Raw genomic sequence first — 72,089 nt, 5'->3', positions numbered from 1 at the left:
CAACAGGGCCTTCGACCAGGTGTGCTAGTCATGACATCACTGATATAAAAGATGGTAATAATCCAAGGTAAAGAAGAACAAATGTTGGATAGCAAGGAATTCAAGGTATAACACAGAACACGAACAAGTTTGTGTTGGAGGGAAGGCAATAAATTTTTCGGTGATAACACAATTCATCGAGGGGCAAGGATGGTATTTCTCATCATGAATTCAATTAATATCCTAGAAGAGCTCAGAATGTTGAGGATGATCATGAAAAATTTTGTCGAGAGGCTCCATGATGAAGCAATTGAACAATGGCTACATCAAGCAACATGACTAATGCAGAGAGAAAGATTATTGGAACCATGAATACGACACCAACTCGGAATCAAGCTTGTTGTTCGAGGTGAAACGACAAGATAAGGAAGATCGACTTAAGCTTAGCTCATCGCCGAAAGTGGTGCTCCGGAAATAAGGACCAGGTAGCATAGTTAAAATCAGCACGATACTGATATAGCCGATGAGGCTTGGGATGACGTGATCAAGTACAAACTCGCAAGTAAAGAAGATTACTAAGAGTTGTTGAACCATAGTGCGGACTGTTGGGTTTCGTAGTAATTTCAAAAAATTTCCTACGCACACACAAGATCATGGTGATGCATAGCAACGAGAGGGGAGAGTGTTGTCTACGTACCCACGCAGACCGACTGCGGAAGCGTTGACACAACGTAGAGGAAGTAGTCGTACGTCTTCACGATCCAACCGATCAAGCACCGAAACTACGGCACCTCCGAGTTCGAGCACACGTTCAGCTCGATGACGATCCCCGGGCTCCGATCCAGCAAAGTGTCGGGGAAGAGTTCTGTCAGCATGACGGCGTGGTGACGATCTTGATGCACTACAGCAGCAGGGCTTCGCCTAAACTCCGCTACAGTCTTATCGAGGAATATGGTGGTAGGGGGCACCGCACACGGCTAAGGAATAGATCACGTGGATCAACTTGTGTGTTTCTGGGGTGCCTCTGCCTCAGTATATAAAGGACTAGAGGGGGGAGGCTGGCCGGCCATAGGAGGCGCGCCAGGAGAGTCCTACTCCCTCTGGGAGTAGGATTCCCCCCCAAATCCTAGTTGGAATAGGATTCGCGGAGGGGGAAAAGAGAGAGAGGGGGCCAGCCACCTCTCCTAGTCCTAATAGGACTAGGGGAAGGGGGAGGCGCACAACCCATGTAGGGCTGCCTCTTCTCTTTTCCACTAAGGCCCATCATGGCCCATTTAGCTCCCGGGGGGTTCCGGTAACCTTCCCGGTACTCTGGTAAAATCCCGATTTCACCCGGAACACTTCCGATATCCAAACATAGGCTTCCAATATATCAATCTTTACGTCTCGACCATTTCGAGACTCCTCGTCATGTCCGTGATCACATCCGGGACTCCGAACAACCTTCGGTACATCAAAATGCATAAACTCATAATATAACTGTCATCGTAACCTTAAGCGTGCGGACCCTACGGGTTCGAGAACAATGTAGACATGGCCGAGACACGTCTCCGGTCAATAACCAATAGCGGGACCTGGATGCCCATGTTGGCTCCTACATATTCTACGAAGATCTTTATCGGTCAGACCGCATAACAACATACGTTGTTCCCTTTGTCATCGGTATGTTACTTGCCCGAGATTCGATCGTCGGTATCCAATACCTAGTTCAATCTCGTTACCGGAAAGTCTCTTTACTCGTTCTGTAATACATCATCCTGCAACTAACTCATTAGTTGCAATGCTTGCAAGGCTTATGTGATGTGCATTACCGAGAGGGCCCGGAGATACCTCTCCACAATCGGAGTGACAAATCCTAATCTCGAAATACGCCAACCCAACATCTACCTTTGGTGACACCTGTAATGCTCCTTTATAATCACCCAGTCACGTTGTGACGTTTGGTAGCACCCAAAGTGTTCCTCCGGCAAACGGGAGTTGCATAATCTCATAGTTATGGGAACATGTATAAGTCATGAAGAAAGCAATAGCAACATACTAAACGATCGGGTGCTAAGCTAATGGAATGGGTCATGTCAATCAGATCATTCAAATAATGATGTGACCTCGTTAATCAAATAACAACTCATTGTTCATGGTTAGGAAACATAACCATCTTTGATTAACTAGCTAGTCAAGTAGAGGCATACTAGTGACACTTTGTTTGTCTATGTATTCACACATGTATTATGTTTCCGGTTAATACAATTCTAGCATGAATAATAAACATTTATCATGATTATAAGGAAATAAATAATAAGTTTATTATTGCCTCTAGGGCATATTTCCTTCAGTCTCCCACTTGCACTAGAGTCAATAATCTAGATTACACCGTAATGATTCTAACACCCATGGAGTCTTGGTGCTGATCATGTTTTGCTCGTGGAAGAGGCTTAGTCAACGGGTCTGCAACATTCAGATCCGTATGTATCTTGCAAATCTCTATGTCTCCCACCTAGACTAGATCCCGGATGGAATTGAAGCGTCTCTTGATGTGCTTGGTCCTTTTGTGAAATCTGGATTCCTTTGCCAAGGCAATTGCACCAGTATTGTCACAAAATATTTTCATTGGACCCGATGCACTAGGTATGACACCTAGATCGGATATGAACTCCTTCATCCAGACTCCTTCGTTTGCTGCTTCCGAAGCAGCTATGTACTCCGCTTCACATGTAGATCCCGCTACGATGCTTTGTTTAGAACTGCACCAACTGACAGCTCCACCGTTTAATGTAAACACGTATCCGGTTTGCGATTTGGAATCGTCTGGATCAGTGTCAAAGCTTGCATCAACGTAACCCTTTACGACGAGCTCTTTGTCACCTCCATATACGAGAAGCATATCCTTAGTCCTTTTCAGGTATTTCAGGATGTTCTTGACCGCTGTCCAGTGATCCACTCCTGGATTAGTTTGGTACCTCCTTGCTAGACTTATAGCAAGGCACACATCAGGTCTGGTACACAGCATTGCATACATGATAGATCCTATTGCTGATGCATAGGGAACATCTTTCATATTCTCTCTATCTTCTGCAGTGGTCGGGCATTGAGTCTTACTCAATTTCACACCTTGTAACACAGGCAAGAATCCTTTCTTTGCTTGATCCATTTTGAACTTCTTCAAAATTTTGTCAAGGTATGTTGTTTGTGAAAGTCCAATTAAGCGTCTTGATCTATCTCTATAGATCTTAATGCCTAATATGTAAGCAGCTTCACCGAGGTCTTTCATTGAAAAACTCTTATTCAAGTATCCCTTTATGCTATCCAGAAATTCTATATCATTTCCAATTAACAATATGTCATCCACATATAATATCAGAAATGCTACAGAGCTCCCACTCACTTTCTTGTAAATACAGGCTTCTCCAAAAGTCTGTATAAAACCAAATGCTTTGATCACACTATAAAAACGTTTATTCCAACTCCGAGAGGCTTGCACCAGTCCATAAATGGATCGCTGGAGCTTGCACACTTTGTTAGCTCCCTTTGGATCGACAAAACCTTCTGGTTGCATCATATACAACTCTTCTTCCAGAAATCCATTCAGGAATGCAGTTTTGACATCCATCTGCCAAATTTCATAATCATAAAATGCGGCAATTGCTAACATGATTCGGACAGACTTAAGCATCGCTACGGGTGAGAAGGTCTCATCGTAGTCAATCCCTTGAACTTGCCGAAAACCTTTCGCGACAAGTCGAGCTTTGTAGACAGTAATATTACCGTCAGCGTCAGTCTTCTTCTTGAAGATCCATTTATTCTCAATTGCTTGCCGATCATCGGGCAAGTCAACCAAAGTCCATACTTTGTTCTCATACATGGATCCCATCTCAGATTTCATGGCTTCAAGCCACTTTGCGGAATCTGGGCTCACCATCGCTTCTTCATAGTTCGTAGGTTCATCATGATCTAGTAGCATGACCTCCAGAACAGGATTACCGTACCACTCTGGCGCGGATCTCACTCTGGTTGATCTACGAGGCTCAGTAGTATCTTGATCTGAAGTTTCATGATCATTATCATTAGCTTCCTCACTAACTGGTGTAGGTGTCACTGAAACAGTTTTCTGTGATGTACTACTTTCCAATAAGGGAGCAGGTACAGTTACCTCGTCAAGTTCTACTTTCCTCCTACTCACTTCTTTCGAGAGAAACTCCTTCTCTAGAAAGTTTCCGAATTTAGCAACAAAAGTCTTGCCTTCGGATCTGTGATAGAAGGTGTATCCAATAGTTTCCTTTGGATATCCTATGAAGACACATTTCTCCGATTTGGGTTCGAGCTTATCAGGTTGAAGCTTTTTCACATAAGCATCGCAGCCCCAAACTTTCAGAAACGACAACTTTGGTTTCTTGCCAAACCATAGTTCATAAGGCGTCGTCTCAACGGATTTTGATGGTGCCCTATTTAATGTGAATGCGGCCGTCTCTAGAGCGTATCCCCAAAACGATAGCGGTAAATCAGTAAGAGACATCATAGATCGCACCATATCCAGTAAAGTACGATTACGACGTTCGGACACACCATTACGCTGTGGTGTTCCGGGTGGCGTGAGTTGCGAAACTATTCCACAATTTTTCAAATGTACACCAAACTCGTAACTCAAATATTCTCCTCCACGATCAGATCGTAGAAACTTTATTTTCTTGTTATGATGATTTTCAACTTCACTCTGAAATTCCTTGAACTTTTCAAATGTTTCAGAATTATGTTTCATTAAGTAGATATACCCATATCTGCTTAAATCATCTGTGAAGGTGAGAAAATAACGATATCCGCCACGAGCCTCAATATTCATCGGACCACATACATCTGTATGTATGATTACCAACAAATCTGTTGCTCTCTCCATAGTACCGGAGAACGGCGTTTTTGTCATCTTGCCCATGAGGCATGGTTCGCAAGTACCAAGTGATTCATAATCAAGTGGTTCCAAAAGTCCATCAGAATGGAGTTTCTTCATGCGCTTTACACCGATATGACCTAAACGGCAGTGCCACAAATAAGTTGCACTCTCATTATCAACTCTGCATCTTTTGGCTTCAACATTATGAATATGTGTGTTACTACTATCGAGATCCAACAAGAATAGACCACTCTTCAAGGGTGCATGACCATAAAAGATATTACTCATATAAATAGAACAACCATTATTCTCTGATTTAAATGAATAACCGTCTCGCATCAAACAAGATCCAGATATAATGTTCATGCTTAACGCTGGCACCAAATAACAATTATTTAGGTCTAATACTAATCCCGAAGGTAGATGTAGAGGTAGCGTGCCGACTGCGATCACATCGACTTTGGAACCGTTTCCCACGCGCATCGTCACCTCGTCCTTAACCAATCTTCGCTTGATCCGTAGTCCCTGTTTCGAGTTGCAAATATTAGCAACAGAACCAGTATCAAATACCCAGGTGCTACTGCGAGCATTAGTAAGGTACACATCAATAACATGTATATCACATATACCTTTGTTCACCTTGCCATCCTTCTTATCCGCCAAATACTTGGGGCAGTTCCGCTTCCAGTGACCAGTCTGCTTGCAATAGAAGCACTCAGTTTCAGGCTTAGGTCCAGGTTTGGGTTTCTTCTCTTGAGCAGCAACTTGCTTGTCGTTCTTTTTGAAGTTCCCCTTCTTCTTCCCTTTGCCCTTTTTCTTGAAACTAGTGGTCTTGTTGACCATCAACACTTGATGCTCCTTCTTGATTTCTACCTCCGCAGCTTTCAGCATCGCGAAGAGCTCGGGAATAGTCTTGTTCATCCCTTGCATATTATAGTTCATCACAAAGCTCTTGTAGCTTGGTGGCAGTGATTGAAGAATTCTGTCAATGACGCTATCATCTGGAAGATTAACTCCCAATTGAATCAAGTGATTATTATACCCAGACATTTTGAGTATATGCTCACTGACAGAACTGTTCTCCTCCATCTTGCAGCTATAGAACTTATTGGAGACTTCATATCTCTCAATCCGGGCATTTGCTTGAAATATTAACTTCAACTCCTGAAACATCTCATATGCTCCATGACGTTCAAAACATCATTGAAGTCCCGATTCTAAGCCGTAAAGCATGGCACTCTGAACTATCGAGTAGTCATCAGCTTTGCTCTGCCAGACATTCATAACATCCGGCGTTGCTCCTGCAGCAGGCCTGGCACCCAGCGGTGCTTCTAGGACGTAATTCTTCTGTGCAGCAATGAGGATAATCCTCAAGTTACGGACCCAGTCCGTGTAATTGCTACCATCATCTTTCAACTTTGCTTTCTCAAGGAACGCATTAAAATTCAACGGAACAACAGCACGAGCCATCTATCTACAATCAAACATAAACAAGCAAGATACTAATCAGGTACTAAGTTTCATGATAAATTTAAGTTCAGTTAATCAAGTTAATTAAAGAACTCCCACTTAGATAGACATCCCTCTAATCCTCTAAGTGATTACGTGATCCAAATCAACTAAACCATAACCGATCATCACGTGAGATGGAGTAGTTTTCAATGGTGAACATCGTTATGTTGATCATATCTACTATATGATTCACGCTCGACCTTTCGGTCTCCGTGTTCCGAGGCCATATCTGTATATGCTTGGCTCGTCAAGTATAACCTAAGTATTCCGCGTGTGCAACTGTTTTGCACCCGTTGTATTTGAACGTAGAACCTATCACACCCGATCATCACGTGGTGTCTCAGCACGAAGAACTTTCGCAACGGTGCATACTCAGGGAGAACACTTCTTGATAATTTAGTGAGAGATCATCTTATTATGCTACCGTCAATTAAAGCAAGATAAGATGCATAAAGGGATAAACATCACATGCAATCAATATAAGTGATATGATATGGCCATCATCATCTTGTGCTTGTGATCTCCATCTCCGAAGCACCATCGTGATCACCATCGTCACCGGCGTGACACCTTGATCTCCATCGTAGCATCGTTGTCGTCTCGCCAAGCTTATACTTCCACGACTATCACTACCGTTTAGTAATAAAGTAAAGCATTACATCGCGATTTCATTGCATACAATAAAACGACAACCATAAGGCTCCTGCCAGTTGCCGATAACTCGGTTACAAAACATGATCATCTCATACAATAAAATTCAGCATCATGTCTTGACCATATCACATCACAACATGCCCCGCAAAAACAAGTTAGACGTCCTCTACTTTGTTGTTGCAAGTTCTACGTGGCTGCTACGGGCTTAAGCAAGAACCAATCTCACCTACGCATCAAAACCACAACGATAGTTTGTCAAATAGACTCCGTTTTAACCTTCGCAAGGACCGGGCGTAGCCATACTCGGTTCAACTAAAGTTGGGGAGACAGTCGCCCGCAAGCCACCTGTGTGCAAAGCACGTCGGGGGAACCGGTCTCACGTAAGCGTACGCGTAAGGTTGGTCCGGGTCGTCTCGTCCAACAATGCCGCCGAACCAAAGTATGACATGCTGGTAGGCAGTATGACTTATATCGCCCACAACTCACTTGTGTTCTACTCGTGCATATAACATCAACATAAATAACCTAGGCTCTGATACCACTGTTGGGTTTCGTAGTAATTTCAAAAAATTTCCTACGCACACGCAAGATCATGGTGATGCATAGCAATGAGAGGGGAGAGTGTTGTCTACGTACCCACGCAGACCGACTGCGGAAGCGTTGACACAACGTAGAGGAAGTAGTCGTACGTCTTCACGATCCAACCGATCAAGCACCGAAACTACGGCACCTCCGAGTTCAAGCACACGTTCAGCTCGATGACGATCCCTGGACTCCGATCCAGCAAAGTGTCGGGGAAGAGTTCTGTCAACACGACGGCGTGGTGACGATCTTGATGCACTACAGCAGCAGGGCTTCGCCTAAACTCTGCTACAGTATTATCGAGGAATATGGTGGCAGGGGGCACCGCACACGGCTAAGGAATAGATCAGGTGGATCAACTTGTGTGTTTCTGGGGTGCCTCTGCCTCAGTATATAAAGGACTAGAGGGGGGAGGCTGGCCGGCCATAGGAGGCGCGCCAGGAGAGTCCTACTCCCTCTAGGAGTAGGATTCCCCCCCAAATCCTAGTTGGAATAGGATTCGCGGAGGGGGAAAAGAGAGAGAGAGGGCCGGCCACCTCTCCTAGTCCTAATAGGACTAGGGGAAGGGGGAGGCGCACAGCCCATGTAGGGCTGCCTCTTCTCTTTTCCACTAAGGCCCATCATGGCCCATTTAGCTCCCGGGGGGTTCCGGTAACCTTCCCGGTACTCCGGTAAAATCCCGATTTCACCCGGAACACTTCCGATATCCAAACATAGGCTTCCAATATATCAATCTTTACGTCTCGACCATTTCGAGACTCCTCGTCATGTTCGTGATCACATCCGGGACTCCGAACAACCTTCGGTACATCAAAATGCATAAACTCATAATATAACTGTCATCGTAACCTTAAGCGTGCGGACCCTATGGGTTCGAGAACAATGTAGGCATGGCCGAGACATGTCTTCGGTCAATAACCAATAGCGGGACCTGGATGCCCATATTGGCTCCTACATATTCTACGAAGATCTTTATCAGTCAGACCGCATAACAACGTACGTTGTTCCCTTTGTCATCGGTATGTTACTTGCCCGAGATTCGATCGTCGGTATCCAATACCTAGTTCAATCTCGTTACCGGCAAGTCTCTTTACTCGTTCTGTAATACATCATCCCGCAACTAACTCATTAGTTGCAATGCTTGCAAGGCTTATGTGATGTGCATTACCGAGAGGGCCCAGAGATACCTCTCCGACAATCGGAGTGACAAATCCTAATCTCGAAATACGCCAACCCAACATCTACCTTTGGAGACACCTGTAATGCTCCTTTATAATCACCCAGTTACGTTGTGACGTTTGGTAGCCCCAAAGTGTTCCTCCGGCAAACGGGAGTTGCATAATCTCATAGTTATGGGAACATGTATAAGTCATGAAGAAAGCAATAGCAACATACTAAACGATCGGGTGCTAAGCTAATGGAATGAGTCATGTCAATCAGATCATTCAACTAATGATGTGACCTCGTTAATCAAATAACAACTCATTGTTCATGGTTAGGAAACATAACCATCTTTGATTAACTAGCTAGTCAAGTAGAGGCATACTAGTGACACTTTGTTTGTCTATGTATTCACACATGTATTATGTTTCCGGTTAATACAATTCTAGCATGAATAATAAACATTTATCATGATTATAAGGAAATAAATAATAACTTTATTATTGCCTCTAGGGCATATTTCCTTCATGGACTTGGTTCAGTTATCAGTGTCTTTGAGTGTTTAATAACTCAGAGTCCATTAAAAATTGTAATTAGCGAGAATGTAGTACTTGATGAAGAACTCACAAGAAGTTCTGTAGTTCAAAGATATTCTCGAGATACCAGAGGGTAATACTCGACAGTAGATCAAAGTAGAGGTTGGACTGGTGTATTTGACTTGCAAAAAAACAAGTACTTTAACTTGTCCGAGAAATGGGATCAAAGAGAAAATATGGTCGGAACCACGATTGCATAGGATCAATTCAAAGATACCAAATGATATAATATCAACGAAATAGTTATTATTACCAGAAGCTTCTATGGTAGGATTTACATTGTGTCCATGGGCATGAACACAAAGTTCAAGGTCGACTCCCACTTCTTCAATGTATAACCTTCCATTCACCTCTCGTATTTCAAAAATGACATTAGTTGTTGGAAGTTTTTTTTACCTGGTGCAATACTAGATAAGTATGACCCGTGAAATCTTTCAGGTTCACACGGATTAGGGAAGGCGTAGGTTCAACCCATCAGGGCATCTTAGGAACATATACCACAAACTTCGGAGTAAATAATACAAGTTCGAAAGTAGAGCATGGTTCACAAAGCAGAGGATACAATTTACCAAAGGCATTATGTATCCGAAGAAAAGCTCATAATGCTTAATGAATATGAAGGACGGTGTCGAATAAAATCCAACAAAGGATTCAGCGGTCCTCAATGGATCTGATGTGAGTATCAGTACTCAATCAGAAGGGGGAAAGAATGCAAAGGCATTAGATTATAGAAACAGTTGAATAATTCGATGTTCAAGTTGAAGGGAACTAGGTGGACAATCAATTACAACATGATTGGCCGAGATCCAGCTATGTCTAGAATGACGTATGAGCAGGAAGGTCAAATTTCAGGGTTCGGCTGATGATTGCGAGCAATAGCAACATAATGAATCAATAGGCTCAAGAAGACAATGACAAAGGATGTTAATGAATATTGCTGGACATATGGATTTAACCATAATGTGGGTAGACAAGACTTTCGGGAGCACTAGGCTGCAGAGGATCTTCAGGAGATCCAATTGCATTCGAAGAATTTTGTGAGACATATGATCAACTGGGGATGAACGAACCCCTAATAAGTTTGAGGAATTATTCATAGGGTTATTCAGGCGGAAAGGAGCTGCATGGCAGTCGAAAAAGGATTCTCGAAAGTCGGAGAATACTTTCGGGTATCTTGTAATAACAAGAACAACTATGGATGAAAGTATGAACGGCGAGGGTACAAAGTTATCCATAAGGATGCAACGGTGTTAAGGGATTGCAAAAGAAATCAACACAAGTTCCCGGGAGTACATCTGAGAGTATTGTCAGAATCTTCTGTTGAAGCAGTCGATCGTTCGGACCGAGGGGCTCTCCGGGAGAAAGTATTTATGAGAACCTAGAGTTAGAGTTAGCAAATCATTTAACCCGAATAGGAGAGAGATCAGAGTCCCAGAGTATAGACAAGGAGTAAAAGATCCTAATACCACCCAATGGCGATGTGGGCCCGTAAGCCACACAGCCATGTTAGTAAAAGTTTTTCAATGACTAGACTCGACTTCGGCCAAGGAGTTGGAAAGGGGGATTCCTACAAGCAGTCGACTCTGATACCAACTTGTGACGCCCCCGATTTGACCGTACACTAATCATGCACACAAATGTGTACGACCAAGATCAGAAACTCACGGGAAGATATCACAACACAACTCTAGACACAAATTAAAATAATACAAGCTTTATATTACAAGCCAGGGGCCTCGAAGGCTCGAATATAAGAACTCGATCATAGACGAGTCAGCGGAAGCAACAATATCTGAGTACAGACATAAGTTAAACAAGTTTACCTTAAGAAGGCTAGCACAAACTGGGATACAGATCGAAAGAGGCGCATGCCTCCTGCCTGGGATCCTCCTAAACTACTCCTGGTCGTCGTCAGCGGCCTGCACGTAGTAGTAGGCAACTCCAGTGTAGTAGGAGTCATCGTCAACGGTGGCGTCTGGCTCCTGGGCTCCAACGTCTGGTCGCAGCAATCGGGTATAGGAAAGGGGAAAAGGGGGAGAAAAGCAACCGTGAGTACTCATCCAAAGTACTCGCAAGCAAGGAGCTACACTACAAATGTATGCATTGGTATCAAATGGAAAAGGGGGTATCATATGTGGACTGAACTGTAGAATGCCAGAATAAGAGGGGGATAGCTAGTCCTGTCGAAGACTACGCTTCTGGCCACCTCCATCTTGCAGCATGTAGAAGAGAGTAGATGGTAAGTTCACCAAGTAGCATCGCATAGCATAATCCTAACCGATGATCCTCCCCTCGTCGCCCTGTGAGAGAGCGACCACCGGTTGTATCTGGCACTTGGAAGGGTGTGTTTTATTAAGTATCCGGTTCTAGTTGTCATAAGGTCAAGGTACAACTCCAAGTCGTCCTGTTACCGAAGATCACGGTTATTCGAATAGATTAACTTCTCTGCAGGGGTGCACCACATTTCCCAACACGCTCGATCCCCTGTGTCCGGACACACTTTTCTGGGTCATGCCCGGCCTCGGAAGATCAACATGTCACAACCCTACCTAGGCACAACAAAGAGGTCAGTACGCCGGTCTAAATCCTATGGCACAGGGGTCTGGGCCCATCGCCCTTTGCACACCTGCACGTTGCGAACGCGGCCAGAAGCAGACCTAGCCTAGCAGGCGTTCCAGTCCAATCCGGCGCACGCCGCTCAGTCGCTGACGTCACGAAGGCTTCGGCTGATACCACGACGTCGAGTGCCCATAACTGTCCCCGCGTAGATGGTTACTGCGTATAGGCCAATAGCCAGACTCAGATCAAATACCAATATCTCGTTAAACGTGTTAATTATCCGTGAACGCCGACCAGGGCCAGGCCCACCTCTCTCCTAGGTGGTCTCAACCTGCCCTGTCGCTCCGCCTCAAAGTAACAGTCGGGGGCCGTCGGGAGCTCAGGCCCACCACTACCTGGATGGAGCCACCTGCCCCTTCAGCCCCCAACTCCGAACAGTACCACAGGTAATGTAACAGTGTAAAGTATATAGTATATGCCCGTGATCACCTCCCGAAGTGATCACGGCCCAGTAGTATAGCATGGCAGACGGACAAGAGTGTAGGGCCACTGATGGAACACTAGCATCCTATACTAAGCATTAGGATTACAGGTAAAGGTAACAACAGTAGTAGTAAGGACAGGCTATGCATCAGAATAGGATTAACGGAAAGCAGTAACATGCTACACTACTCTAATGCAAGCAGTAGAAAGAGAGTAGGCGATATCTGGTGATCAAGGGGGGGGGGCTTGCCTGGTTGCTCTGGCAAGAAGGAGGGGTCATCTTCGATGTAGTCGAACACACGAACATCGGCAGCGGTCTCGGAGTCTACCGGAAAGGAGTAACGGAGGGGGAACACAATAAATAACAGAGCAATCAAATGTAACACAAAGCAAGACGCGGCAATACGTTGTGCTAGGGGTAACCTAACGTAGGGATAGGCGATACCGGCAAAGGGGGGAAACATCTGGGAAAGTATTCCCGGTGTTTCGCGTTTTCGGGCAAATGAACCAGAGGGGGAAAGTTGCGTGTTCGCTATGCTAGGGATGTGTGACGGACGAACGGACTGCGTAACCGGATTCGTCTCGTCGTTCTGAGCAACTTTCATGTACAAAACTTTTTCATCCGAGTTATGGATTATTTTCTATGATTTTTCAAAGATTTAAACAATATTATGAAATTATTACTAATTCGAAAATAAATATTAAAATGCTAGACATACCCAGCACAGGGAGCACAGAATTGCACCCAGTGGCTGACACGTGGGGCCAGAGGCCCAGTTTGACCAAGTCAACAGAGACTAGTCAAGCAGTGAATAGTAGAAGTGGGTCCGCATGCCATCCTCACAGCAGCTAATATATCAATTAAATTAGTCTAAATGTAATTAGGTTAATTAAACAAAGTTAATTAACTTAATAATTAATTAACATTATTTTATTTGTATACTTTATTTTTGTTTCTAGGGGCTGGGCCCCACCTGGAAGTGGCCCAGGAGGCCAACTGGGGCGGGCGTAGCAAGCTATCGGGCGTTGCGGGGCGAAGGCGAAACCAGCGCGGACACAGGCAGCAACGGCCTCGGCGAGGGGCGGCGAGCGGCATCGGCAGCGGAGGTAGCCGGCGAGCGGGGCGGCCACCGGACCGAGTGGTCAGGAGGTCGGAGCGCCGTGGGGAGACAGCGGCGGCGGCAGAGCAGGAGCAGCAGCAAGCAAGCAGCGCACAGGCGCTGCGGCAGCGGCAAGCGAGCTGCGGGGCGCAACGAGCGCGGAGTGGGCGCGCGCTGGGGTCGTGGGGACGCGGCCTGGCGCAGGCGACGGGCAGTCTGGGCGGGAGTGGGCCGCTGCGGGACGCGGCTAGGAGCACCGGAGGCGCGAGGACGCGAGGCAGAGGCGGCGACGCATAGCTTCGGCCGACACAAAACTAGAGCTACGGCGACGAAATCGAGAGGGGCGCAGGGGGTTTTGGAAGAGGAGCTCACAGCAAACTCGGGGGCGTGGTTGGGGTGGCCGGGGACGAACCGGAGCGGTGGGAAATGCCGGCGGACGCCGACGATGCACCCGATGAAGACGATGGCGATGGCGAGCGCACGGGAGTTGCGCTGCTCGATCCGGTAGCGTAGTCGAAGGAGATGACGGCAGGAAGGTTCCTGGGCGTCTTCCTAGTGCTTGGGGAGGTCAGCGGCCGCGGCAACGGTGCGAGGTAGTGGCGTAACGGCGCGGTCACCGCGCGACCTTTCGGGCTCGCGCCCGAACGAAGGTGGAGGCGGCTCAGTGGGGAATGAGAGGGGAACGGAGGAGAGCGGGCTAGGGTTCGCTATGGCGCGGTTATAAGCCAAGGAGACCGACGTGGAGGCCATCCATGGCCATGGCGGCCGTGGATGTGCGACACGCACGTTTCCTGCCTCCCTGTACAGGAGGGGATGAGGTGGAGGTGGAGGTGGGCTGGGCCGAAGGCACTGTGGCCACTTATGGCCCAGTGGCCTAGTAGTTTTAGGAACTTTTCTATTTTCATTTTCTGGTTTTATTTTTCTTTACTGTTTTCTTTTAACATTAGCTAGCAGATGAAATTGGCTAAATGTGAAAGTGGGTACACAACTATTAGGAAATATATTGAAGAGGCCCAAAAAAAAGTTTGAGGGCAAGAGGAAACGTATAAATATTTGTTTATTTTGAAAGGCTATTTTTATTTGTTGTTGAACCATTTTATAAATTCCTAGGGGCCAATTGGTGGGTCAAATAATGTTTGGTTCAACATGACAAAGATCAGGGGAATTTATAGAATATTGTGGACATTTTAGTTTTTACCGTTTGAAGAAATAATTATTTCACTTGCAATTCAAATTTGAATTTGACTTTGATTCTGGACAAGTGGCCATTTGCATAGTAACCATGATGACAAAGATCAGGGGAGATTACTGTAGCATGATTCTCGGGGTGTTACAATGCCCTGAAAATTTAATATGATTTTTTCTGAAATATTTAAGAATTATTGGCACTAAGAACACACCAGGGGGCCTCACCATGTTCCCATGAGGGTGGAGGGCGCACCCCCTGCCTCGTGGACCCCATGTGGGCCCCCTCCACTTATTCTTGCACCCACACACTTCGTCTCCCTCCAGAAAAACTCATCCACCAGCTCAAACCCGAGTTCTAGCTCATCTTAGTGCCATTTTCGATCTCCTTGCTCAAAGCTCCATTCACAAAACTGCTTTGGGGGATTGTTCTTCGGTATGTGACTCCTCCAATGGTCCAATTAGTTTTTGTTCTAGTGCTTTATTTATTGCAATTTTTTGCTGGTTAGGTGACCCTGTTCTTGAGCTTGCACGTTAAATTTATGTGGTCAAAAGTAGTTTTAATGCATTATATGGCCTCTAGGCACTTGTAGGAGTAGTTGGTATCAATTTTGTTGAGTTTGGATCACTTTTATTTTAAGTTACTAAAATTTTCAGAAAAAGATGAAGAGATTTTTGAGGGGCTCTACGAGCCGAAGCTCGAAGGATAAGCAAAGTGAAGAGAATAAGAAGCTCAAATATAATCTCCCTCACACTGCGGAGGTTCGGCCGTGTGAATGGCCTTGTGATGAGTTCTTGAGAGAAGCCGGGATTTATGAAGATTTTTATTATTTGGCTGAGAATGCAGGCCTAACCGACTTCCTCCACGACCAGCTCGAACGGTATCTCCTACTCACTAACTTTTGTGCAAAATTTTCATTTCCATGCTAGGAGGTCGCCACCTTCTATGGATTTTTATTTGTATGATGAGTATAAGGAGATGTCACTTTATGACTTTTGTGGGGTTTGCAAGTTGCCCTTTGAGTGCAGCATAGAGGAACCACATCGTAATGATGTGGAAGGGTTTATTGATATGATTGTTGTAGGGCAGACGAGAAAAGTTTCTGATGCAAGAACTACTAGCATACATTTTCCTGTTCTACGTTACTTTGCAATATTTGCTAGTAGATGCTTAATTGGTTGCGGGAACTGTGGAAACCTTAGTGCCCCTGATATTGTTATTTTGCGCCATGCTTTGTTTCGTGATACCACTTTTAGTTTAGGCGCTATTGTTGCTAAGCGGTTAAATCTGAACCGTACGAAGGGTCTCATCTTTGGAGGCATCTTTGCTTTGCACCTTGCTGCACACTTTAACATACCTATTAGGCATTATGAGAAAGAGGAAAAGTTGCCACCTCCTATTTTTCTAGATTATAAGAGTATGGTAGCACATGATTTTATTGTTAAGAATAAGAAGAAGATTCTTAACTATAGACTGATATTTGATAAAAATTACTTTGAGACTATTACCTTGCCTGCTCCCTCTTTGTTCAACATATTTTCAGGCACGTACCTTGTTTTGCCGGAGGCCGTTCATGCATACCGGAGCCTGACATCAGCTCTAGAGCCTGAACCAGAGACACCACTTGATCCTCACCGTCAGTCTGTTTATCTATGGGATCCGGAGGAGATCGCTAACCAGTGGCACCCCGAGGATCCTCCTCGGTACACTGGAGGGGACCACTTTGATCCATGGGCATAGACCAACTTAGGCCAAAAGCCTAAGCTTGGGGGAGTACGTATTCCTCACCGACATTACATTCATGTTCACACACTCATACCAGTTGTCGGTGCTCATACTTTTTCATTGTATCACCCATGCTAGTATATTTTCTTTTTAAGCTTTCTTCTTGTGTGTTTGAAAAACCTTAAGAAAAACCAAAACAATTAGTTGTAGCTTTTAGCTATTTTACTTTCCATGCTTGTAGTAGTAGTAACTAAAAGAAAACCCAAAAAGGTTTCTCGTTCTTCTTTTGCTTGTTGGGAGCTTTCCCGTGTAAATAGTTTTGTTTCTTTTCTTTTCTTTGGGGGTCGAGAGGAGACCCTTCTCCTGTATATTGAATGCTTGCAGATTTCATCTTAGTCCAATGCACGTGAACTATTATTATTATCCACACTATTCGGTTGTGCAAGTGAAAGGCAATAATGACGATATATGATGAACTGATTGAGATGAGAGAAGCTAGTATGAACTCGACCTCTCTTGTTTTTGTAAATATGATTAGTTCATCATTCCTGATTCAGCCTATTATGAATGAAACATGTTTGCAATGACAATTAGAGATTATAGTTGCTCATGCCATGCTTAAGTAGCTAGGAGTTTATAATGGTTTACCTTGCGTGTCAGCATGCTATTAAAATGGTTGTGATGTGGTATGATAGGGTGGTATCCTCCTTTGAACGATTCGAGTGGCTTGACTTGGCACATGTTCACGCATGTAGTTGAAACAAAATCAACATAGCCTCCATGATATTTATGTTCATGGTGAATTATATCCTACTCATTCTTGCATTCAGGGTTGATTAATTTTAATGCATGTTCATGACTGTTGTCGCTCTCTAGCTGGTCGCTTCCCAGTCTCTTTCTAGCCTTCACTTGTACTAAGCAGGAATACTCCTTGTGCATCCAACTCCATCAACCCCAAAAGTTATTCCATATGAGTCCACCATACCTTCCTATATGTGGTATCTACCTGCCGTTCCAAGTAAATTTGTATGTGCCAAACTCTAACCCTTCAAATGAAATTCTATTTCGTATGCTCGAGTAGCTCATGTATCAACTAGGGCTGTCTATATCTTCCATGCTAGGCGGGTTATTCTCAAGAGGAGTGGACTCCGCTCCTCACTCACGAGAAAATGGCTGGTCACCGGGATGCCCAGTCCCATTCTCAAATCAAATCAAAATAATTGCAAACAAAACTCCCCCAGGATTGTTGTTAGCTGGAGGCACCCGTTGTTTCGAACAAGCCATGGATTGCTATTTGTTGCTGGTAGGGGGAGTATAAACTTTACCATTCTGCTTGGGAACCGCCTATAATGTGTGTAGCATGGAAGATATTGAGATCTCTCGGTTGTTATGTTGACAATGAAAGTATACCACTCAAAATATTATTCATCTCTATTTCAAAATCGAGCTCTGGCACCTCTACAAATCCCCGCTTCCCTCTGAGAAGGGCCTATCTATTTACTTTTATGTTGAGTCATCATCCTCTTATTAAAAAGCACCAGTTGGAGAGCACCGCTGTCATTTGCATGTATTATTATTAGTTTACATTGAGTATGACTGTGACTGGATCTCTTTTACCATGAATTACAATTTCCAGTCAGCCCTTGATCTTCAGAGGTGCTCTACATTTATGTTTTGTGGTCTCAGAAAGGGCTAGCGAGATACCGTCTTGTCATATCATATTATGATTGTTTTGAGAAAGTGTTGTCATCCGAGATTTATTATTATTGCTCGCTAGTTGATTATGCCATTGATATGAGTAAACATGAGACCTAAATGTTATTGTTAATATGGTTAGTTCATAATCTTTGCTGAAAACATGAATTATGGCTTTACATATTTACAAAAAGAGAGCAAACGGAGTTTGTAAAAGTTTTTCTTTATCACTTTCAGTTTATCAACTGAATTGCTTGAGGACAAGCAAAGGTTTAAGCTTGGGGGAGTTGATATGTCTCCATCGTATCTACTTTTCCAAACACTTTTTCCCTTGCTTTGGACTCTAAGTTGCATGATTTGAATGGAACTAACCTGGACTGACGCTGTTTTCAGCAGAATTGCCATGGTGTTATTTTTGTGCAAAAATAAATGTTCTCGGAATGACCTGAAAATCAATGGAGAATATTTTTGGAATATATAAAAAATACTGGCGAAAGAATCAAGGCCAGGGGGGCACACCCTGTCCACGAGGGTGGGGGCGCGCCCCCTGCCTCATGGGCCCCCTGTTGCTCCACCGTCCTCAACTCCAACTCTATATATTCATGTTCGGGGAGAAAAAAACTGAGAGAAGGATTCATCGTGTTTTACAATATGGAGCCGCCGCCAAGCCCTAATCTCTCTCGGGAGGGTTGATCTGGAGTCTGTTCGGGGCTCCGGAGAGGGGAATCCGTCGCCATCATCATCATCAACTTTCCTCCATCACCAATTTCATGATGCTCACCTCCGTGCATGAGTAATTCCATTGTAGGCTTGCTAGACGGTGATGGGTTGGATGAGATTTATCATGTAATCGAATTAGTTTTGTTAGAGTTTGATCCCTAGTATCCATTATGTTCTAACATTGATGTTGCTATGACTTTGCTATGCTTAATACTTGTCACTAGGGCCCGAGTGCCATGATTTCAGATCTGAACCTATTATGTTTTCATGAATATATGTGAGTTCTTGATCCTATCTTGCAAGTCTATAGTCACCTATTATGTGTTATGATCCGTTAACCCTGAAGTGACAATAATCGGGATACTTACCGGTGATGACCATAGTTTGAGGAGTTCATGTATTCACTAAGTGTTAACGCTTAGGACCCCCTGGCACGGGAGGGTAGGACAAAAGATGTCACGCAAGTTCTTTTCCATAAGCACGTATGACTATATTCGGAATACATGCCTACATTACATTGATGAACTGGAGCTAGTTCTGTGTCACCCTATGTTATAACCATTGCATGAGGAATCACATCCGACATAATTATCCATCACTGATCCAATTCCTACGAGCTTTTCACATATTGATCTCCGCTTAGTTACCTTTCTGTTGCCACTGTTACAATTACTACAAAACTGCTACTGTTACCTTTGCCACCGTTACCACTACTATTATATTACTTTGCTACTAAATACTTTGCTGCAGATATTAAGTTTTCCAGGTGTGGTTGAATTGACAACTCAACTGTTAATACTTGAGAATATTCTTTGGCTCCCCTTGTGTCGAATAAATAAATTTGGGTTGAATACTCTACCTTCGAAAACTGGTGCGATCCCCTATACTTGTGGGTTATCAGTGGCATGTCTGAAGAGGCGGCACGCATCTGCCGGGTGTGGCCCCCCCTCACGAACGGCGCCGCGGCCGGCACCTAGAGGGGGGAAACGGCCGCGTAGGGTCTACACGGAGGGGATCTTGGTGTGGGTTTGGCCCCGATGTTGCTCCCAAGTGTTCCTATGAGCTGACCTAACACAACCGGGTGGAGAGGTCCACTGGTCAAAGCCCGTCCGGCGGAAGTCAAAGGGCTAGATCTCGTGGTCAACCGCTCTAGGGTTAGGCGGGACATGGGCCCTGGGGGGTAGCAATGCCACCGGAGCATTGCACTGGGCCCTCATACATGTCATACGGTGTGGTGGCATGTCTAAAGAGGCAGCACGCGTCTTCGAGGTGTGGCCCCCCTAACGAACGGCGATGACACCGTAGTAGACGTTCTGCGGTAACGGTGCGACGTGAATATTATTGAACACTCGGAGCGTGATAAAATCATGAGTTTTCTACATGATGTGGGCACATGTTCTATAAGACTGATGGTAATTTTTCATAATTTTTGGTGATGGAGAAGTATTTGAACACTTCCCTCTATGCGGATTGCTCTTCGCGTGTCTACGACTATGGCCGGCGGCCTTCGGGGGCTAGCATGCCATCAAATCTTGCGTAGGCGGCCTCTCACAAGTATGGAAGTGTTTGTATGGGCTAACCTAACACTACCGGGTGGAGAGGTCCACTGGTCAAAGGTCGTCCGTGGAAATTTAAAGGGCTAGATCTCGTGGTCAAACGCTACAGGGTTAGGCGGGACGGCAGCCCTCGGGGGGGGGGGGGTAGCAGTGCCACCGGAGCATCGCACCGGGCCCTCATACATACCGTACGGTGTGGTGGTATGTCTGAAGAGGCAACACACATCTTCGGGGTGTGGCCCCCCTCACGGACGGCGCCACCGCCGGCACCTGGAAGGGGGAACCAATCGCGTCGGGTCTACACGGAGGGGATCTTGTTGTGGGTTTGGCTCGGACGTTGCTCCCAAGTGTTCCTATGGGCTTACCGAACACAACCTGGTGGAGAGGTCCACTGGCCAAAGCCCGTCCATGGAAAGTCAAAGGGCTAGATCTCGTGGTCAAACACTACAGTGTTAGGCGGGACGGGGTCCTGGGGGTAGCAATGCCACCGGAGTGTATGTACCGCGCGTCAATAACTACGCACTAAAAATACCATGGGCAAGGACGGTGGCCTACTAAAAATAAGGTCCACAATGCAGTTCGACCCTATCCGGACCCTCGTATTCTTCCTTTTTCTCTTGTTTTTCTTTTTCAGTTTTTTTACAACCCACACCACCCTTCGACGGTACTTAGGGTCCTCTCCCAGGCCTATGATATACACCTGACCACTAATCCTCTCAAAGGACCATACACTAGTAGAAAAATGACTTTTAGTGCCGGTTCGTAAGGACCTTTAGTACTGGTTCTGGAACTGGCACTAAAGGGTGGGGACTAAAGCCCCCCCCCTTAGTCCCGGTTCAACACGAACCGGGACCAAAGGCCCACCATGTGGCACGAGGCGCAACGTGGTCTGGGGGACCTTTAGTCTCGGTTGGTGTATATTTTTTTTGAAATAAAGCAAAAATAGCCCACCTACTGGGCCGGCACGGCCTGCATACGACTAGAAACCTAACCTCTAGTTGGGCTAGGATGTAGGCCCGTATGGCCCAGTAGGCCCCATAGGGCAGAAGACTTGCAATAGGCCCACAAAGGCCTGCTTAGAGAGGAGCTCGACACGGTAACCGTGGCGGGGCTTATAAACCGGTGCGATCTCCTCTCAACTAGCAAGGTGGGACTAAACATTGTGCACTGCGGGTGGCAGCGCACCACCTTTAGTCCCGGTTGGTGGCTCCAACCGGTACTAAAGGGGGGTCTTTAATACCGGTTGGAGCGACCAACCCGTACTGTCGTGGGTTTGTCATAGCAGATGTCCTCGTGAAAGGACTTAGTCGTGGAGCCATCGCTACGAGTTAGCTTAAAGGGGTTAAACCGGACAAGGGGGCACGAGGGATTTTATACTAGTTCGTCCCCTTCGTTGAAGGTAAAAGCCTACGTCTAGTTGTGATTGGTATTGCTAGGGTTTCGATGACCAGGGAGCCAATCCGCTTTGCCTGGCTCTCGAGTAGTTGTCTGTTGTCCCTAAACCGCGGCCGGGTCGTCCCTTTATATACATAGGTTGATGCCCGCTGGTTTACGGAGTCCCGAGGCCGGATCATAAAACGTGTCTGGCTCGGTCTCTATTCCTTTAACTTACAATACAAGTTACATGAAAGAGTCGGTTTACATCTATAGGCCTTAACCCACCTATGGGCCTTGGGCCTTCATAAAGCGCCACCATCCTCATGTCTTCATGGGCTTCTATCTTCAGGGAGCTAACCCGGCCACTCCTAGCCGGTTTACCTCCAGTAATCATATCCCCAACATTAGGCCCCAGATTGATTTGAACTTGTTCATGTCAATCTTCAATACTTAGAAAAATTCTTGCCCTAGCAACTTCGTATAAGTCTGATAAATCGCCGTGACGTCATCCTTTAGATCCGTAGCAAATCGTTATGACGTCATCTACCCGTTGAAGCCGAAGATACCCTTCATTAGTGAATATCCAACCCTCGAGGCGACATCCTTATTAACTATCCATTTCAAGCTCCTTGATTTACGCACTGGTCGCTTATCGGTTCACCTTATAAATAGGCCCAAAGGTCATTATCTTTTTCCCCCTTCGCCTCCTTCGCTTCTTCTTCCTCCTTGCGACGCCTCTACACCTGAGTGCCGCCGCCGTCACCGAGCTTCGCCTTCGTCTCTCCGCCGGCCGTTGCATCAACCTGGTTGCACCAGAGAGCCACGGCATACCTCCGCTGCTTCAACAGCCACTGTAAGTCCCTTCCTTTCTCCGTTGTAGATCTACCTAGGGTTTCCTCGTTCGTCGAAGTTCATCAAGGCTCCGACGTTGTTCTTCCCTGTTTCTTCTTAGTCCATGGATAAAAACTTTGAACTTGATATGTTCCACGTAATGGCTTATCTTCTGTTACCAAAACAAAACTTTTACGCGCATAAAACACTGATCTGGTCCTTTGTGAACTGCTTCGGGATCAACCATTTAGGTCTAAATCCTTTTATTTTCCTGTATTACGATAGATCCAAAATTTCCCTGCAACCTTATGAAATCTGTTTTTACCTTACTTAGTCATTTTTTCCTTAGATCTGTATCCTCTTTACCACATAGGCAGTTTACCTTTGAAAAAGCAATCTATCATATACCATTAGCCCCCTGGTGAACCGGACAAGCCTTTTACCTCCGTTGTTATACTCCACTTTAACAGCATGTGCATACCTTTATTCTGATATCGCCTTGTCACTCATTATTGTATCAGCCTCTGGTTTACGCAATTTACATACCTGTATGTCTTTGTTCCATCGCATCTTATATATCACCATGAATGATTTGTAAACCGATATTTCCTTTCAGCTTTTCGCTTGCAATGGCCAAACAGTTTTATGCTTGTAACTGGGCTCCTTCCCGAGTCACCGAAGAACAGCTTAACAGAATGGTCAGGAGTGGTACCTTGCCAAAAAAGAATGAGATCCGGTGGCGAGTTCCTGGATCGGAGAATCCTCCTACCCCTAAGCAGGGTGAGGTAGTGGTATTTGTTGACCACATAGGCCGTGGTTTCAAACCGCCCAGGTCAAAGTTTTTCCAGGATGTGCTTGCCAGTTTCCAGCTCCACCCTCAAGATATTGGACCTAACTCAGTATCCAATATATGCAACTTCCAAGTCTTCTGTGAAGTGTACCTACAGTAAGAACCAACTGCTGAGCTGTTCCAGGATTTTTTTCATCTAAACCGGCGCACTGAATTTGTAGACGGACCCAACACTGAACTTGGGAGGTGTCTCAATTCAAAAAAGAAAAGAGACCGAATTTCCTCATGCCAAGCTGCACAGCCACCCAAAAAATTGGAACCAAACTTGGTTCTACTGTAAAGATACCTCCCCTGAAGACGAGAACCCTCTGCCGGGCTACCGTGCCCACTGACTCTCCAACACTCATCCATTGCCGCAACATTTAAGCGCTACGGAACGGGCCTCATATGCCCCTCAACTCGCCAAGCTCCAAGCCTTTATGCCCAATGGTTTGTCAGGCGTCGACTTTGTGCATTGCTGGATATCCTGGAGCATCTTGCCATTAAGCCGCCGCTCTGGTTTAATGTGTGAGTACATTGGTGAAGTAGAAGACTCCCAATGCCACATCAACATTCAATTAATTGATGAAGAAGTTACTGAGGGTGTCAAGAAGATTTTGAACGAATCGGAATCTTTCTGCCGCCAAACCGGCTTAAACCCCTTTTATACAAAAAACAAACCGCCTGCTGTAAGTACTATCCTTCCTTTTTACCTTTGACATCTTTTTAAATTGTTCAACCTGTGAATATCCTTGTGCTTGTTTATAAATAGGGTGATGATCCATTCTGGAAGAAGAAACCTGCAGAGAAAGCGGCAAAGCCCTCCCGCCCCAAAACAAAAACCGTCAAGAAAACCTTAAAGCGGAAGGCAACTGAACGTATCAGCATGGAACTAGATGACGACACGGATGAACTGGAAGTTGAGGTAGAACTTGATTCACTTGGTTCCCTATTTATGCATCTCATTGACAATGATATTTAACAGGAGGGCGCGGAAGGCAGCCAAGTCGACGATGTAGAGGTAATTGTCCTTTCCTCCGGTTCAGACTCTCTGCCAACACAAAAAATCCATCAAGCGATCCGGAAAGTAAGCTTTTCACATCCTCTTGCTCACTTGGATCCAACATTTATTCTGAAGAAGCAGCAACACGAGGCTCGTTGTACAACCCGGCACAGCGGCCAAAAGGTCACTTCGACCGGTTTACCTGACACCCCGGTTCGAAAGCGCCGATCTGAGGTCTCACCTCCTTCTGACAATTATTACCCCAATGCAGGTTATTTCTGACAACCTCTTAATCCGTCCGATTCAAATTATCAGGTGACACCTCCCTCATCATCTGGCGAGTCAACATCAACCCAACTCCCTCCTCTCAAAACTGTAGCTGGGTAAGTACTTAAACCCCTTCTTTGAATGTTTTCATACCTTGTATACTATGCTTAATTTTCACATCTTTTTTTTGTTTGTAGAGCCAAAGCCAGACCTAGCAAAAAAGCTTGGGTGAACAATCCGTCTGAAGACTAGGTGGTTCTTGAACAGGAGCAAACAGGTGAACCGGACCAAACTGGTGAACCGGAGGGTCCCAATCCTGAATTCACCTTTTATGAGCCACCCCCTCAAGATCACAATATCGATGAACAACCAAAAGCTGATACTGCTGTACTTGATACTGAACCGGCAGATCCAATCCGGGCTAGTCCGGTGAGAGCTACTAAAACTCCATCAACTCCAGACAAAGCTGCTGGAGATAAAGAAGGCGAGGTTACCATTACTGGTATTGGCCACACCTATCCTGGCCATCCTGTAATCTTGGCCCAACATAGTTCCAAGGAAGAGCGTGCTGCCATGGAAAAAGGCAAATGGAGCACTGACTTGTCAAGCTACGCTCATCCCAGCGCTCAAGAACTCCACTCTAGTTTTCTAAACCGTCTGCACTCAAACCGTGATTATGAAGCCGGTTTGGCGAACCTGATGAAAGAACGCTATGAGGTATTTTCATTATCTTTCCTTTCTTGATTTCAAAGTATAAACATCAGCCCAAGTAGCCCCCAAGGGCCGGTCTAGCCTTTGCGAGGTAAATCGGGTCTTTGTAATATCTTAATCCTTGCATGCTGATCCTCCATATGTGAAATCATCGTTTAGAAACAAGCCGGTACTTTATCATTGTACTCATGTAGTGTTCATCGGTGTAGCCCCAAAAGGCCGGTTTAGCTTTGCAAGGTAAACCAGGTCTTTAATCAATGCGTCAGTTTTGAACAGATGTACATTAGCCCCCAAGTGTTAAGGATAATGCTTGCATTGTACTTGAGACTTGTGAAAAATATGTTGATGTGAAAGCAAATAGGCATTAGCCCCCAAGTAGCAAGTGCATAACTTGTTATACGCTTGGTACTTAGAAAATACACATATCATTGTTGATATATCTTCACCTTTGTAGGCCGAGCTGAGTAAAAGGGATGCTCAAACCGCTGATCTTCAAGAGAACGTAAAGTCTCAACAAGTAGAGGCTTCCAAAGCCAAAGAGGAGCCGACCAACGCCTTGGCAGCTATGGAGAAATTGGAAGAGACCTTCAACAAGGAGCATGCTGACTGGGAAACAGAAAAGACCGGTTTGATAAAAAAGGCCGAGGATGCAGAGGCAGCCCTGAAACCGGTAGTGGAAGAACTGTCCAGCTTAAAGCGGCAGATTGACGCCATGACATCTGCTGTATTTGGTAAGTGCTCTCTCGTGAAGTTTGTCTAATCATAAGATTTTATCAATGGCCGGTTTACTGATGCTGAACCATGACAGGGACCCGCATTGCTCATCTGGGCTCTGACATGCGGATGAAGCTTAAAGCGGCGTATACCTTGATAGAACAGCTATTCTCTGGATCCCGGCGTGCTATTTGCACTTCAGCGTATAACAAGACGGCGCCATTGTTGATAAAGGAAACACTTGAGAAGCTGGCCATGCTACCTTCCCAGATCACCGAACTGAAGAGATCAGCCGCAAGATCAGGAGCGCTGACCGCGCTAATCCGGGCCAAAGCATGGATTCCGGATCTTGAACCAGCAGATATCATCAAAGGATATCCTGGCGTGAAAGAGGATGGCTCAGACTTCAATAATGACGATCTGTGAAGGCTGACAAAGGAAATGCGGCCAATAGCAAGCAAACTGGCGGAGGACACCGATTTATCTCACTTCCAACCGGTTTACGATGTTGAGGGAAAAAGATAGCCCGATGTGATCCATGATGTTGAAGAGCTTGTGCCTCCAATCCGTAAGCATACTTACGCTCCTAACATTGACCCCTCCAGCCTTATCCATGAAGAGGTCGTGTTTCAAGCTTTAACCGGAATCGATTGGTCAATGGTTGATTTCCAGCGTCTGGGGAGGGATGACGAGGATGTGACTGCACAAGATGACCCGCAATCATCAAGCCGTCCTGATGAAGCATCCTAAACCGACGACCGGTTTATCAGTTACAGTCTGCCACTGCTCGAAAACATTTATTCAATATGGGCCGTTTTGAAGCTCCTTGTAATAGGATAGCAGAAACACCTTTATCTGCCATGCCATCGAGCATGCTTGTGTTGCTTGATATTTGGAAAACTTGTTCCACTTTTGGGATCTATTTATGCATAGTCCATTATGCCTTGTGTTCCGGCATATAAGAACTTGAAAGCGTCCTAGTGGTTTACCACTGGACGGGTCATGATGCCCAAAATATATACATAACTTGGATGGATAACCAAGTTTTATATTAACCAGATAAAATAAATAATATCTGTGACATACCTCGTTGGCTGACCGACTGCTTGTATGGTAAAGGTGAAAAAACACCAATCCGGAGTGTTGTCAACTCCTTGCCTTCTTGCCGGTTCATAAAGAAACCATATTGGGCTATAATAGCCGCATAATGCTGGTGACATCTAGTCAAAAACCAGATCGAAAGAATATACTACCGGTTTAAAACTTGATCATGTACTGACAACTAAGCATTGAAAGTCATGCCAGGTTGTAATGAACACCGGTTTATCAGGAAATATTCATAAATCCCTTATCATAAAAAACAGCAAAAACAAGAAATATGCAAGGCTTTTCATGGGCTGCCAGGCCCTAAATCGAGGCTTTTCATGGGCTGCCAGGCCACTGAGTTAAACCATTTTGCAAAGCCTGTTAAGATGGACCTCAATCTTTAACCAATCACCGTTTTAACTTTGACAAGTTCAGGGTCCATGGGATTGACTTGTCAAACGTTCGATGGGTCATACCAGGTTTACCTGGACGGAGTGGCTTACTTAAAGAGGCAGGATAACCCGGGGTTTTAGGTGAATACACCTGGCTTCCAAGCCTGGCTTGATAGCCTATTACAAGGGTGCAAACTCGTTGTTCTTTGAGAAGCAAGGAGCCCCCAGGTAATATTTGAATTGTGCTCAGTGGTTACCTATGTTTGAGTTGTGCTTTAATGCAACAGACTCTCTTTGGTTCCACATAATTTCCTTTTGGCTTGAAGCCTATCAAGAGGTGTAGCTATGGTGTGAAGACAACCAAGCCCCCTAGTGATATTCCTTTTTGGTTTTAAACCGGTCAAGAGGTGTAGCCATGGTTCGGATATGACCAAGCCCCCTAGTGATGTTCCTTATATTTGTGTAGCCGTATAGGCCGGGTTAATAAAACGTCGCTTTATCAGTAGAAGGTCCTGTAGGCTCACACATGATGTAAAAAGAACAAAGACCCCGCTTTATTCGAGGCTCCGGTTTATTATATAATATATACATTGTCATAAGTATGTACATAAGAAGAGCCTGTGGCTCAAGTATAGTAAGGCCGAAGAAGAGCTATATTCCAAGGCCGCTTGGTCGCCAACTCCGATTTACGTGAGTCTTTGTGCTCTCGAACATCAATGAGGTAGTATGACCCGTTGTGCAGATTTTTGCTGACCACAAAAGGCCCTTCCCAAGGTGGGGATAACTTGTGCATATCAGTCTGATCCTGGATGAGCCGGAGCACTAGATCGCCCTCTTCAAAAGTTCTGGTCTTAACCCGGCGGCTGTGATAACGTCGGAGATCTTGTTGATAAATCACCAAACATGCTACTGCAAGATCACACTCCTCATCTAACAGGTCCAGTGAGTCCTGATGTGCCTTCTCATTGTCAGCTTCAACATAAGCCGCCACACGGGGCGAGTCGTGACGGATGTCACTAGGAAGAACCGCCTCTGCTCCATAAACCATGAAGAAAGGCATGTAACCCGTAGATCTGTTAGGTGTGGTGTTGATGCTCCATAACACAGAAGGTAACTCCTCCACCCAACAACCCGGTGTCCGCTTTAAAGGAACCATAAGCCGGGGTTTAATACCTCTCAAAATTTCTTGATTTGCCCTCTCTGCTTGACCATTAGACTGGGGGTGAGCCACTGATGCTACATCAAGCCGGATGTACTCACGTTGGCAAAATTCCTCCATCTCACCATTTGATAGATTAGTACCATTATCAGTTATAATACTGTGCGGGAAACCAAACCAGAATATCACCGTTTTGATGAATTGAACCGTCGTGGCTGCATCACACTTACTGACTGGCTCTGCTTCCACCCACTTGGTGAACTTGTCAACTGCCACTAACAGGTGGGTCTTTTTGTCCTTGGATCTCTTAAAGGGTCCAACCATATCGAGCCCCCAAGTTGCAAACGGCCAGGTGATTGGGATCATTCTCAACTCCTAAGCCGGAACATGAGCCCGACGTGCAAATTTTTGACAACCGTCACACCTTTTGACCAAATCCTCAGCATCAGCATGAGCTGTCAACCAATAGAAACCGTAACGAAAATCCTTAGCTACCAAGGATTTTGAACCGGCGTGGTGACCACAGTCTCCTTCGTGGATTTCTCGCAAAATCTCACAACCCTCTTGAGGAGATACACAACGCTGAATTGCTCATGTGACACTGTAATGATGTAACTCCCCATTGATTATGGTGATTGACTTGGAACGCTGGATTATCTGCCGGGCCAAGGTTTCATCCTCCGGTAACTCGCCCAGGTTCATGTAAACCAAGTACGGGACTGTCCAATCCGGTATAACATGCAAAGCTGCCACCAATTGGACCTCCTCTATTGGTATCTTAACCGACAGATTGTGTAGGACGTCGAGGAAAACATTAGGTGGGACCGGTTTATGCTGAGAGCCAAGGCGACTTAAAGCGTTCGCCGCTTCATTCTTTCGCCAGTCTATATGGTCAACTTGATAACCCTTGAAATGACCATCCACTATGTCCACCTCTCGTTGATATGCAGCCATGAGTGGGTCCTTAGAATCCCAAGTGCCAGATACCTGTTGAGCCACCAGGTCCGAGTCACCGAAGCACTTAACCCGGCTTAAGTTCATCTCCTTAGCCATCCGAAGACCGTGGAGTAAGGCCTCATACTCAGCTACATTGTTAGTACAAGGGAACATTAAGCGAAGAACATAACAAAACTTGTCACCTTGCGGGGAAGTTAATATAACTCCAGCCCCCAAGCCCTCCAATTGCCTGGACCCATCAAAGTGAATAGTCCAATACATGTTATCTGGCTTTTGCTCTGGTGCCTGCAGCTCTGTCCAATCATTGATGAAGTCCACAAGTGCTTGAGATTTGATTGCTGTGCGAGGTGTATACTTGAGCCCGTGAGGTCCAAGCTCAATAGCCCACTTGGCAATCCGGCCAGTTGCTTCTCTGTTTTGAATGATATCTCCCAGAGGGGCGGAACTAACCACTGTGATAGGATGACCCTGAAAAATAATGTTTGAGCTTCCGGCTTGCCATAAACACCCCCATACACCAGCTTCTGCCAATGTGGATACCTCTGCTTTGATTTGATAAGCACCTCACTGATATAATAAACCGGCCGTTGAACCGGATATTCCTTTCTAGCCTCCTTGCGCTCCACAACAATAGCCACACTAACAGCCCTGGCATTAGCAGCCACATACAGTAGTAAAGGCTCTTTATCGATCGGAGCTGCAAGCACAGGCGGTTCAGCTAACTGCCTCTTCAGATCCTCTAAATCTTTATCTACCGCATCGCTCCAGACAAATTCATTCGTTTTCTTTAACATCTGGTATAAAGGGATAGCTTTCTCCCCGAGACGACTGATAAACCGGCTCAAAGCCGCAATACAGCCGGCTAAACGTTGAATGTCATTGATACACGCCGGTTTAGCCAAAGACGTGATTGCTGAAATATTTTCCGGATTAGCCTCAATGCCCCTGTTTGATACCAGAAAGCCCAAGAGTTTGCCTGCCGGGACACCAAACACACTTGTAAACCCGGAGGTTGTCAAAGGCTTCTCTCAGGTCATCTATCAATGTTTCCTCTTTCCTGGACTTTATCACAATATCATCCACATATGCATGAACATTGCGCCCAATCTGCTTATGAAGACAATTCTGAACACAACGTTGATAATTCGCCTGGGCACTCTTGATCCCAAAGGGCATGGAGACATAGCAGAAGGCTCCAAAGGGAGTTATAAAAGCTGTCTTCTCCTGGTCTTTAACTACCATTTTTATCTGATGATAACCAGAATAAGCATCCAAAAAACACAAGCGGTCACAACCCGCCGTAGCATCAATAATCTGATCAATACAAGGGAGGGCAAAGGGATCTGCTGGGCAAGCCTTGTTCAAGTCTGTGTAGTCCACACACATACGCCAAGTGCCGTTTTTCTTGAGAACCAACACCGGATTAGCCAACCACTCCGGGTGAAAGACCTCCATGATAAACCCTGCGGCCAACAACTGAGCTACCTCTTCACCAATAGCCTTGCGCCTTTCTTCGTTGAAGCGGCAGAGAAACTGTCTGACCAGTTTAAACTTAGGATCAATATTAAGTGTGTACTCAGCGAGTTCCCTCGGTACACCTGGCATGTCAGAAGGCTTCCATGCAAAGATGTCCCGGTTCTCACGGATGAACTCAATGAGCGCACTTTCCTATTTGGGATCCAGGTTAGCACTGATGCTGAACTGCTTGGATGAATTGCCAGGAACAAAATCAACCATCTTAGTGTCTGTGGCCGATTTAAACTTCAACGCCGGACCATGCTCCATAGTTGGCTTTTTCAAAGAAGTCATGTCTGCCGGATCAACCTTGTCTTTGTAAAACTTCAGCTCTTCCGTGGCACAAACCGACTCAGCGTAAGCCGCATCACCTTCCTCACATTCCAAAGCAATCTTCCTGCTCCCATGTACTGTGATGGTCACCTTATGACCTGGCATCTTAAGCTGCAGATGAACATAACACGGCCTCGCCATGAACTTGGCATAAGCCGGTCGCCCAAACAGAGCGTGATACGGACTCTTGATTTTCACCACCTCAAAAGTCAATGTTTCTGACCTTGAATCATGATCATCTCCAAAGGCCACCTCCAAGGCTATCTTGCCCACTGGATACACAGATTTACCAGGCACCACACCATGAAAAACGGATGTTCGACGGTTTAAGATTCTTATCTGTCAACCCCATGCGGGGAAGGTATCATAATATAGAATATTGATACTGCTTCCCCCATCCATGAGCACCTTGGTGAACTTATACCCCCCAAATTGAGGTGCCACCACTAAGGCCAGATGACCCTGATTGTCAACCTGGGGTGGGTGATCCTCTCTACTCCATAAAATGGGTTGCTCAGACCAACGCAAATACTGAGGCACAGCCGGTTCAACAGAGTTCACGGCCCTCTTGTGAAGCTTCTGATCATGCTTGCACAAGCTAGTGGTGAAGACATGATACTGCCCACTATTTAACTACTTTGGATTGCTCTGATAACCTGACTGCTGCTGTTGATTCCCCTGATGGTTATAACCTCCCTGGTTGCCCTGGTTCCCTTGATTGCTATGTCCGGTTTGATTGCCCTGAAATCCTGAACCGGAGCTGCCGCCTCCATAACCCGGCCCATGAAAACCACCTCCTGAACCGCCGGGCGGGCCATTGTCGTACTGAAACATATTGGAGTTCTTGAATTCCCGCATGATATAACAATCCTTCCAAAGATTTGAAGTCGGCCTCTCCTTTGATCCATGCTTTGGACAAGGTTGATTTAACAGGCGCTCTAGATTGAGGCCTGAACCTCCGCCCCTCTGGGGCTGTTTACCCTTACGACGCTGACCGTTATCCTGAGTATTGGTGTTAGCCACAAAGTCCAAACTATCGTCTGCCTTGCGCTTACCATTGTTCCCATGACCTGTCGGGTTATGCTGTTGTCCCTTGGTGTTGTCGTTCTTCTTTCCTTTCCCCGGTTTGTCCTCCTCCGACTCAAGGTCTTTGGTATTATCTGAATCGGTAACCAAAGCGGCCATAAGCGTTGCCATATCATTGCAGTGACGTTTGATCCTTCCTAACTTCTGTTTCAATGGTAGAAACCGGTAATAGCCCTCCAACGTTAACACTACTGTGTCCGCATTGATGCGATCCAATGAATGCAGAATAGCTGAGACCCGCTTCACCCAATGGGCTGTAGACTCCCCATCCTCTTGGACACAAGCGGCCAGGTCCACAATCGACATAGGCTGCTTACAAGTATCCTTAAAATTCTGGATAAACCGGTGTTTTAACTCGGCCCATGATCCGACGGAGTTAACTGGTAAGCTCTTTAACCAAGTACGAGCTGTCCCCTCCAACATCATGGTGAAGTATTTAGCACACACCGCTTCATCCACATCCAACATCTCCATTGCCATCTCATAACTTTCAACCCATGACTCTGGTTGCAAATCGACGGTGTAATTGGGCACCTTACGAGGGCCTTTAAAATCCTTGGGCAGTCGCACATTACGTAAAGCGGGGGTCAGACACGGCACCCCTAAGGAACTGAAGACCACACCTAGCTCCACTGAAGCGGTAGGGTGAACCGGAGCAGGTTGATGAGCTGCATGCAGAGCTGCTAACTCGGCCTCTCGACACGCACGACCATGATCCACCACATCTTATGCATTAGCACCTCCACCTGCCGGGTTGTGCCCTCGCGGCGAGTTACAGCGACGTGCACTGCTTGATACAGCCGGTTCATCCTCAACGTGCCTGTTGTAGCTCTGGCTCGGGCGGGGGGTGGAATGAATCATCTCGCGACTATGCGAATAAGCCTGCTGCTGGTTTAAAGCTGTTTGAAGGAGCTCTCTGGCCCGTCGTGCCTCAATCGCAACTGGTGACTCGCTGTCAGTTGGGAGGGCTGCGAATCGTGAAGCGGTGGCCACAATGTTGTCCAACGGGTTGGAGTAATGCCCTAGGGGCATCGGAACATACTGCGGCACAATGTTGTTTTGACGAGGCGGGTCCATTGTGCGCGGCTGAACTGGCGCTCCTGTTCCCGGCGCCTCCATCCGGTTTAACACTGGCTGGTTACTGGTTCCTGCTCCTGGTGTATTGAAGCGATTTCTTGGCTCATAACCCGGCGGGAGATGCGACCGGTATCTTCTTCTCATGACTTCCTCTGAGGCATTCTGATCCAGCCTAAGTCGGTAGGCCTGAGCTTCCAACTCGGCCCGTTCCGTAGCCATCCTAGCGTTCTCTGCCGCTAGGTCCGCTTTAGCCTGAGTTATCTGATCTTTCACCTTTGCAATCTCTGCATTGTGCTGATCCCGGGCTACTGCGTCCACCTCCGCGGCCATCAATGTCGCCAAAGCATCGAACAATTCAGACAGAATTTGAGCCTGAGGCGGCGCAGAGCCCCCTGCTCCCGCTGGCATTGTTGTCGCTGAACTGGAGAGCATTGCCGCAGCGGTTGATGAGTGGTGTCTGATTGTGTACCGGCCATGAAGATAGCGACCCGGTTTGGCAGATCGAGGGGGTCCGGAATACTGTTGCCACCGGAGCCTCCGCTAATCCGGCCATCCTGCAACTGATACAGCGATTCGGTCTCTCCAGTTGAAGACTCGTCGTCAAAACAGACAACGGTTTATCCATCAGATGCCAGTCCATCCTCATATTCCGCTCCCTGGATGACAGCTACGAAAGCATGCCTTGCTGCGGGCTGAACCGGGGAAGGGCTTGCACGCTGAGCCGTCTCGATGATGTCGGTGCAGGTGTCCGGCTCAGGGCCCGGTTCACCAATCTTGCCGATGAAGACGTGAATCCCACCAAAGGGGACCCGATACCCGTATTCGATTGAACCGGCCTCGGGACCCCATCCTGCGTTGTCGATGTAGAGCTTGCCGTGACGACTCTTCGTCATCCGGCCCACAGCGTATCCCTTGAGTCCATCAAAGCCCTTCAAGAACTCGAAACCATCGTGCGATAGCCCCACGGTGGGCACCAATTGTCGTGGGTTTGTCACGGCAGATGTCCTTGTGAAAGGACTTAGTCGTGGAGCCATCGCTACGGGTTAGCTTAAAGGGGTTAAACCGGACAAGGGGACACGAGGGATTTTATACTAGTTCGGCCCCTTTGTTGAAGGTAAAAGCCTACGTCTAGTTGTGATTGGTATTGCTAGGGTTTCGATGACCAGGGAGCCAATCCGCTTTGCCTAGCTCTCGAGTAGTTGTCTGTTCTCCCTAAACTGCTGCCGGGTCATCACTTTATATACATAGGTTGACGCCTGCCGGTTTACAGAGTCCCGAGGCCAGATCATAACACGTGTCTGGCTCGGTCTCTATTCCTTTAACTTACAATATAAGTTACATGAAAGAGTCAGTTTACATCTACAGGCCTTAACCTGCCTATGGGCCTTCGTAAAGCGCCACCATCCTCATGTCTTCATGGGCTTCTATCTTCATGGAGCTAACCCGGCCACTCCTAGCTGGTTTACCTCCAGTAATCATATCCCCAACACGTACTAAAGGCCACCACCTTTCGTACCGATTAGTACCGGTTAGAGCCACTGATACGTCTCCAACGTATCTATAATTTTTGATTGCTCCATGCTATATTATCTTCTATTTTGGACATTATTGGGCTTTATTATTCACTTTATATTATTTTTGGGACTAACCTATTAACCGGAGGCCCAGCCCAGAATTGTTGTTTTTTGCCTATTTTAGGGTTTCGAAAACAAGGAATATCAAACGGAGTCCAAACGGAATGAAACCTTCGGGAACATGTTTTTTGGAACGAACAAGATCCAGGAGACTTGGACCCTACGCCAAGCAACCAACAGGGAAGCCACGAGGTAGGGGGGCCCAGGCGCGCCCTCCACCCTCGTGGGCCCCCTGTTGCTTCACCGACGTACTCCTTCCTCCTATATATACCTACTTACCCCCAAACGATCAAATACTGAGCCAAAACCCTAATTCCACCGACGTAACTTTCTGTATCCATGAGATCCCATCTTGGGGCCTGTTCCGGAGCTCCGCCGGAGGGGGCATCGATCACGGAGGGCTTCTACATCAACACCATAGCCCTTCCGATGAAGTGTGAGTAGTTTACCTCAGACCTTCGGGTCCATAGTTATTAGCTAGATGGCTTCTTCTCTCTTTTTGGATCTCAATACAAAGTTCTCCCCCTCTCTTGTGGAGATCTATTCGATGTAATCTTCTTTTGCGGTGTGTTTGTCGAGACCGATGAATTGTGGGTTTATGATCAAGTTTATCTATGAACAATATTTGAATCTTCTCTTAATTCTTTTATGTATGATTGGTTATCTTTGCAAGTCTCTTCGAATTATCAGTTTGGTTTGGCCTACTAGATTGATCTTTCTTGCAATGGGAGAAGTGCTTAGCTTTGGGTTCAATCTTGCGGTGTCCTTTCCCAATGACAGTAGGGGCAGCAAGGCATGTATTGTATTGTTGCCATAGAGGATAACAAGATGGTTTTTTTTTATCATATTGCATGAATTTATCCCTCTACATCATGTCATCTTGCTTAAGGCGTTACACTGTTCTTATGAACTTAATACTCTAGATGCATGCTGGATAGCGGTCGATGTGTGGAGTAATAGTAGTAGATGCAGGCAGGAGTCGGTCTACTTTTCTCGGATGTGATGCCTATATACATGATCATACCTAGATATTCTCATAACTATGCTCAATTCTGTCAATTGCTCAACAGTAATTTGTTCACCCACCGTAAAATACTTATGCTCTTGAGAGAAGCCACTAGTGAAACCTATGGCCCCCGGGTCTATCTTCATCATATTAATCTTCCAGCACTTAGTTATTTTCATTGCCTTTTATTTTACTTTGCATCTTTATCATAAAAATACCAAAAATATTATCTTCTCATATCTATCAGATCTCACTCTCGTAAGTGACCGTGTAGGGATTGACAACCCCTTATCGCGTTGGTTGCGAGGATTTATTTGTTTTGTGCAGGTGCGAGGGACTCGCGCGTAGCCTCCTACTGGATTGATACCTTGGTTCTCAAAAACTGAGGGAAATACTTACGCTACTTTGCTGCATCACCCTTTCCTCTTCAAGGGAAAACCAACGCAGTGCTCAAGAGGTAGCAAGAAGGATTTCTGGCACCGTTGCCGGGGAGGTCTACGCAAAAGTCAACATACCAAGTACCCATCACAAACCCTTATCTCCCGCATTACATTATTTGTCATTTGCCTCTCGTTTTCCTCTCCCCCACTTCACCCTTGCCGTTTCATTCGCCCTCTCTCTCTCTATCCTTCCTCTCTTAATCTATTTGCCTTTTTTTCCCTGTTCCTCGTTTGCTTGTGTGTTGGATTGCTTGCTTGTCACGATGGCTCAAGATAACACTAAATTGTGTGACTTTACCAATACCAACAACAATGATTTTATTAGCACCCCGATTGCTCCTCTTATCGATACTGAATCTTGTGAAATTAATGCGGCCTTGCTGAATTTTGTCATGAAAGATCCGTTTTCCGGCCTTCCTAGTGAAGATGCCGCTACCCATCTAAATAGCTTCGTTGATTTGTGTGATATGCAAAATAAGAAAGATGTGGATAATGATATTGTTAAATTGAAGCTATTTCCCTTTTCGCTTAGATATCGTGCTAAAGCTTGGTTTTTGTCTTTACCTAAAAATAGTATTGATTCTTGGAATAAGTGCAAAGATGCTTTTATCTCTAAGTATTTTCCTCCCGCTAAGATCATCTCTCTTAGAAACAATATTATGAATTTTAAGCAACTTGATCATGAACATGTTGCACAAGCTTGGGAGAGGATGAAATTAATGATACGTAATTGCCCAACACATGGTTTAAATTTGTGGATGATTATACAAATTTTTTATGCCGGATTGAATTTTGCTTCTAGAAATCTTTTAGATTCGGCCGCGGGAGGCACTTTTATGGAAATCACTTTAGGAGAAGATACTAAACTCCTAGATAATATTATGGTTAATTATTCTCAATGCCACACGGAAAGATCTACTAATAAGAAAGTGCATGCGATAGAAGAAATTAATGTTTTGAGTGGAAAGGTGGATGAACTTATGAAATTATTTGCTAATAAAAGTGTTTCTTCTGATCCTAATGATATGCCTTTGTCTACTTTGATTGAGAATAATAATGAATCTATGGATGTGAATTTTGTTGGTAGGAATAATTTTGGTAACAACGCGTATAGAGGAAACTTAAATCCTAGGCCGTATCCTAGTAATTCCTCTAATAATTATGGTAATTCCTACAATAGTTCTTATGGAAATTATAATAAGATGCCCTCTGATTTTTAATCTAATATTAAAGAATTTATTACTTTGCAAAAGAATTTCAATGCTTTGATTGAAGAAAAATTGCTTAAGATTGATGAGTTGGCTAGGAACGTTGATAGAATTTCTCTTGATGTTGATTCTTTGAAACTTAGATATATTCCAACTAAGCATGATATCAATGAGTCTCTCAAAGCCATGATAATTTCCATTGATGAGTGCAAAGAAAGAACCGCTAGGATTCGTGCTAAGAAAGATTCCTTTATAAGAGCGTGTTCTTCTAGTTTCCATGATAATAAAGATGAAGATCTAAAAGTTATTGATGTGTCCCCTATTAAATCTTTGTTTTGCAATATGAATCTTGATAATGATGGGACGGAATATGATCCACCTTTACCTAGACGGCGTTCCAAAAATTCGGAGTCTTTAGATCTTGACGCTAAATTTGTTTAAAGTGGGATTGAAGAGATCAAAACTCTAGATGTTAATGAACCCACTATTTTTGGATTTCAAGGAATTTAATTATGATAATTGCTCTTTTATAGATTGTATTTCCTTTTTGCAATCCGTGCTAAATTCTCCTCATGCTTATAGTCAAAATAAAGCTTTTACTAAACATATCGTTGATGCTTTGATGCAATCTTATGAAGAAAAACTTGAGTTGGAAGTTTCTATCCCTAGAAAACTTTATGATGAGTGGGAACCAACTATTAAAATTAAAATTAAAGATCATGAATTCTATGCTTTGTGTGATTTGGGTGCTAGTGTTTCCACGATTCCAAAGACTTTATGTGATTTGCTAGGTTTCCGTGATTTTGATGATTGCTCTCTAAACTTGCACCTTGCGGATTCCACTACTAAGAAACCTATGGGAAGAATTAATGATGTTCTTATTGTTGCAAATAGGAACTGTGTGCCCGTAGATTTTATTGTTCTTGACATAGATTGCAATCCTTCATGTCCTATTATTCTTGGTAGACCTTTCCTTAGAATGATTGGTGCAATTATTGATATGAAGGAAGGGAATATTAGATTCCAATTTCCGTTAAGGAAAGGCATGGAACACTTCCCTAGAAAGAAAATTAAATTACCTTATGAATCTATTATGAGATCCACTTATGGATTGCCTACCAAAGATGGCAATACCTAGATATATCCTTGCTTTTTATGCCTAGCTAGGGGCGTTAAACGATAGCGCTTGTTGGGAGGCAACCAAATTTTATTTTTATTACTTGATTTTTGCTCCTGTTTAGTAATAAATAATTTATCTAGCCTCTGTTTTGGTTGTGTTTTTTGTGTTTAATTAGTGTTTGTTCCAAGTAGAACCGTTGGGAAGATTGGGGAAAGTCTTGTTAATCTTGCTGTAAAAAACAGAAACTTTAGCGCTCACGAGAACTGCTCCCATTTTTATTTGGAAAGTGATATTTAGTTAATTCTTTCTGAAGATGGTTAATAGATAAATTCCTCACGTCCAGAAATTTATTTTAGAATTTTTGGGGTTCCAGATCTTGTGCTAGCTACAGATTACTACAGACTGTTCTGTTTTTGACAGATTCTGTTTTTCATGTGTTGTTTGCTTATTTTGATGAATCTATGGCTAGTAAAATAGTTTATAAACCATAGAGAAGTTGTAATACAGTAGTTTTAACACCAATATAAATAAATAATGATTTCATTACAGTACCTTTAAGTGGTCTTTTGTTTTCTTTTGCTAACGGAGCTCACGAGATTTTCTACTTTAAGTTTTGTGTTGTGAAGTTTTCAAGTTTTGGGTAAGGATTTGATGGATTATGGAACAAGGAGTGGCAAGAGCCTAAGCTTGGGGATGCCCATGGCACCCCCAAGATAATCTAAGGACACCAAAAAGCCAAAGCTTTGGGATGCCCCGGAAGGCATCCCCTCTTTTGTCTACTTCTATCGGTAACTTTACTTGGAGCTATATTTTTATTCACCACATGATATTTGTTTTGCTTGGAGCGTCTTGTATGATTTGAGTCTTTGATTTTTAGTTTACCACAATCATATTTGCTGTACACACCTTTTGAGAGAGACACACATGATTCGGAAATTATTAGAATACTCTATTTGCTTCACTTATATCTTTTGAGTTATATAGTTTTGCTCTAGTACTTCACTTATATCTTTTAGAGCACGGTGGTGGATTTGTTTTATAGAAAATATTGATCTCTCATGCTTAACTTAGATTTTTTTTGAGAGTCTTAAATAGCATGGTAATTTTCTTAAATAATCCTAATATGCTAGGTATTCAAGATTAGTAGAAACTTTCTTATGAGTGTTTTGAATACTAAGAGAAGTTTGATGCTTGATGATTGTTTTGAGATATGGAGGTAGTGATATTAAAGTTATGATAGTTGAGTAGTTGTGAAATTGATAAATACTTGTGTTGAAGTTTTCAAGTCCCGTAGCATGCATGTATGGTAAACTTTATGTAACAAATTTGAAACATGAGGTGTTCTTTGATTGTCTTCCTTATGAGTGGCGGTCGGGGATGAGCGATGGTCTTTTCCTACCAATCTACCCCCCTAGGAGCATGCGCGTAGTGCTTGGTTTTTGATGACTTGTAGATTTTTGCAATAAGTATGTGAGTTCTTTGTGACTAATGTTGAGTCCATGGATTATACGCACTCTCACCTTTCCATCGTTGCTAGCCTCTTCGGTACCGTGCATTGCCCTTTCTCACTTTGAGAGTTGGTGCAAACTTCGCCGGTGCATCCAAACCCCGTGATATGATACGCTCTTTCACACATAAACCCCCTCATATCTTCCTCAAAACAGCCACCATACCTACCTATTATGGCATTTTCATAGCCATTCCGAGATATATTGCCATGCAACTTTCCACCGTCCCGTTCATCATGACACGTTCATCATTGTCATATTGTTTAGCATGATCATGTAGTTGACATAGTATTTGTGGCAAAGCCACCGTTCATAATTCTTTCATACATGTCACTCTTGGTTCATTGCATATCCCGGTACACCGCCAGAGGCATTCATATAGAGTCATACCTTGTTCTAGTATCGAGTTGTAATCATTGAGTTGTAAATAAATAGAAGTGTGATGATCATCATTTAATAGAGCATTGTCCCAATAATAAAAGGAGAAAGGCCAAATAAAAAAGGAAGGCCCAAAAAAAGGAAATGAAAAGGGACAATGCTACTATCTTTTTTCCACACTTGTGCTTCAAAGTAGCACCATGATCTTCATGATAGAGAGTCTCTTGTTTTGTCACTTTCATATACTAGTGGGAATTTTTCATTATAGAACTTGGCTTGTATATTCCAACAATGGGCCTACTCAAGTGCCCTAGGTCTTCGTGAGCAAGCAAGTTGGATGCACAACCACTAGTTTCTTTTGTTGAGCTTTCATACATTTACAGCTCTAGTGCATCCGTTGCATGGCAATCCCTACTCCTTGCATTAACATCAATCGATGGGCATCTCCATAGCTCATTGATTAGCCTCGTTGATGTGAGACTTTCTCCTTTTTGTCTTCTCCGCATAACACCCGTCATTATACTCTATTCCACCCATAGTGCTATATCCATGGCTCACGCTCATGTATTGCGTGAAGGTTTATAAAGTTTGAGATTACTAAAGTATGAAACAATTGCTTGGCTTGTCATCGGGGTTGTGCATGATGAGAGCATTCTTGTGTGACGAAAATGGAGCATGACTAAACTATATGATTTTGTAGGGATGAACTTTCTTTGGCCATGTTATTTTGAGAAGACATAATTGCTTAGTTAGTATGCTTGAAGTATTATTATTTCTATGTCAATATTAAACTTTTGTCTTGAATCTTTTGGATCTGAAAATTCATGCCACAATTAAGAGGAATTACATTGAAATTATGCCTAGTAGCATTGCACATCAAAAATTCTGTTTTTATCATTTACATACTCGAGGACGAGCAGGAATTAAGCTTGGGGATGCTTGATACGTCTCCAACGTATCTATAATTTTTGATTGCTCCATGCTATATTATCTTCTGTTTTGGAAATTATTGGGCTTTATTATTCACTTTTATATTTTTTTGGGACTAACCTATTAACTGGAGGCCCAGCCCAGAATTGTTATTTTTTTTTGCCTATTTTAGGGTTTTGAAGAAAAGGAATATCAAACGGAGTCCAAACGGAATGAAACCTTCGGGAACGTGATTTTTGGAACGAACAAGATCCACGAGACTTGGACCCTACGTCAAGCAACCAACAGGGAAGCCACGAGGTAGGGGGCGCGCCTACCCCCCATCCCCCAGGCGCGCCCTCCACCCTCGTGGGCCCCCTGTTGCTCCACTGACGTACTCCTTCCTCCTATATATACCTACATACCCCCAAACGATCAAATGCGGAGCCAAAACCCAAATTCCACCGCTGTAACTTTCTGTATCCACGAGATCTCATCTTGGGGCCTGTTCCGGAGCTCCGTCGGAGGGGGCATTGATCACGGAGGGCTTCTACATCAACACAATAGCCCTTCCGATGAAGTGTGAGTAGTTTACCTCAGACCTTCAGGTCCATAGTTATTAGCTAGATGGCTTCTTCTCTCTTTTTGGATCTCAATACAAAGTTCTCCCCCTCTCTTGTGGATATCTATTCGATGTAATCTTCTTTTGCAGTGTTTTGTTGAGACCGATGAATTGTGGGTTTATGATCAAGTTTATCTATGAACAATATTTGAATCTTCTCTTAATTCTTTTATGTATGATTGGTTATCTTTGCAATTCTCTTCGAATTATCAGTTTGGTTTGGCCTACTAGATTGATCTTTCTTGCAATGGGATAAGTGCTTAGCTTTGGGTTCAATCTTGTGGTGTCCTTTCCCAGTGACAGTAGGGGCATCAAGGCACGTATTGTATTGTTGCCATCGAGGATAACAAGATGGTTTTTTTATCATATTGCATGAATTTATCCCTCTACATCATGTCATCTTTCTTAAGGCGTTACTCTGTTCTTATGAACTTAATACTCTAGATGCATGATGGATAGCGGTCGATGTGTGGAGTAATAGTAGTAGATGGAGGCAGGAGTCGGTGTACTTGTCTCGGACGTGATGCCTATATACATGATCATACCTAGATATTCTCATAACTATGCTCAATTCTGTCAATTGCTCAACAGTAATTTGTTCACCCATCGTAAAATACTTATGCTCTTGAGAGAAGCCACTAGTGAAACCTATGGCCCCCGGGTCTATCTTCATCATATTAATCTTCCAACACTTAGTTATTTTCATTGCCTTTTATTTTACTTTGCATCTTTATCATAAAAATACCAAAATATTATCTTATCATATCTATCATATCTCACTCTCGTAAGTGACCATGTAGGGATTGACAACCCCTTATCGCGTTGGTTGCGAGGATTTATTTGTTTTGTGCAGGTGCGAGGGACTCGCGCGTAGCCTCCTACTGGATTGATACCTTGGTTCTCAAAAACCGAGGGAAATACTTACGCTACTTTGGTGCATCACCCTTTCCTCTTCAATGGAAAACCAACGCAGTGCTCAAGAGGTAGTAGCCACCAACCCGTACTAAACGCCACCACCTCTTTAGTATCGGTTCGTGGCATGAACCGGTACTAAAGGTTCGCCACGAACCGGTACTAACCGGCACTAATGGTCACATTAGTGCCGGTTCAATTACAAACCGGGACTAATGAGCTTCACATTAGGCCCTTTTTCTACTAGTGATATACTATAGGGAAAAGCAATGCAGACGTGCGGCAGAATGTCCAAAAAGATCTTCAAGATCATCTTTTCAAAATTAGGACCTGTATAATGGCCTATATGCTAATGACTTTCCCTTGTTCTCGGCATGTAAAATGGCCTAGATGCTAATGGCATCCTCTGTAAAAATACGTTTTGACGTACCAATCAGACTATAATGGAAACCGTTTCGCCCAACCTCGTTCGGTATTGGTTTACTTCTTAATCCGTTTTGCCACTTTATGTCCGAATTGGTATATACACCTTGGTGCGACTTAAATCGCCAGGAGTTCTATTTCAAGCCATTATATTTTTAACAATAGAAAGTCCGAACACTCTCAGGGTATACTTCGGCGTCCCGAATACTGCATTATATGCATAGGCTCCGAATCACGTCTTTGGTCAATAGTTGGGTTGCTCGGCTCTTGTGCTTGCTACCTTGCGTTCTGTTTTTTCGGCTAAGGTAGTAAAGGGAGAACTACTGCGATTGTGTTTCCGGCTGGCCCAGTCAAAACACCTCAGTAGAGAAAGCCGAAAACTGACTGTCGTGATGCGGCGAGAGCTGATCAGCAATTCGGTGACTTACTAAATCTCTAGCGATTTCTTCCATATTACATGAAGGTTGCCTTTTTCCAGTCAAGTGTCTAAAAGGCATCCAAGTTCGATAGCCGCATATGCACTAGGAGCTACCCTACAGTCCCATTGTCAAACTCCTATGGCTAAGTGAGAATGATAAAACCGCATAGTTCAATTGCTTGGTTCGCCACGCTGCCACCTCCTTTACGGACCAAGACGTTGGGCCAAGTGTGGTCACGCGCTATTCCGAACACCCCCGTAGTATCTACGTGGGGGCTGAATCCAACAACTGGTAAATTCTCAAGAATTACAAACAGCCGCATATGAGGGAAAGCACTTTAAAAGACAAAACATCATAAATATATTACAAAACTTCGGTTCATAGAACATCCGGGCAGTCTGGACACATTCACTCAAAAATAATGTCCTTCGAGCACTGGCCCTCTATCAAGCGGGCACCCTCCAGGACGTCTTCAAAATAGCGCTTCGGTGTGCGGTGGTCCTTGCCTCCTGGCGGACCGTCAACTGCCACAATGGCGGCCTTCATCTTCTCCCAGTGCATCTTGACACGGGCAAAGGCCAGCCGTACACCTTCTATACATGATGACCCCTTAACCACGTCAATTCAGGGCAACGCGTCAGGGAGTCACTGCGCCAGGCCAAAATAGCTGCTGGGGACAGGTTCGGCCAGCTACAGCCGGACTATGACGTCCCTTACGGCCAGTCCGGACATCCTATGCAGCTCGGCCCACTGTGCCATCAAATCATTCAGCAGCGCTGGGCGTTCCCGCTCCGCAAACTGTGACCAAAATAGCTTCTCCATCGTATGCCCCTCCTGGGCCTAGAAGAACTGCGCGGCGTGAGCAGCACTCTTTGGAAGATCCGCAAATGCATCTGGATCAGTCCATAGTCGAGTGGCAAGACATGCTTCTGATTGTCGAATTTACTCTGTAGGAGAAGGGGCTTACAAGCCGCTATCAGTTCGGCCTGCTGATGACCCACAAGTATAGGGGATCTATCGTAGTCCTTTCAATAAGTAAGAGTGTCAAACCCAACGAGGAGCCGAAGGAAATGATAAGCGGTTTCCAGCAAGGTATTCTCTGCAAGTACTGAAATAAGTGGTAACAGATAGTTTTGTGATAGGATAATTTGTAACGAGCAACAAGTAACAAAAGTAAATAAAGTGCAGCAAGGTGGCTTAATCCTTCTTGTAGCAAAGGACAAGCCTGGACAAACTCTTATATAGGGAAAAGCGCTCCCAAGAACACATGGGAATATCGTCAAGCTAGTTTTCATCACATTCATATGATTCGCGTTCGGTACTTTGATAATCTGATATGTGGGTGGACCGGTGCTTTGGTGTTGTCCTTACTTGGACAAGCATCCCACTTATGATTAACCTCTATTGCAAGCATCCGCAACTACAACAAAAGTATTAAGGTAAACCTAACCATAGCATGAAACATATGGATCCAAATCAGCCCCTTACGAAGCAACGCATAAACTAGGGTTTAAGCTTCTGTCACTCTAGCAACCCATCATCTACTTATTACTTCCCAATGCCTTCCTCTAGGCCCAAATAATGGTGAAGTGTTATGTAGTCGACGTTAACATAACACCACTAGAGGAGAGACAACATACATCTCATCAAAATATCAAACGAATACCAAATTCACATGACTACTAATAGCAAGACTTCTCCCATGTCCTCAGGAACAAATGTAACTACTCACAAAGCATAGTCATGTTCATAATCAGAGGGGTATTAATATGCATAAAGGATCTGAACATATGATCTTCCACCAAATAAACCAACTAGCATCAACTACAAGGAGTAATTAACACTACTAGCAACCCATAGGTGCCAATCCCGGACTTGGAGACAAGAATTGGATACAAGAGATGAACTAGGGTTTTGAGAGGAGATGGTGCTGGTGAAGATGTTGATTGAAATTTCCCTCTCTCGATGAGAGGAGCGTTGGTGATGATGATGGCGATGATTTCCCCCTCAAGGAGGGAGGTTTCCCCGGTAGAACAGCTCCGCCAGAGCCCTAGATTGGTTCCGCCAAGGTTCCGCCTCATGGCGGCGGAGTTTCGTCCGAGAAGATGGCTTATGATTTTTTCCTCATCGAAAGACTTCATATAGAAGAAGATGGCCATCGGAGGGCCACCAAGGGGCCCATGAGGTAGGGGGCGCGCCCCCCACCCTCGTGGGCAGGGTGTGGCCCCCTTGGTGAACTTCTTGCGCTCGGTATTTTTTATATATTCTGAAAACGTCTTCTGTGACGTTTCAGGATTTTTGGAGCTGTGCAGAATAGGTCTCTAATATTTGCTCCTTTTTCAGCCCAGAATCCTAGCTGCCAGCATTCTCCCTCTTTATGTAAACCTTGTAAAATAAGAGAGAATAGGCATAAGTATTGTGACATAATGTGTAATAATAGCCCATAATGCAATAAATATCGATATAAAAGCATGATGCAAAATGGACGTATCAACTCCCCCAAGCTTATACCTCGCTTGTCCTGAAGCGAAAGCCGAAATCGAAAAATATGTCCACATGTTTAGAGATAGAGGTGTCGATAAAAATAAAATACGGACATGAGGGCATCATGACCATTCTTAGAACATCAACTTATATAATTATTGTCATATGATCTCTTATGCTAGGGTAATAATTCAATCACAATTTCAAGTATGAATCATAAACTTCACTGAAAACTAACAAACTATAATCTCAGTCATTGGAGCAATTGCAATTTATCATAACATAGGAAAGAGTCAATATATAAGAGCTTTTCAGCAAGTCCACATACTCAACTATCATATAGTCTTTCACAATTGCTGACACTCATGCAATACTTAGAGTTTTAATCGGACACAGAGAAAGATAGGGGCTTATAGTTTTGCCTCCCAACGTTTTACCTCAAGGGTAATGTCAACAATAATAGTTCATGAAAACTCACATCCAATTAGCCATATATACCAGGATCTTTCCAACATACTGTGCTTGCCAAAGGATAAAATGTAAAAAGGAAGGGTGAAGATCACCATGACTCTTATGCAAGGTAGGAGATAAAAGTAAAAGATAGGCCCTTCGCAGAGGGAAGCAGAGGTTGTCATGCGCTTTTATTGTTGGATGCACAAAATCTTAATGCGAAAGAACGTCACTTTATATTGCCACCTGTGATATGGACCTTTATTATGCAATCTGTCGCTTTTATTTCTTCCATATCACACGATCGAATAAAGTTTATTTTCTCCCACACTAGTAAGTCATACATATTTAGAGGGCAATTTTTATTGCTTGCACCGATGACAACTTACTTGGAGGATCATACTCAATCCATAGGTAGGTATGGTCGACTCTCATGGCAAAATTGGTTTAAGGGTATTTGGAAGCACAAGTAGTATCTCTACTTGGTGCAATGAATTTGGCTAGCATGAGGGGGAAAGGCAAGCTCAACCATGTTGGATGATCCATGACAATATAATTTATCTCAGATGTAAGAAAACATAACCCATTACATTGTCTTCATTGTCCAACACCAACTCTTTAGCATGTCATATTTTAATGAGTGCTCACAATCATAAAAGATGTCCAAGATAGTATATTTATATGTGAAGACCTCTCTTTCTTTATTACTTCCTATTAATTGCAATGATGACCAAAACTATGTTTGTCAACTCTCAACAACTTTTATTCATCATACTTTTTCTATGTGAGCTCATTACTCTCCATAAGATCCATATGATCTCTTTGTTTCCCTTTTTATTTATTTCTCTTTTCTTTTATTCACTTAGGATCATGGCAAAATAATGAAGCCCTTGACTCAACACTAATCTTTATTATATATAGCTCACGGACTCGATTACATAGAAGGATCATAAAGCAAAACTCACAACTAGATCATACTAACAACTTTTATTCTACTAGATCAAGATATTACCAAAAGGATCGAACTAAGAAAAACGGTAAAGATAAAAGTGATGGTGATACGATACCGGGGCACTCCCCCAAGCTTGGCAGTTGCCAAGGGGAGTGCCCATACCCGATGTTCAGTTCTTCTTTGTTGGTGAAGGTGGAGTCGTTGATGATGGATAGTCACACATCGAGCGTAGGAGGTCTTCTAACCTGCGGATAATGCCTTTGAGTGCGATGATATGCTCCTTCAACAAAATATTTTCACGTGTGAGATACTTATTTTGTATTCGAGCTAACTCAATCATCTTGAAAGCTTCGATCTCAGTTGGGGTAATAAGATTGTGATCAAGTTGAACGATGTCTTCTGTTGCCGAACTTGGTCCTCCATGGCCTTCTTGGTCCCTTCCTCCTTGTTGATCTCCATGGGTTCTTCTCTCTGCAGCTCTATCTTCATTAGCCAAGCATCGTTGCCCTCATGGTTGGAGGAGGAGGGAGACGACATAGTGCCTGGCCTTAACAACCCTGACAGAAAACAACTCGAAATAAAAGACAAGAGATAATTGTGTGATACGGGAGTCAAAACCCCAGGGAGATTATATAATGAATTTTTACCGACCAAACTACGTGTCGTGTAAGAAAACGGAGTCCGAAGAGCACACAAGGTGCCCACGAGGTAGGGGGGCGCGCCCTCCACCCTCGTGGAGGCCTTGTGTCCTTCCCGGACTGCTACTTATTTTTCTATTTTTCTAAATATTCCAAAATGGAGAAATATTGCCTTAAAAACTGTTTTGGAGTCGGCTTACTTACCGTACCACATACCTATTCCTTTTCGGAGTCTGAAACATTCCGAAAAGTGCCCCTTATGTATTGCTCCGGGGTTACAATTTCAATAACATTGGTTTCAACATTCATGGGATTACCTGAGATATAATGTTTGATTCTTTGACCGTTCACCACCTTCGGATTTTTGCCTTGGAAGTTGTTGATTTTTATGGCACCGGAACGATAGACCTCCTCGATAACGTAAGGACCTTCCCATTTAGAGAGAATTTTTCCTGCAAAAAATCTTAAACGAGAGTTGTATAGCAATACATAATCACCTACATTAAACTCACGCTTTTGTATTCTTTTGTCATGCCATCTTTTAACTTTTTCTTTAAACAACTTAGCATTTTCATAGGCTTGGGTTCTCCATTCATCGAGTGAGCTAATATCAAATAACCTCTTCTCATCGGCAAGTTTAAAATCATAATTGAGCTCTTTAATAGCCCAATCTGCCTTGTGTTCTAGTTCGAGAGGTAAGTGACATGCTTTTCCATAAACCATTTTATATGGAGACATACCCATAGGATTTTTATATGCAGTTCTATAGGCCCATAATGCATCATAAAGTTTCTTGGACCAATTCTTTCTAGATCTATTATCAGTCTTTTGAAAAATTAATTTGAGCTCTCTATTGCTCAATTCTACTTGACCACTAGACTGTGGGTGATAAGGAGATGCAATTCTATGATTAACATCATACTTAGCAAGCATTTTACGGAAAGCACCATGAATAAAATGTGAACCACCATCAGTCATTAAATATCTAGGGACTCCAAATCTTGCAAAAATAACTTCTTTAAGCATTTTAATAGAAGTGTTATGATCAGCACTACTAGTTGGAATAGCTTCTACCCATTTAGTAACGTAATCAACAACAACTAAAATATGTGTATATCCATTAGAGGCAGGAAAAGGTCCCACATAGTCAAAGCCCCAAACATCAAATGGTTCAATAACGAGTTAATAATTCATTGGAATTTCTTGATGTCTACTAATATTACCAAGTCTTTGACATTCATCACAAGATAATACAAACTTACGGGCATCCTTGAACGGAGTAGGCCAATAAAAAGCAGATTGCAATACCATATGTGCAGTTCTATCTCTAGCATGGTGTCCTCCATAAGCTTCGGAGTGACACTTGCGTAGGATCTGTTCCCGTTCATGTTCAGGTACACAACGTCTAATAACACCATCTACTCCTTCTTTATAAAGATGTGGGTCATCCCAAAAGTAATGCCTCAAATCATAGAAGAACTTTTTCTTTTGCTGGTATGTGAAACTAGGTGGTATGAATTTGGCAACAATGTAATTAGCATAATCAGCATACCATGGAGCAGTATGAGAAGCATTTATGACATTTAATTTCTCATCAGGAAAGCTATCATCAATAGGTAGTGGGTCATCAAGCACATTTTCTAACCTAGACAAGTTGTCTGCGATGGGGTTCTCAGCTCCCTTTCTATCAACAATATGCAAATCAAATTTTTGTAGCAAGAGAACCCATCTAATAAGTCTAGGTTTAGTATCTTTCTTTTCCATAAGATATTTAATAGCAGCATGATCAGTGTGAATAGTTATTTTAGAATCAACAATATAAGGTCTGAACATATCACAAGCAAATACAACTGCTAAGAATTCTTTTTCAGTAGTAGCATAATTTCTTTGAGCATTGTCTAGGGTTTTACTAGCATATTGAATAACATTTAATTTGTTATCAACTCTTTGCCCTAGAACAGCACTATCGGTGGGAACGACACCTATGGGATCACAAGAATCCCTACTACGGTTAGCGGGGCGCGGGGTCGTGAGAAGAGAGGATCTAACAGGTAGCACACAGCTTGTTTATCCAGGTTCGGGCCGCAAGGATGCGTAAAACCCTACTCCTGCTTTGGTGGATTGTATATCTGTGTTCTTGAGCTAGCTATGGGGCGTGAGGAGCTCCAAAAAGCCGAATCCCTCTCCTGGTCTCCTCGGGCCTCCTTTTATAGAAAAAGGGGTTGCCACAGTGGCACACAGGAGGTGGAAAGGGTACAGTGATGCGAGGTTATCCCTCGCATTACATGACAAGGCGCATTTAATGTGTCTTGCTTAGGTGTCCTTGCTTTATCGGGGACGGGGGAGAAACCTGTCTCGTCCATCGCCGCTCCTTCTTGTGTCGACACGCGCCCTGGCCAGCGACACCTGTGATGCCACATAGGTAGGCAGGCAGCTGAGGTGGCGCAGTGGTGGGTCTTCACGAAGATCTGCATGCCGCCACGCAGGTGCCTGCCCAGCTGGTTGGGTCGGCAGCTGCATGCATGCGGAGGTGGAGGTTTAGTCGGCGTGGGCCTGATGGTGGCCCTGTGGGTGTCCTCGGTAAGGGCCTTGCCGGGGCCCTGGCAAGGGCTTTGCCAAGGCGCCTGCTGTCATCCCCGGCAAGGCGCTTGCTGGGGACCTTGTGGTCTTCCTTGGCTGGGATCCCGCCAAGGGTTGTCGTCTCCTTGGTGCATATCTGATCTTGAATATCTTCACAAAGATCTGCATGCCGCCACGGGGATGTCTCCCGAATCCTTGCCCTTTGGGGGCAGTGGACTCAAGGGTGATTTGCTCCATAGGCGCGGGACGAGTCGCCGCGGCAAGGGTCTTGCCGGGGCTACTGGGACTGTCTCCTGGCAAGGATCTTGCCGGGGGAGTCCGCTTCGTCCCCTTTGCTCTTCGTGGTCTTGGCCTTGGCATCGTTCTAGTCCCCTTGAGCTTCGGTCTTACCCCGGCTTACCTCCCTTGCCTTGCTTGGTGTGGTGGTGCCCGTGGCTCAGACTGCCCGTGCACAGTTATAGGGGTACAAAAAGTGTACCCCTCTTTTTTTACACCGACAGGAGCCCCCGGGCCTGGGCCACACATAAGCGCAACGCGTTGTTGGGCTAGGCCCAAAAACGGTGCGCGGGCAGGCGGGGCGATTTTTACCGCGGTAAGATTCCTTGCGCGCTGCGCTTCCCACGATTCCCACGCGTGGCATGACGTGGGCAGCATGCGTGGGGTTGGTTCCCGCGGGCATGCGTCACACCACAGTTAATGTGAAAGGAGGCGGCCCGTGTTCTCCCCCATAAAAAAGGAATAACCGCGGGCGCGCTGCTCACTTCCTCCTCCTTCCTCGTGCCTTTTCCAATCTCAGAGCCGCCATTTCCTCTCTTCCTTCCTTCCTAAGCTTCCGCCGTCGCCCGCCGTCATCGCTTCACCATCCCCCTTCCTCAGCCCTCTAAACTTCTTGGCCGCCATGGCACCCAAATCCGTCAAGGGCAAGGGGGTGGCTAAGGGCGGTGGGACTGTGGAGCCGCTGGAGAGCGCGCTGTCGGGGGACCGGACAAAGTCCGCCTTTTTCTTCCCCTCGACGGTTGATGTTCATGAGCTCCGGGCCTCCTTCAGGCCCCTATGGGGAGCGAAGACGGGGGAGAGAGTTCGGGACACCCGGCGACGCGCGTCATTCCTGCTGCTTGCGCCGATCTTGCTCCAAATCGGTATCCCTTTTTCGTTGATTATCTTTCTTGCGGGTTGTGCCCCCCTTTCTCCAATTTCTTCTGTGACATTATGCACACCTTCGGCTTTCGCCTCTTGGATTTTACTCTGAATGCGGTGGCGTGCATGGCTTTCTTCGCGCATCTTTGCGAAGGCTTTGCCGGGGTGCAGCCCAACACGGCGCTCTTCCGCCATTATTTCTTCCCTCGGATCCAACCGGGAGGTGCCGTCTCTGGTCACGTCACCTGGATCCCAAGATCCAAGGGTGCGTACCTGGACGGTGCCGTGAAGGAGAGGTGGGAGGAATGGCATGGCCGGTGGTGCTGGATTGAGGATGAAGACCCGCCGGAATTCTGCAAGGTCTGCCGAGTGCCGTCGGTCCGCGGCAGCAATTGGAGTGATGTCGATGTCGCCGACGGGAGTCTCACTGTCGCCACCACCAGGATGCTCCGGCTCACCCGGGCTGGACTCACCCTTGAGATGATCGGGGCGGACTTCATTCGTTGCCGGATCGCCCCGTTGCACAACAAGGGGAGGCCAGCCTGGCTTTTTACGAATCCGGCTGACATTATGCGACTCCGCCCTGGCCTCGACCACAATTTCACGGTGTTGGCGCATGCCCACTTCTGCCAGCGGCTTTTCCAGCTTGATGTGGGTCGCGATGGTGAGGTCGAATGGACCGGCAAGGCCGCGAGGGTTGCCGCAAAGGTTGGCAAGGCCCTCAAGGGGCCGTTTTTCAAGCTGCCAGCGGGGGTGGTCCCGTTGTGCAACAATTCACATCGGTCCGAGATCATCGCCATGATGCCGGATTGTAATGCGCATGGCCTTGTCCCGAGCTGGAAGGAGCCGAAGGACGCGGATGTGCAGCAATTCTTTGACACCCTGATCAAGGTGTATGTCAATGCTGACGCCGAGCGGTGGCTTATCATGGACACCACCCAGGCAGAGCTGGACTACATCGCCACTAGGGCGAGGGAGGCACAGGTTTCCATGGAGGCCGGCAGCGCCGAGGGTGTGGAGGACAAGGCCGCAACGGCTGCGGAGGAAGAGCAGCTCACCCGGTGGGCGGCGGCCACCGAGGAGGTCAGCAGCGCCGACACTGGAGCTCTGCTTGTCGAAGACGCGGCCGACGAGTCGTCAGAGGAGGAGGGCGTGGCGGCGGGTTCGACGCCAACCAGGGGAAGAGGGCGAGTCCTTCGGTGGGCTGGCTCCGGCGAGCCGGTCCGGCCCGGCAGGGCTACGCGACCTCAATTGACCCTAGAGGGGTCTGGGCATCACACGAGGGCCACGGCAGCCAAGAGGCTGACGAAGGCCGCTGAGAAGAAGAAGACAACAACCCCTTCCTCATCTAGGCGCGCACAAACCCCGCCGTCTTCGCCTCCTCCGGCAGATGTCGACTCGGATGTTGACGCGGAGGTCACTTTTGATCTCGGGCCTCTCAGCCCGAAGAGGAAAAGGAAAGTGGTGGAGGAAGAGGAGATAGATGACGAGTAAGTATTCCGTTCCTTACTGCCATTTCCATTCCTCTGAATTAAGTCACTCATCTTGATCCGTTTTTGCTTTTGCAGGGATGCAGAGACGTTGGCCCAGAGGGTGAAGAGGGCGAAGGCCTCGGCGAGCAGTCAGCCCCCGGCTGGGGCTTCAAAGACGCCACTGGTGGTGTTGAGCAGCCCGGACAGCAGCCCCCGGCACAGCCCCCAGCGTAAGTCCGTCACCCTCCTCTTATTCGACATGTAGTAGGCGTTCGATGCTATGGTGTTGACCTTGTCGGGTTTGCAGGAGGGGAGTGGCAGCAGGAGGAGCCGCAGAGGGTTACCCCCAACACACCACCCCCATCGACTACGCCGCCACGAGGGGCGCCCCGGCAAGGGCATCAAGCACGGAGCCCACACCCATGGAGGAAGAGGGGAACTTGGGCCCTGGTGACTCTGCCACGGCGCCAAATGCTGGCGGGGAGGGGACTTCTGCTTCACAGCCCGACACTGGTGAGTCGTCTGTCCTCCGTCTCTGTTTTCCCTTATTCTTTTCCTTGGCTTCAATGCTCCCATTACTGCCCAGGCCCTCCTTCAACAGATATGGAGGACGTGGATACTGTTGTTGGAAATATTGCTGAGGAGGCCGCGGTGGAGGCCGACAGGATTGCCGCCAAAGAAGCCGCCAGAGATGCTGGCGAGGTCGCCGCCGATGAGGCCGCCAAGGATGCTGCCGAGGACACCACTGCGGGGGCCGCCAAGGCGACCAGCGAGGCTTCTGCCGAGGGTGCCAGTGGTGGTCCTGTCGGGGAAGCCGGCAAGGCCACCGCCGAGGAAGAGGTGGTTGATGATCAGCCTCCCTCCTCCTCAACCTCGGGCCCCGGCAGATATCTGAAGGTGGGCGACGATCTTTTCATCCATCTCCCAGGGGCGTCAAGTTCCCGGGTGCCCGCCGAAGGGGAAGTCTTCAACAGCGAGGTGCTTGCCGCCACCGGGCTCGAGGTTGTCGATGAGCCGGGCGTTGGCGGTGATGGTTCTCCAGAAGAGCAGCTTTTCCGCGCTATGGGGGCCAACTTCCGAAAACTCCAGGCGCTCTACCGTGTCCGTCTGGACAAGGTTAAGTCCAGGACGGCAACGGTGGACCAGGCAGAGGTGGATTTCAAGGCGCGCGTTGCTGAGACGCAGACCTGGTTCCACCAGACTCGCAAGGAGCAGAGGGCCTTTCAGGAGGAATTGGCCAAGCGCAATGTCGAGCTCACCATGAATATGGCTGACATCGAGAAGGCCCAGGAAAAGGCGGCGAACTTGGCTGCCGCGGCCGAGGCCGTCCGGAACCAGCATCAAGCCGCACTGGATTCCTAGGAAGAGGACCTCACCGTGCGTGAGGCGAAGCTTGCCGCAGCGCTCCGTGGCAAGGATGAGGAGCTCGAGGCCCTTGTTGCGCGGCAGACTCGCGAGCTGGAGCAGAGGCACAAGGAGGCACTCGATGCCCAGGATCTGGCCCATGCCGGCAAAGTAAGGGAGTTGGAGGTGGAGCGGGACGAGCTGAAGGAGCGGGCCTTCAAGCTGTCCAACGAGAAGAGCACGCTCAACAGCGCCTTGGTAGAGGCGCAAGGAGCGGTCATCAGCAGGGCTGGGGAGCTCTCCGAAGCGCAAAACTCCATTAGAGATCTCAAGCTGAAGCTGGAGAATCTCGAGAAGATGTTGTCGGAGAGCAGGGCTCGGGAGGAGACCTTGACTAGGAGCCTGGAGGAGGAGAAGCAGCTGCGGGTGAACGAGGTCGCCTCCCACCAGGAATATGTGGCGGGCGAGAACAGATGGATCAGCCGTCTAGAGGAGGTCGCCGGCAGGTTCACCTCGCAGTTGGCCACCATGGGGATGCCAAACATGAGGTACGCCCCTGAGCGCAGCGGGACCGTCAACACCAAGCTGACCCTGTTCTTCGGGGGCGTCCTCAGAGCCTTGGCTTATCTTCACCCCAACCGAGCGGCCACGTTGGCCGGGGAAGCCCGGCGACTTTGCCGGGGGGTCATGACCAAGGTCCTCACCAAGATGGCGTACTAGAATCCCGACCTCGACTTCGGTGGTGCGATGGATAGCTTGTCGGATGGTATTGACCTCACGGTGCTCAAGGAGCGCATCAAGCCCGTCATCAGCAGCATCGACGAAATCAAGAGGGTGGAAGGCCAGCGCCAGGATTAGGCATCCCGTTCTTCACCACCGCTGCAGGTTCACAACCAAGACAAATTTCATCTTTAGTTAAAACCGCAGAAATGATGTGATGTAATATAACTTTGCAGTACTTTTAATTTCATGCACGTTATTTCCCCGTTCAATTCCTCTTTGTATGCGCGCCCTACGTCGATTGGGTAGGCTCGCTGGCGCGGAAGCCCCTAGCGGCATTTTGGGGACGGATCCCCATGGGCCTGCTGGATACGCGTGCTGCCGGACGAGCCACCTTTCCGTTCTGAACGCGGCCGCTCGAACTGTCGAGCTTGACTCGAGTCAGAATCGAGAGCGTTGTTGATCGCGGAAGGCTACTCTGCCATTCTCGACGCAGCCACTTGAGCTGTTGAGCGGACTCGAAACAGGGTAAGGGCGTTGCCGATCGTGGGAGAGCCCCCTGGCGTGCAGGTTTCTCATACAAAGGCGTGATATCTCCGGGGGGAATAACCTCATATAAGAAGGATAGAACAAATAAGGGTTCAGTGCAACTTAGCTTCTGTTTGTAGTCGCTTGAGCGCTGATCTTCCGGCCTCCTTCCCTCTCCAAGAGCCACGAAGACGAAGGAGTGCTGGGCTGATTGCTAGAGCCGATTCTCACAACTGCGCCCCCTACCTGGCACGCCAAAGATGTCGGTGGGAACGACACCTATGGGATCACAAGAATCCCTACTACGGTTAGCGGGGCGCGGGGTCGTGAGAAGAGCGAATCTAACAGGTAGCACACAGCTTGTTTATCCAGGTTCGGGCCACAAGGATGTGTAAAACCCTACTCCTGCTTTGGTGGATTGTATATCTATGTTCTTGAGCTAGCTATGGGGCGTGAGGAGCTCCAAAAAGCCGAATCCCTCTCCTGGTCGCCTCGGGCCTCCTTTTATAGAAAAAGGGGTTGCCACAGTGGCACACAGGAGGTGGAAAGGGTACAGTGATGCGAGGTTATCCCTCTCATTACATGACAAGGTGCATTTAATGCGTCTTGCTTAGGTGTCCTTGCTTTATCGGGGACGGGGGAGAAACCTGTCTCGTCCGTCGCCGCTCCTTCTTGTGTCGACACGCGCCCTGGCCAGCGACGCCTGCGATGCCACGTAGGTAGGCAGGCAGCTGAGGTGGTGCAGTGGTGGGTCTTCACGAAGATCTGCATGCCGCCATGCAGGTGCCTGCCCAGCTGGTTGGGTCGGCAGCTGCATGCATGCGGCGGTGGAGGTTTAGTCGGTGTGGGCCTGATGGTGGCCCTGCGGGTGTCCTCGGTAAGGGCCTTGCCGGGGCCCTGGCAAGGGCTTTGCTAAGGCGCCTGCTGTCATCCCCGGCAAGGCGCTTGCCGGGGGCCTTATGGTCTTCCTCGGCTGGGATCCCGCCAGGGGTTGTCGTCTCCTTGGTGCGTATCTGATCTTGAATATCTTCACAAAGATCTGCATGCCGCCACGGGGATGTCTCCCGAATCCTTGCCCTTTGGGGGCAGTGGACTCAAGGGTGATTTGCTCCGTAGGCGCGGGACGAGTCGCCGCGGCAAGGGTCTTGCCGGGGCTGCTGGGACTGTCTCCCGGCAAGGATCTTGTCGGGGGAGTCCGCTTCGTCCCCTTTGCTCTTCGTGGTCTTGGCCTTGGCGTCGTTCTAGTCCCCTTGAGCTTCGGTCTTACCCTGGCTCACCTCCCTTGCCTGGCTTGGTGTGGTGGGGCCCGTGGCTCAGACTGCCCATGCACAGTTATAGGGGTACAAAAAGTGTACCCCTCTTTTTGTATACCGACAAGCACCTACAGCATAATCACTAGCATCACACATAATTTGAAAGGGTAAATTCCAATCAGGTGGTTGAACAATAGGTGCAGAGATCAATGCTTTCTTAAGTATTTCAAATTCCTCTACACAATCATCATCAAAAACAAATGGTATATCTTTTTGTAATAAATTAGTCAGAGGCCGAGAAATTTTTGAGAAGTCCTTAATGAACCTCCTATAAAATCCAGCGTGACCATGGAAAATTCTGATACCTTTGATGTCCTTGGGGCATGGCATCTTTTCAATAGCATCAACCTTGGCTTTATCAACTTCAATACCTCTTTGAGAAACTTTATGCCCCAAGACAATACCTTCATTAAGCATAAAGTGGCACTTTTCCCAATTCAAGACAAGATTAGTTTCTTCACATCTCTGCAAAACTTGATCAAGGTTGCTCAAGCAATCATCAAAAGAAGATCCATAGATGGAAAAATCGTCCATGAAAACGTCACAAATCTTTTCACAGAAGTCAGAGAATATAGCCATCATGAATCTTCGAAAGGTAGCAGGTGCATTACATAAACCAAAAGGCATACGTCTATAAGCAAAAGTACCAAAAGGGCGAGTAAAAGTAGTCTTTGATTGATCCTTGGCTGACACGTGTATTTGAGAGAAACCAGAATAACCATCTAGAAAGCAAAAATGTGTATGTTTGGATAATCTTTCTAACATTTGATCGATAAAAGGTAAGGGGTAATGATCCTTTTTAGTGGCCTTATTTAATTTGCGGAAATCAATTACCATCCTATAACCTGTAATAATTATTTGAGGGATCAATTCATCTTTATCATTAGGAACAACAGTAATACCTCCCTTCTTAGGGACACAATGGATAGGACTTAACCACTAACTATCAGCAACGGGATAGATTATACTTGCCTCAAGGAGCTTTAGTATTTCCTTTCTTACCACTTCTTTCATTTTAGGATTCAGCCGTCGTTGATGATCACGAACTGGTTTAGCATCTTCTTCCAAATTTATTTTATGTTGACATAGAGTGGGACTAATGCCCTTAAGATCATCAAGAGTATACCCAATAGCAGCACGGTGCTTCTTTAGAGTTTTCAATAATCTCTCTTCCTCATGCTCTGAAAGGTTAGCACTAATAATAGCAGGATATATCTTTTTCTCATCAAGATAAGCATATTTAAGAGTATCAGGCGACGGTTTAAGCTCAAACACGGGATCACCCTTGGGTGGAGGAGGATCCCCTAGGATTTCAATAGGCAAATTGTGTTTCAGAATAGGTTCCTGTTTAAAGAATACTTCATCTATTTCCCTTCTTTCATTCATAAACATATCATTTTCATGGTCTATCAAATATTGTTCTAAAGGATCACTAGGAGGTACGGCAATAGAAGCAAGACCAATAATTTGATCCTTACTAGGTAATTCTTCTTCACGATGTTGTCTACTAAATTTAGAGAAATTAAATTCATGAGACATATCATCTAAACCGATAGTAACAACATACTTTTTGCAATCTATCTTAGCATTAACAGTGTTTAAGAAGGGTCTACCAAATATAATGGGACAAAAGCTATCTTGTGGGGAACCAAGAACAAGAAAATTAGCGGGATATTTAGTTTTCCCACACAAGACTTCAACATCTCTAACAATTCCCATTGGTGATATAGTATCTCTATTGGCAAGTTGAATTGTGACATCAATATCTTCTAACTCAACACGTGCAATAGCATGCATGATTTCTCTATATAGGCCAATAGGTATTGCACTAGCACTGGCACCCATATCACATAAGCCATGATAACAATGATATCCTATTTTAACAGAAATAACAGGCATGCCTACCACCGGTCTAGGTTTATCTTTAGCACAAGGTTTAGCAATTCTAGCATTTTCATCATAGAAATAAATAACATGCCCATCAATATTATCAGCTAAGAGATCTTTAACAATAGCAATATTAGGTTCAACTTTAACTTGCTTAGGAGGTGTATATGTTCTAATATTGCTTTTACGAACCACAGTTGAAGCTTTAGCATGATCCTTTATCCTAACAGGGAAAGGTGGTTTCTCAACATAAGAAGTAGGAACAATATGATCATTATAAGTGATAATCTTTTCTTCAACTTTAATAGGTGCAGCTACTTTTACTTCTATGGGAGGATGATATTTAAACCACTTCTCCTTGGGGAGATCAACATAAGTAGCAAAAGATTCACAGAAAGAAGCTACTATCTCAGAGTCAAGTCCATATTTAGTGCTAAATTTACGGAAAACATCGGTATCCATAAAAGATTTAACACAATCAAATTTAGGTGTCATACCTGACTCCTTACCTTCGTCGAGGTCCCAATCTTCAGAGTTGTGTTTAATTCTTTCCAATAAATCCCATTTGAATTCAATAGTCTTCATCATAAAAGAGACAGCACAAGAAGTATCGAGCATGGTGCGATTGTTATCATAAAGACGAGCATATAAATTTTGAATAATCATCTCTCTTGAGAGCTCATGATTGGGGCATGAATATAACATTGATTTAAGCCTCCCCCAAGCTTGAGCGATGCTTTCTCCTTCGCGAGGCCAAAATTATATATATAATTGCAATCACGATGAACAAGATGCATAGGATAAAACTTCTGATGAAATTCCAATTTCAATCATTTGTAGTTCCATGACCCCGTATCATCACATAGCCTATACCATGTCAATGCATTTTCCCTCAAAGATAAAGGGAAGACCTTCTTCTTAACAACATCTCTGGGTACACCTCCAAGCTTAAATAATCCACAAACTTCATCCACATATATTAGGTGCTCATCAGGATGCATTGTTCCGTCTCCTGCAAAAGGATTATCTAGCAGTTTTTCTAACATACCCGAAGGAATTTCAAAGCAGACATTTTCATTTTCATTTTCAGTAGGTTCAGTAGGTTGAGGAGCAACTATTTGCTCTACTGGTCGGGGTGAAGATACCCCGAACAAGCCCCTCAAAGGATTACTTTCCATAGTAACAAGTGACAGTAAATTTTAGCACACTATATAAATTTTCCTTACCAAATTCCACCTACCAAAGGCGCTTCACTCCCCGGCAACGGCGCTAGAAAAGAGTCTTGATGACCCACAAGTATAGGGGATCTATCGTAGTCCTTTCGATAAGTAAGAGTGTCGAACCCAACGACGAGCAGAAGGAAATGATAAGCGGTTTCCAGCAAGGTATTCTCTGCAAGTACTGAAATAAGTGGTAACAGATAGTTTTGTGATAGGATAATTTGTAACGAGCAACAAGTAACAAAAGTAAATAAAGTGCAGGAAGGTGTCCCAATCCTTTTTTTAGCAAAGGACAAGCCTGGACAAACTCTTATATAGAGAAAAGCGCTCCCGAGGACACATGGGAATATCGTCAAGCTAGTTTTCATCACGTTCATATGATTCACGTTCGGTACTTTGATAATCTGATATGTGGGTGGACCGGTGCTTGGGTGTTATCCTTACTTGGACAAGCATCCCACTTATGATTAACCTCTATTGCAAGCATCCACGACTACAAAAAAAGTATTAAGGTAAACCTAACCATAGCATGAAACATATGGATACAAATCAGCCCCTTACGAAGCAACGCATAAACTAGGGTTTAAGCTCTGTCACTCTAGCAACCCATCAGCTACTTATTACTTCCCAATGCCTTCCTCTAGGCCCAAATAATGGTGAAGTGTTATGTAGTCGATGTTCACATAACACCACTAGAGGAGAGACAGCATACATCTCATCAAAATATCGAACGAATACCAAATTCACATGACTACTAATAGCAAGACTTCTCCCATGTCCTCAGGAACAAACGTAACTACTCACAAAGCATATTCATGTTCATAATCAGAGGGGTATTAATATGCATAAAGGATATGAACATATGATCTTCCACCAAATAAACCAACTAGCATCAACTACAAGGAGTAATTAACACTACTAGCAACCCACATGTACCAATCCCGGACTTGGAGACAAGAATTGGATACAAGAGATGAACTAGGGTTTTGAGAGGAGATGGTGCTGGTGAAGATGTTGATGGAGATTGCCCTCTCCCGATGAGAGGAGCATTGGTGATGACGATGGCGATGATTTCCCCCTCCCGGAGGGAAGTTTCCCCGGCAGAACAGCTCCGCCAGAGCCCTAGATTGGTTCCGCCAAGGTTCCGCCTCGTGGCGGCTGAGTTTCGTCCGAGAAGATGGCTTATAATTTTTTCCTCATCGAAAGACTTCATATAGCAGAAGCTGGCCATCGGAGGGCCACCAGGGGGCCCACGAGGTAGGGGGCGCGCCCAGGGGGGTAGGGCGCGCCCCCACCCTCGTGGGCAGGGTGTGGCCCCCCTGGTGAACTTCTTGCGCTCGGTATTTTTTATATATTCTGAAAACGTTTTCCGTGAAGTTTCAGGACTTTTGGAGCTGTGCAGAATAGGTCTCTAATATTTGCTCCTTTTCCAGCCCAGAATCCCAGCTGTCGGCATTCTCCCTCTTTATGTAAACCTTGTAAAATAAGAGAGAATAGGCATAAGTATTATGACATAATGGGTAATAACAATCCATAATGCAATAAATATCGATATAAAAGCATGATGCAAAATGGACGTATCACCTGCCTGATCTCCTCGTGCGCTTCCCGGGATTCGGCCCACGCCTCCTCAGCCTCTTGAAGGGCCTTGATGAGGCCGATCGTCTGGGCTTTCTCCTTCTCCTCTAAGGACTTGCACTTGCTGGCGGCGTCCTTGAGCGCTTGCTCCACTTCGGTCACCCGCTCCTCGTATCGACAGCGGACGACCTGCTCGGACTTCAAGTCCTCAGCCACTTTATCAGCGGCCGCCTTGTTCACCCGGGCATGCTCCTTGACCTGGGAAAGTTCATCCGTAAGGGTCTCGTCTGCAGCAGAACTGCCTGCAATCACACACATAGCATTGCACGAGCTTTGACTCAAAATCTGCATATTAAATACAGGCATGAACAAGATATTCTGAAACATACCTTGCGCCTCGACAAGCCTCTCGTTGATGCGAACGAAATCCTCATCGGCCAGCCTCAGCTTACGCTTGAGCTCGGACACTTCGGCGGCCTGGGCGGTTGCCGCTAATAGTGAAGCCTGCTTCTCAAAATAGAAAAGTACATTATCTCCTGCAAGTATTATCGATCCTCTGTTCGGCCTCTTCTCAAAAGCCGAACAGAGTCTCAGGGCCTACTATCTATATACAGGCATATTTTTTATATGGAGAGCGGCCAAGAACATTACACGCCTACCTCGAAGCTTGTTAGCAGGCTAGTGAAGTCTTCGTTCAACCTGCTCTTGGCAGACTGAACCTTCTCAATCACCACACCCATTAGGGTGCGGTGCTCCTCCACGATGGAAGCACATTGCAGTGCCTCCATCAGTATGTTCGGCACCTCCGGAATAGTGGAGATCGCCGCTGGAGTTGGCACTTCCCCCTCTGAAGGGGGCTGCTTATTCGGTTCCAGGGCCACTCGGGTTCCCAGAACGGTGTTCGGCTGGGGGCCAGACTGGTCAAGACTCCCAGTCTCTACAGGGGTGGTTCCGTCCGTGTTTTCGGGGACTGAGGTATTACCCTCTGCCGCCGTGTTGTTGGCTTCTTGTGCCACCCCGTGCCCCGGAGAGGCTCTTCGGGACAACACCTCGGTGTCGTCCGTGGCAATAGACGGGGAGGCTCGCGAAGGTGACTCACTCTCCATCATCGTCGGATCTAAAGAGTTCCCCTCCGATGATTGTTGGGGAAGATCACGGGCCGGGCTACACCATGCAAAGCGTCAAATACCATAATCATGCATCAAAATTAAACTCATGTACGACATCTTCGGATACTTACGATTCGGCAAGAGGCTTTGGCCTGGGGCGCCATCTAGGGATGGCCTCGACGTCCGAGTCTGAGCCGTCTGGGAGGGATATTTTTCCCCTTTTGGGCACCTCCGCCTCTGGATCTTCGGAGGCCGCTCTTTTCTTATTCTTCCCCTTCTAGGAAAGGTCGTTGTCAGCCTCCTCCTCCTCTTCGTCCTCAGCCTCCTCGGAGGAGTGAGTTTCGGTCTCTCTGGACATCGCGTCCGAAGTACCTTTGCGGCAGAGGCCCTCTTTGGCTTCCTTCTTCTTCTTCTGGATCTTTTTTCTCCAGCGCCTGATAGGGTTCCAGGACCAGCATCCTCATTAAAAGAGGATCTGCTGGGTTTTCGGGTAATGGAGCTGGACATCTGATCCGCTCTGCCTTCTTTGTCCAGCCCTGTTTTACAGGATGGAATTCTCAGTACACTCCCTCTTTTGATTAATGAGCTATGTTATGTTCGGAAACGTAGTACTTACTGTGGAGGCTAGATGATTACAGTCGAGGCCGATGTCCTCGGACGTCTCTAGCCACGACTTTTGAGTCTTGAAAAGTAGCTTCTAGATCGCTTCATGCGTCGTGCCGAAGAATCGCTTCAGGATCCGTGGTCCTTCTGGATTGAACTCCCACATGCGGAGAGGCCGGCGTTGGCAGGGAAGGGACCGGAGGATGAGCATTACCTGGATCACATATGTGAGGCTGGCGCCCTTCTCTATGATATTTTTGATGCGCTTCTTCAGCATGAGCACCTCATCGGATGATCCCCGTTCCAGACCCTTGTTGGTCCATGACGCAAGACGCAGCGGGGGTCCAGATCGGAATACAGGGGCGGCCGCCCATTTGGTGCCACGGGGTTCAGTGATATAAAACCACTCCTGCTGCCATATCCGAACGATCTCCACGAAGGCTCCTTTGGGCCAGATAACCTTGGGAAGCTTGCTCACCATGGCGCCGCCACAATCTGCGTGTTGCTCGTCAACCACCTTTGGCTTCACGTTGAAAATATTGAGCCACAGACCAAAGTGCGAAGGAATGCCTCACACACGACGATAAATGCCGAAATATGAAGAAAAGAGTTCGGGGGCAGATCATGAAAATCTAGCCCGCAGTAGAACATGGACCATGAACAAAGGGGTGGAGGGGAAACCCTATCCCATGGAGAAAGTGAGGGAGGAACACGACCCTCTCACCGGGCTCTGGAGTGGGGATAACTTGCTCCTTGGTTGGGAGTCTGTGTCTGATTTTCATTGTCAAGTATCGCGCCTCCCGAAGCTCCTTGATGTCCTTCTCCATCACGGAGGAGGTTGTCCACTTGCCTTGCAAGCTGGATCCGGACATGGACGGAGTATTTGGTGGTGATGAGAAAGATTGGGACTTGGGCGCTGGAGCTCAAGGACGGATGGGCTGAGGAAGGAGAAGGTGTGGGGAGAAGAGACGAATTCTTATCCTCTTATTAAGGCCGTGAATATCAAGCCCCCCCCCCCACACACAAAGCCTTAAAACTTGCCTATTCCCAAGGGGTCGTGTAAAACAGCACGGTTGGATTACCCAAACCCGTATTGATGAAAATCCCATAATAAGGGGACACGATCTCTACTTTGACGAGACGTGTCAATGAGGACCGCGCCTCGAAATACGAAGCAGGAGGCTAAAAATGCTTCGAAATAATAATAATAAGGCCAGAACATAACGTCTCACCGAAAAAGTTGTCCATGGACACGACTTATTTTGATTAAGTGTTTTGCCCTTGTGGTTCAGGGTTGTGACTATTATACGGAGCCAAACATAGTTCTTTTGGCCAACTTCTTTGGAGTATTCGAAGGAGGAACCCGCCTTGCAATGCCGAAGACAATTTGCACGCTGGACACATCGTCATTGAAGCTTGGTTCAGGGGCTATTGAGGGAGTCCTGGATTAGGGGGTCCCCAGGCGTCCGGGCTATGTGATATGGGCCGGACTATTGGGCCGAGAAGATACAAAATAGAAGGCCTTCCCCCATGTCCGGATGGGACTCTCCTTTGCGTGGATGGCAAGCTTGGTGTTCGGATGTGAAGATTCCTTTCTCTGTAAACTGACTTTGTACAACCCTAGGCCCCTCCGGTGTCTATATAAACTGGAGGGTTTAGTCCGTAGAGGAAATCATAATCCTACAGGCTAGACATCTAGGGTTTAGCCATTACGATCTCGAGGTAGATCAACTCTTGTAACCCCTATACTCATCAAAGTCAATCAAGCAGCAAGTAGGGTATTACCTCTATCAAGAGGGCCCGAACCTAGGTAAACATCGTGTCCCCTGCCTCCTATTACCTTCGATCCTTAGACGCACAGTTCAGGACCCCCTACCCGAGATCGGCCGGTTTTGACACCGACACCTGCCTCGCCCCTCGGTGAGCTACCATTTTTTTAATCATTTTTTTGCATTATTTTGCTACTGTTGGATGGATGAATGGATGCATGGATGGATGTTGGATGTTGTTAGGTTGTTAGGTTGATAGATGGATGAATGTTTTATGTGTCTTAGATGGATAGATGTTGTGATGTTGTTAGATTGATAGATGGATGAATGTTGTGATGTAGGTGAAATTCGAGACCCAAAATGAATTATCATAGTTAAAAAAGCAACTTGAGTCACTTAGTTTATAAAATAGTTAACGAAATTTTTATTTTCATTTTGTGATGTTGTCAAATAGCTATGTGAGATGTGCTCCAAAACTGGTATAAGATGAGTGGTTATTTTATCATGATGATCTTGTTAACAAAATTGAAGGACAAAATTTGACACTTGACGAAATATGATTTTTTTTCATAGTTTAAAGTGTCAATGCTTAATGTGAGGTGATGACCTAATTTTTTTTCACTCAATGGAATTAACAGGATTAGTGGTGTTCCATCTTCGTGGAGTGATCATCGACGTTGGAGGTGTTGGTCCACGATCGTCCCTCCTTTAATCGACTACATCCTCTACAATTGGAGGGTGAGCAACAATTCCATGACCTCGTCCGGTTTTTTTCCATGTCACTAGATTTCATTTTCACATCAAGTCGCGTAACCTAGGCGTCTCCCGTTCGAAAGGGTTGCATCGATAAATATGCATTCAATTGCATATTTATCACCGCAGCTCTTTCGGATTGTCCAGCATTTTCCACGGACAACCCGAGGATGTGTAGATTGGGTATGTTGTCCATGCTGTACCCCGTTTCGAGACGGGATTTTGGCGGTGCCTCCCCGTTGTTCTCTGGATGCACATTCTCCCGGCATTTTGCCGAGACGTGTATTTGGAGAACAGTGGGGAGGTGTTGCCGAAATTTTGTCTCGGAATGGGGTAAAGCATGGATAGCGTACTCAATCTACACATTCTCGGGTGCGATTAGGACCCATCTTTACCTATTAGAGATGTATGTGGGTTAAATGTTGTTTCTCGTCAACCCTGCAAAAATAAAATATTAATGTGAGTAATCTAAATGAATCCTTAATTTTGTTCTGTGGCTTCCAATAAAGCAGAGATGGCAGATAATCAGTGGATGTATAGTGGGTTTTCCATCAGAATCAAGTAACAGTAGAGTGGGTCGAGAAAACTGATGTGTTTTTTAGAGATATTCCGTAGTCCAATGAGGATGGTGCCAGAATGCCCTTGTGCCAAATGTAAGAGACGTATGTGCAGAGATAAGAGTGAGATGACTAAGCACCTTCGCACGCATGGATTTATGCCCAACTTTAATATGTCGATAAACTTTGCCCAGCGGGACCGTGGTAGAGAGGAGGTGATAAGACATCGCATCGCTGGTTATGAGGACGATGGGGTTAGAGACATGCTAGATGATGTCTTTGCTGCAGAACTGACACCTCCGTCACATCCAGCGAATGAACCGGAGGAGCCGGAGGAAACCGCAAAGGCCTTCCTGGGTATCTTGGCTTCGTTAAAGAAACCTCTTTATGAGGGTGCCAAGCTCTTTGTGTTGGATGCCATCTCGCAAGTGATGCCAGTCAAGGCCGAGTACGGTTGTAGCCAAGGTTACTTCGAAGCATTTCTGGGAGTATGGGCTAACAGCCTCCCTGAGGGTCATGAACTGCCAAAAACCATGTACGCTACGAAGAAAATCATGAAGGCGCTCTCCATGGATTATGAGAAAATACATGTTTTTCCAAAGAATTGCCTTTTGTTTAGGCATGAGTATGCGAATGACAACTACGTAGGAAGTGTGGTTCATCTCGGTATATTGAGGTGGTCGATGAGCAGGGTCAGAAGAAGCAGCTAAAAATCACTGTGAAGGTTCTTAAGTATCTTCATTTCATAGAAAGACTGCAATGCCTTTTCATCACCGAGGAGTCTGCCAAAATGATGAAGTGGCACAAAGAAGGGAAAAGGTACAATCCAAATAAAATTTTACATCCATCAGAAGGTGAAGCATGGAAGTCATTCGATATAGAATACCCTGAGGAAGCAGCCGAGGCTAGGAATGTCAGAATTGCTATATCAGGTGATAGGTTCAATCCATATGGTATGTCGTCTAATCCATACAGCCGTTGGCCCGTGTTTGTTATTCCGCTCAATCTCCCTCCCGGCGCCATAATGCAATGCAAGACCATGTTCCTGTCGCTTGTAATTCCTGGGCCTGAATATCCTGGGAAAAATTTGAGTGTGTTTATGCAGCCGTTGGTGGATGATTTGCACCATTCTTGGTACTTCCCCAGGTTGACATACGACCGCATCTGTAGAAAAAATTCTTGATGAAAGTTTGGCTACAGTATTGCATGCAAGACTTTCCCGGCTATGCCCTATTCTGCAGATGGTGTACAAGTGGGAAGATGCCTTGCCCAGTGTGCATGCAGGCCTTGTGTTTCATTTGGATGAAGAAGGGTGGCAAGTATGTTGCCATTGACCTGCATCGACAGTTCCTCCCTCCAGACCATCCTGATAGGGAAGACAAGAAGAACTTCACAAAAGGCCTAGTCGTCCATGAAGTAAACGAGATTCCAACGTTTTCTGGTGCGGATGTGCTTGCTCAGCTGAAAGCTCTTAAGCCTGCCGGCGAAGGGAAATGCAAAGCCAAAGTCAAAGCCACATGCGAAGGTGAGGGCGGGGGCAAAGGAAAAGGCAAAGGGAATTTTTTTTGAAGGATATGGTGTAAGTACTTCCCCCTTATCTTCTTTCTCTCTAACTTTCTCATTTTATATTCAGCATGCCCCACTTAGAAACAACCTAAATTTTGTAGGCATATAAGGCCTTTGTCGAGCATAGGAATCTCGAGGTGCGGGAGTACTTTGCAACGAGTGAAGGCAAACGATGATTACAACCGTCAAATAATGACGGTTAGTTTTGCCCTCTTAAAACCAAGCTAAATTTTGCACTTTCATTCCTTCTGACCTTCTAGTTTGCTTGTTTAACTAACATCCAGGCTATGTTGGCGTCTTGGACTAACCGCATGGATCCACCACAAATGGGACCCCCACCACTACCTGCTTGAGAACCCCCACACGTGCCCACATTCGATGAATGGGTGGCACTAGGAAGTGATACTCCGGTTAGTACATTTGCCCTTACAATCTCTTCATTCAACACTATCATATCATATTTACCATTACAATCTCTTCTCAAACATGTAGGGGACCGGCGGCTCGACTCTAGTCACTCCGATCTGGCAAGGAGGTGGCGGTCTTGGCGGTGGTGGTCTTGGTGGTCTTGGCGGCGGCGATCTTGGCTCTGGTGGTCTTGGCGGTGGCGGTCTTGGCGGTGGTGGTCTTGGCTGATGTCGATGATGATACCCGTGCATGTGGCCATCGTGCCATACTTTTCATGTTCCGTAGTCCTTATTTACCCATGCCTGTGGCCTCTCCTCATGTTCCATAGTCCTTATTTACCATTCTTTAGATGACTTATGTTCTCATACCTATGTTCATTAAGTGTTTCACCGATGATGATGTTGATCTTTACATGATGATGATCTTGATGATCTTTAGATGATGATGATCTTGTTGTGATCTGTTATATATCTATATCTGTCATATATGAGTCAATTTGCTGTGAATTTGAATGAAAATGGACAAAACAGGGCATATAAGAAAACCGAACGGAACTATGCCGACGGCATAGCTATGCCCAGGTGAACCAGGAGCCGCCACGTGGCAGGGCTATGCCGACGGCTAGCCGTGGGCATAGATCAAAACCTAAGCCGACGGCATAGTCCTTCGCCCAGGAACGCCCAGGGGGTGCCACGTGGCAAGCTAAGCCGACGGCACCCATCGGCATACCTGTTCACCCAGGAGCATTCTGGGGCCGCCACGTCGCAGGGATAAGCCGACGGCCTGGCCGTCGGCTTAGACTTGGCCCTATGCCAATGGCCAGGCCGTCGACTTATCCCTGCCACGTGGAAGACCGTGATTCGACTCGCGCGGTGATGGCGTCGTCAACGGCCGTCCCGTGGAAAACTGCGCCGACGATCACACTGTGCCGATGGCCGTACGGACGCCGTCGGCATAGGCCCCTATGCCGACAGTCTGACAAGACTACACTCATGTTATCTACGCCGACATAGCTATGCCCAGGTGAACCAGCAGCCGCCACGTGGCAGGGCTATGCCGACGGCTAGCCGACGGCATAGTCCTTCGCCCAGGAACGCCTACGTGGTGCCACGTGGCAAGCTAACCCGCCGGCACCCGCCGGCATACCTGTTCACCCAGGAGCATTCTGGGGCCGCCACGAAGCAGGGATAAGCCGACGGCCTGGCCGTCGGCTTAGACTTGGCCCTATGCTGATGGCCAGGCCGTCGAATTATCTCTGCCACGTGGCAGACCGTGATTCGACTCGCGCGGTGACTGCGCCGTCAACGGCCGTCCCGTGGAAAACTACGCCGACGGTCACACTGTGCCGATGGCCGTACGGACGCCGTTGGCATAGGCCCCTATGCCGACGGTCTGACAAGACTACGCTCACGTTATCTATGTTGTCGGCTTAGATCTATGCCGATGGGAGAGGGGCCTATGCCGACGGCCTGTAGTGCGTTGATCCGGTAGTGAAATAGACGAATCACTCGGGTAGTTTTGGCTTCCTGGTCACTTAGACATATGTGAAACTTGCATAAAGTGTACTCCCTCCGATCCATATAATATGGATCGAAGAGAGTATCATGACTTGCATTTTTTATTTGCGGCTCTTCCCTCTCCACACCCTGCTAAAAGAACATTAGACAACTAGCAAGGACTAGTCGAATGCCCGTGCGTTGCCACGGGATATATAACAAACTTAGACAGAGAGATATTTGTCGAATCATCACTATAAGTTACATCATGTATGTCGCACACAGGTTATGAGTGTGTTCAAACAAATATTATCTTGTACAAACCCAACCTTTTTGCTCTTAGGGCACTCCCGGTGCAGGCCACAAATACTCATCCGGAGAATCAAAAGGTTAAAAATAATAACAAGCACAAGTGAACGAAATGCAAATCAAAATATGTAGAAATACGACCAACCCTTTATTTTTGCACAAACTACATTAATTTCAATTATTTTATGAAGATTTATAGGCTCAACAAACATGTAGATTACTATAGTGTGAATTTTCTAGCGTTTTTTTACAAATGGAAATTTTGAAAATTGGAAGCAAGAGCATAGGTGCCCGAGGGCCAAATTGAATTTTCAGTCTCACTCTTACAAATCTAACAAAATAGTAATGCTACAGGATAGTTATGTACACACTATTGACTCAGCAAACACCAATATCATCTTGCTCTCCTTCACAATCTGGTCGTCATGCCACCTTCAGCTCCATTCCTCTTTGTTGTACTCGTCATCCAACTCATTCCTCCATTAGTCCCATTGTACCCATCGCCTCGACCCTTCCTTCGGCTTTCTCCGCAAGTCTAATTCTCTTTATCTCCTCTACACTTCTCAATGTGTTTTGAAACCTGCAACACCTTCCCTCAATCTGACCGGAGGCCTGGTTCGTCTGTTTCATTCTTCGTTAATTCTAGCAACCTTTCCCTTCGTTATATCAGCATCAAGAAAAACAGAATGTGCGGTCACTTGTGTAGTTGCGATGGAGCGTTGTGCATCTCAACGGGTACAACACCAGCCATGCTAGTCTGAGCAGAGGAACCAACATTGAAGCGAGAGACAACCAATAAAGTAGTTTTTATCCGCTTTAGGTCTGATCCCAGCATACTCAAGAAGCATAAATTAGATTTATAACATGAGGAATTGTGGCAGGCATAAGTTGACATAGTGATCGTCACAAA

Source organism: Triticum urartu, chromosome 7, assembly GCF_003073215.2.
Source record: "Triticum urartu cultivar G1812 chromosome 7, Tu2.1, whole genome shotgun sequence".
NCBI classification, from domain to species: Eukaryota; Viridiplantae; Streptophyta; class Magnoliopsida; order Poales; family Poaceae; genus Triticum; species Triticum urartu.
Note: the sequence above shows the minus strand (reverse complement) of the source record.